Genomic DNA, 71215 nt, shown 5'->3' with positions numbered 1-71215 from the left:
GCCGTGTGCTTTCCCACCACCCTTTCCCACGCTCTTAGTGGATCCGTCAGGAGGAAAAGTTAAGACAACCCTTTTTTATGACCTCACCAGTCAATAATCACTCACGCGCCCAGCCGCGAAAATTAGGTATACAGCAAGTGCTTATGGCCATAAAAATTCAACAAGAAACTAAAAAAAATCAGACACCACCTTCCTCCCAACCGATCATGCAGATCGCGATTGGTGCCATACCCGCAGGTAACTTGAATTCCGAGCTCACAGTGACGCATGAAACTTAACAGCCAACCATAGCTGCCTGCTAGGCTACTCATATGTACTCAAACTCCAAATGGACTTAAAACTCCTATTTACTCAGAACTCAAAATGTACTCAAAACTCAATATGTAATCAAACTCAAAATGTGCTCAAACTCAAAATGTACTCAGAACTCAAAATGGACTCAAACTCAAAGTGTACTCAGAACTCAAAATGGACTCAAACTCAAAATGTACTCAGAACTCAAAATGGACTCAAACTCAAAATGTACTCAGAACTCAAAATGGACTCAAACTCAAAGTGTACTCAGAACTCAAAATGGACTCAAACTCAAAATGTACTCAGAACTCAAAATGGACTCAAACTCAAAATGTACTCAGAACTCAAAATGGACTCAAACTCAAAATGTACTCAGAACTCAAAATGGACTCAAACTCAAAATGTACTCAGAACTCAAAATGGACTCAAACTCAATCGGACTCAAACTCAGTCGTGATCACTCGGCTCAAACTCACTCAAGCTCAAACTCACCATGCCACACTAGCCTCGCGCTCACTCAAACTCAAACTCACCCGTGAGTTTGAGTCCAAATGAGTCTGAGTGAGTGGACTCATGAGTGAGTTTGCCGACCTCTGGATTAGGGTATGGTTAGGGTGGATTAAAATGGATTAGAGCAGATTACGAAGAACTAGCAGATATCTGCGTGAATTAAGATGAAATGAGATAGAATAAGATAAGCATTTATGTGTATTAGACAATTAAGGGGAAGTATAAAAATAAATCAGGTGGGCTGAAGCGGATTACAATGAATGAAGGTGTAGCAAGGTGAACTAAGGTTGATATAAGTTAATGCGTATTGAAGTAGGTTAAGAAGGATTAAGATGTATTAAGGACGGAAAATTAGCATGGCTGTGGTGTGGACTCGTGGACGTGTATATAAGAGGCACCCTTCGGGTGGTACGCCGGGCTTTCGCCATCGAAGCACCTATGCAGACTTAAGTGTGCCGCAAAATTTTTATTTTGCGGGGCGTTGTTCAAGTGGTTGCGTTATGGGCGCCAAATTGAAATTTTCCAACCTCGCCTTCTTTTGGTACCCATCTCTTCGTGTGAGCTACCCTTTTTGGATGTGATCTCAGGGAAGGCGCAAGCCTTACATCTGGACCCTTCATGCAACGCGTAAGGTACAAAAAATCATAGTGAGGCACACAGAATTGCGCAGAAAATTGGAGCGCGAGCCATGGATCGTACGCCGGGAAAGGAAAAGAGCTGTGCAGAAGGAGGGCATTGAGAGATGCAGGCGCAGGGCACAGCGTGAAAGTAAAACAGCAGCACCAAATGAAGGGGAGGTTCCCGTTTGAACCCATTCCCATTTCACCCTTCATGCTTGTTCCCTCCCGTTTCAACCCGGCGCAAAACGACCCTCCCGTTTCGCCCTTTCCCACTTGGCGCGTTCCCGTTTGAACCCATGCCCATTTCAACCTTTCCGTTTGTTCCTTCCCATTTCAACCCGGGGCGAAAGAACCTTACCGTTTCGTATTTTCCTATTTAGCCCGTTCCCACAATAACGTAGCCAGTTTATGAAACATTATAAAAACATTTTCATATTTTTTACATCTGGTTACAATTTAAGTCGTACCAATGAACAAATCTTTTAATCTTTTAAATTAACGAAGCCTAACAAACAAATGGACTTGGGCAGGGCATGTAATGCGAAGGAAAGATAACCGCTGGTCATTAAGGGTAACAGAGTGGATCCCTAGAGAAGGCAAGCGCTGCAGGGGGCGGCAGAAAGTTAGATGGGCAGATGAGATCAAGAAGTTTGCGGGGATAAATTGGTCACAGTTGGCACAGGACCGAGGTAATTGGAAAATAATGGGAGAGGCCTTTGCCCTGCAGTGGGCGTAGACAGGCTGGTGATGATGATGATGATGAACAAACAAATGAACAATTAATGAATTATCAAACAAATCTTTTAAATTAACAAACGAAATAACAAATTAACAACAAATTAACAAGAATACGCTCCAGCGTATTCTTGTTTGTACAGACAGATATGGCAACTAGCGGAGAGACTCTGATCGAGGGACGTCTCCAATTTCATCTAGAAAAGGGGATCGGCATTGCTCGAGGCATATATCTTCATCAAGGACACGCGAATGTCCTTGTTACGAACTTCCGGAACGAGCCACAGCATTTGACGAGAGCAATGACCGTAGCTTACCTGGAAGGAATTGCCGACTCAATTGACGATCCTTTGCTGTCCGAACTGACTACACGATCTGCCGCCCGGAAACCAGGCATGAATGCGTCCATCGATTTAGACATCAATCCGAAGGTTTAGTTCTCAGAGGCGCACGAGCTATCCCAACTGCGTGACGACTTTCGGGACTGTTTCGCTGCAGAAACCGGTATTGGCAGGACAAGTGTAGCCAAGCACAGAATTATTACTGACGACATAACACATCCTGTCCGTCAACCACCCTATAGCGTTTTTCTAAAAGATAGGGAAGTTATCCAGGAGCAGGTTCGAAACATGCTCGAGGACGACGTTATTCAATGGTCGACAAGCCCCTGGGCCACGCCGGTTGTGCTTGTGAAAAAGAAAGACGGAACATTGCGGTTTTGTGTGGATTATCGGCGATTGAACAAAGTGACTAAGAAGGACGTATACCCCCTTTCACGCATTGATGACACGCTTGATCGGCTCCGTCATGCTCGTTACTTATCGTCTATTGACTTAAAAAGTGGCTATTGGCAAATCGAGGTTGATGAGCGGGACAGGGAGAAGACTGCATTTATTACACCAGACGGCCTGTACGAATTTAAAGTTATGCCGTTTGGGCTATGTACAGCACCGGCAACATTTCAGCGCGTCATGGACATGGTCCTCGCAGGCCCGAAATGGCAGACCTGTCTTGTTTACCTTGATGACGTCGTCATTTTTGCTTGCACTTTCAAGGAGAACTTACGTCGGCTGAGAGCCGTGCTTGAAGCTCTGAAAACCGCCGGCTTGACACTAAATCCCAAAAAATGTCGATTTGCTTACGACCAGCTCAAATGTCTTGGCCATGTCGTCAGCAGCGAAGGAGTACGCGCTGACCCAGAGAGGACTGCTGCAGTGAGCACTTTCCCGAGACCATCAGACAAAAACGCGATCAGAAGGTTCCTGGGCCTTTGCGCCTACTACCGACATTTCATTCGGAACTTTTCCCACATTGCCGCCCCACTGACCCACCTCACGAAGGAGGGTGTTTCGTTTGAAGGAAGCGTGAGCATCAACAGGCTTTCGAAGGACTCAAAGAAGCGCTACAGACAACACCTGTTTTGGGGCACTTTGACCAGGAGGCGACGACAGAAATTCACACTGACGCTAGCAACAAGGGGCTTGGTGCGGTACTTATTCAAAACCAGGATGGCGCTGACCGAGTCATTGCATATGCGAGCCGCGTGCTCTCTAGGGCGGATAGCAATTACTCCACTACTGAGAAGGAGTGCCTCGCTGTCATTTGGGCTGTCACTAAGTTCCGCCCTTATCTTTATGGGCGCCCGTTCCGCGTGGTCACTGACCACCACTCCCTATGCTGGCTGGCCAACCTCAAGGACCCGTCTGGCCGTCTAGCACGGTGGAGCCTGAGGCTACAAGAATTCGACGTAACTATAGGGTACAAGTCTGGGCGCAGGCATAGTGACGCCGACTGACTCTCTCGGGCTCCCATGGGGTGTGGGCAGGCTGTTACCGACGACGATGACGACGCCTTCTTGGGAGCAGTCAGTAGTGTGGACATGGTGACACGCCAACGGAGCGACCCTGAGCTCAGGCAGGTGATCGCTTACTTGGAGGACCAATTAAGTGCTGTCCCTGGAGCCTTCAAACGTGTTGTGCAGGCGCTCACTCTTCGGGACAATGTCCTCTACAAGAAGAACTTTGCGGCTGGCGGTCGCTCGTGGCTCCTGGTCGTGCCGGACAATCTACGCACGGAGATTATTGAAAGTTGTCACGATGATCCGACTTCGGGACACCTTGGTTACACCCGTACGCTAGCGCGACTAAGGGAAAAGTATTATTGGCCTCATCTTCCCAAAGCTGTGCGTCATTACACCAGAACATGCGGAGAATGCCAGCAGCGAAAGAGGCCCCCAACACGCCCTGCCGGACTTCTTCAACCGATTGATCCGCCGACGACCCCGTTCCAGCAAGTTGGAATGGATCTGGTAGGTCCTTTTCCTTTGCCGATCGCACGCAATCGCTGGATAGTTGTGGCAACGGATTATCTAACCTGATACGCCGAAACCAAAGCCCTTCCATTCGCAACCACATCGGAAGTAGCTGCTTTCTTTATCCATCACATTGTTCTACGACATGGTGCACCAGAGGTTCTCATCACCGACCGCGGTTCCGCGTTTACAGCTCAACTAACGCAAGACATTCTGCGCCTAAGTCACACCAGTCATCGCCGAACTACTGCATACCACCCTCAAACCAATGGACTGACAGAGCGCCTCAACAAGACTATTACAGACATGATGACGATGTACGTCGACGTGGAGCATCGAACATGGAACGAGAATTTATATTTTGTTACCTTCGCGTACAATACTGCCGTCCAGGAGACAACAGGGTTTTCTCCGTTTCACTGGGTCATGGCCGGCAAGCAACCACAATGCTGGATGCTATGTTGCCCCTCCTGCCTGATGATGGGGCCCACGAGGACGCTCGACTAGTCTCTCAGCGCGCAGAGGAGGCCCGGCAATTAGCCAGAATCCGAATTTCCACTCAACAGTCAGTCGACGCTGCTCGCTACAATCTTCGTAGACGTGACGTACACTTTAGTCCTGGAGAAAAGGTGTGGGTTTGGACACCCGTTCGACGCCGTGGTCTTAGCGAAAAGCTCCTTAAGCGTTATTTCGGGCCGTATACAATACTGCGCCGTATCAGCGACGTTAACTACGAGGTACTACCGGACGCAGTGCGTTCTTCATCCCGACGACCTTTACATCCGGACGTTGTACATGTTGTGCGCCTCAAACCCTACTTTGTTCGCTAGCATTCCAGCCGTCACTTGTAGAGTAGCGCATTGCAGTTTACGTATCCACTCGCATCAAGGCGATGCGCTCTTGAAGAGGGGGGTAATGCCGCAATCATTAGAATTCATTGACACGGCGGATGGTCAATCCCCCACTATCATCATCGACCGACGGCCAGAGGAAGACGACGTTGTTGGCGCTCGGCAAGCGCGCTGTCGCTGTTCTCAGGAACCAACGAGTTCGTGGCAATAAAGCCAATTCCTTCAACCCTAAACCACCAAGGTCCATCGTCCTATCGGTGACAATATTTCGAGCCAAGTAAGAAGTTTGGGGTCAAGATTTAGTTGGTTAAGTTGAGATAACAATAACTTATGGCAAACTTTATCGAGCGCTTTCGAAAAATCAAGAAATATGCAGTCAGCTATTGAGGAATGGTCAAGGATGAAGTTCAGTTTGTGTGTGAAAGATACCAGTTGTGTATCATATGAGTAAGTCTTACGGAAACCATGCTGCGTGTTTGTGAAAAATGAATTTGACTCAAGGAAATTAACAAGATTGGAAAACAAAATGTGTTCAAATATTTTGCATGGTATACAAGTAAGAGATACAGGGCGGTAATTCAAAGGAGAGTGTTTGCTACCTGATTTATGTAATGGAACCAGCCAATCAAGAGGCAGGCCACCGTTTTCGAGGGACTGCTGAAAGATCATGGTGAGTATAACAGACGAGTAAACACAAGTACTTATTAAAAACTTTGGAATAATTAAATCACTACGGGTATCCGAAAAAGGTTTTAGCAACCTAATTAGGGCAGCAACGCCACTTGGTTCAATAATTATTGGGGGCATGCTAGGGTAGTTACATTGTTGTAAGGAAGGTATATATTACTCGAATGAACCGAGAAATTCGCTGTAAAAGCATCATTTAGTATTGTCGCACAATCATTCGGGTGAACTGTATTTCCAACAATATCAACAAGGATTATAGTGTCATTTATGCTTGGTTTAATATTGCACCAAATTTTTTAAATATCAGTCGACAACATAGATGGCAACGTATTCCGTAAAAAGTTATCTTTGGCAGTTTTTATTGCTGTTATATATTGATTAGAAGCCGATTTTTAGGCAGCCCATCGATTAGCGTGTCCACATTTTTTCGCTAATTTATATAATCGCTTTTTCTTGTTAAAAAGACGCCTTATGTGTGAAGTGTACCATGGTTCATTTTGGTTAGCAATAATTCTGCGCACAGGAATATATCGGTCAGATAAGTCATGAACCGGCGCAAGAAACATGTCCCGTTAGATTGTACGCTGCGCTTATCGAAACCTACTAAGAAACGGTCAAGGAATGAACATAGCTGGTTGTTAATCGCCGAGAAGTTTGCCTTCTTGTATTCACGAATAGTTTTTGCTTTTTTAGGGGCTTTCGGACGCGATATGTTGACGCGGAAAGATATCAATAAATGGTCGCTGAAGCCGGGCAAGAGTGTCATGTCCGAAACTAGGTCAGGCCTAAATGTTAGGGCGAAATCACGAGTGTTTCTTGTAATTTGTGTATGTCTTTTTGGCTGTGTAATCACTTGGGCGAGTGAAAACACAAAACAAATGTTTAGAAAATCGTTGCCTAGTGTTGTAAACGGATGCATAGTTGGAGGCGTGGTAGCCCAGGTTATGTTTGGAATATTGAAATCACCTAGCAGAAAGAGAGGCAAGTTGGGGTAGCGTAAAAACCGTGTTAATGACGTCATGAAGCTCGTTGACAAAATCGGAAGAATAACTAGGGGGGGGGGGCGGTAACAAGCACCGATCAAAACTTTTTGAAAATCGAGTTCAGCGCAATATCCCACACGATTTCAAGTGAAGTGTTAACGTGAATACAGCCAGATTGAAATTTTTTTTTACTGGCCAGAAGGACCCCGCCACCTATACGTGAAGTGCGATCACAATAATAAAACGAAAAGCGGTGCGCATGCGATAGAATTTCATGGTTGTGTATTTCAGGTTGCAGCCACGTTTCAGTGAGTATTAGAATATCACAGTTACAAGTTTCAATTGCCGAAGTTTAGGAATCACGCTCGTTCATTATACTTCGGATGTTAGTAAACAGGACAGACACATGAGATAAGCTTGATCCACTGCCCCTCGCGCAATCCTACGCATTGTGACTTGATCCAGAGGTCAACTGATTAAGATTCAAAACCTGTTTAGTGTGCTCTGTTACGCTTTCAGTTTGCGGATCATTAATGTATTGTTTTTTATTTAGGCCAAGCTTATTATACTGTATTTTAAAGTGAGGAGCATTAGGTTGGCATTTCGCAAAGTCGATACGTTGTTTGCGAGCATAACGTGTGGCGCGGGAAAAATCTTCTGTAACCGAAATATCCTTTTTTTTAGCTTGGTTCGAGCAGAAAGTATTTTGTCTTTTATTTTATAGGAGGAGAATTTAACTATTATTGCACGACTCTTATTTGGCACGAACGTTCCCAAGCGATGCGCACGTTCGATAGAATTGTCAATAGATTGCGCATCACGTACACCTGTTAGGGCTTCTTTAATGCGGTCTTCCAATTGTTGCCATGTTTCTCGCGAGTCAGGGATACCATGAAATTATAAATTATTCCGCCGAGATCTATCTTCCAATTCATCTACGCGGGACTGCAGAGCGCCATGCTGAGTGGATAAGGTCTCAGTCGAGTCTTCAAGGTCTGATGTTCGTACTTTTTCATTTTTTCCTCCAAGGCATCTAGCCTTGATTGGATGCAACCAATTTTGTTTTCAATCTGACCAATACCTGACTGAATGGCCTTTACATGTACAATAATCTCAGCTTGGCGCTCTGAGGATTTCACAGAACGTGACTGTAGGTCTTTAAGAAGCTGGAAGATAACATTCATTTGTTCAGATGGTTCGTCAGGCAAAGTATCCACGTCTAAAGCGGATACAGAGGCTGTAGAGCGGGTTTTAGGCGGCCCCGGGTTCGTTTCAACGTCCCCGGAACGCAGCAACAACAAAGCCATTGATGCACATTCACCAGCAACTTCGCAAAGCACTTGTGGGCACGGGAGCAGAAAAAGGAAACGATTATCGCTTTTCTTAGCGTATAATGAGTACTGCTTACGTACCTGCAAAGCGCAGAAGCGCAACATGTCAGCTGTGAAGCCGTGAATGGTCCCGTGCCCACTGAAAGGCTGTCGTGGTGGCGAGTAGTTTATATCTTCTCCGGAGGCTGATATCGCCGTCGAAGACGTCGGTGCGCAGCCGACACTGCGCATCAGCAGAAGGAAGTCCGGTTCGGTGTGTTTGGCTGGCCGAATGCTGTCATCCTGGTAAGCCGATGACCGTGGAATTTTATGGGTGGTCGAGCAGGAAACTGTCGGGGGCCAAAAATGTGGGAACGCCAGAAGCGCCTAAGCGCGACATGTCAGCTGTGAAGCCGTGAATGCTCCCGTGCCCCCTCAAAGACCATATACAAATGGCCTTTGCTCATATGCGTGATGTTACCAGTATGAACCAATTAAGTTGAGGGTTTGTCCTAAGTAATACCTAACATATCTATAAATCTGGGTCAGGAAGCAAATACGTAATAATATGATGTATGTATAGATAAGTTGAGAAAGATTTTTGTAGCCCCTAGAAAACCTTCAAAGGGTCAGGACATATTGGTCGATTTCGGTCCCTAACACACGCCTTCTCGTAGTTTCTAGGCAGTTATGCGTAGGCACGTAGCACGTGGCCTGGTGGCGTGCGATGTTGATTTTTTTTTTTTTAACAGCGAACAGCGAAGTTTTTATGGGACGAAATGTGGTAACGCGGTCGCAGCGATGAGGTGGGCACATAACCTAGTGAGGAGGAAAGCGAGCGCCAAGCGCACATTCAGCAACCTAAAAGAAATGCGTGAACGAGACGCTGTTATGGGCAAACCTTTTCTAAACTACTACATCTGGTGGCAATGTATGTACTTGTCACCGTTGTAGAGCGAAAAACAATACATTAGGCTGATTCGAGGCAAGAAATCAATAGGCAAGTGATATTTGCATTGTCCGGTTAATTAAAAATATATCGCTGCTTGACTTTTACGAGATCAAATACAAAAATATACCCACAAACAAAACAAAACAATGCCAAAAAACAAAAGCGCTCGCGGCACCGTCTCGCGGCAGTGTTAGAAGTTCAAAAGTAACAAAAGTTTCCAGTAGATGGCGCGAGCAGTGGAACACATAACAAATGAATTGGCGCGAACGGGAATCGATCTTCCGGCTTTGAGAATCTCTGAGAAGTTTATCCTTGCGATTAGGGAACGCCAGGCAGCTTCGCTTTTTCCCTCAGCGTTCACGACGTTAAGTCAGTGAAGCTGGTTTAATTTTTTTTGTTGATGACGGACCACGAAGAAGGCACATCAGCATCACTCTCCTTGCAAATTACATGTAATGCGATGTTCGTCAACACCCCCATGGTTCTCGGGGACAATCATCACTTGCTGATTATTTACCGCATGCACAAGTCGCGGTTGCTTCTTTGGAACTCACGGCAACTATAAACGCCATCACGGCAGAAATTTGTACTAAGCATACGACGGCACGATTCGTTGAAAAAGTCTTCCAAAAATAACCCGTCCGTTCGTGGCTTTTTATGAGTCCATGCAAATCGTTGCCTTCCCTTGTTTCTGAAACAATTGCGCCTGAGTGGCATGATCCATTCCTGGATATAGACAGTAAAGACTTTCCTCTACAACAACAACACAATGCACCGATGTCGGCATGTAATGTAAAATGCGCCATCTGCTGTTTTTTGTGTATGAACTAATCGAATGAGCACACTTAGGCCTTCCCAATTTAGCCTTGAAAGCAACGTGGCAGCGGCAACCCGTCCTTAAGCCTTGCTGTCGAGACATGCCAAATGCTTGATTGATCGTCAATATTCAGCCTTGTGTGTGACACGGATACCAACGCTAATTTATTTCCTTTTGATTTCATTGTCCTGGTCGTCTCACTTTCAGTTGACGAAACATGTACAGCCGGCCACACAAAAAACGCGAGCAGAGAAATACGAAGTGGAACAAACACGTTTCGCCATTCTTTTCGATTGATGTCAAAGAAGCATGAATCATTTATGATTATGAGGTGTCCACAGCCTGTGTAACATTCATTCTGAACCCGCATCACTATTTGGCCTGTCCTTGTGTGTTCGTGTCTAATTTGTTGCAGGTCGTACTATGTGCAGACACAGGCCTCATTTTTGCGTCAGGATGGTCATACTTAGTCGTCAGGAACCCTCTATTTTTCACAGCAACATGGTGACAAGAGGAGTATCGAACCATCGCGAGAATTATATGCGCAGCACGACATCAGTTCAACGTCATTTAATTATGTAAATAAAGCCGCCTTGTTGACATACCTTCGGTAGCTGACATCCCCTCAAGCTTGTATTTGTGCTGGCAGTGCGTAGTTTCTGTCAGTTCGTAATTCCGAGCTGTGTTCCAACGTACATCAATTTTTTCTGCTTTGGCAAGGCTAACGTACACATTGCGGTTCCATGGCTGGCCGCTGCATGAGCGATCTAATCTACTTCCACTTATTGAGAACACGTTTTTACATGAGCAGTTCAGACGCCAGCTAGAGGCAGCAGAAGTCAGAAAAACGGTGTGTCTTATCAAATAACACGGTTTGCAATGGAGCAATCCTAGCGACCGGCATATAATAGCGAGAAGCATTTGCTTCTCCTCAAGCGTCTGAAGGGTTGCTCAGCGTAGCTAACATGTCCAACAGCAGCGGAACAATCTTGCGGGTCACGACTTTAAATGTAAGCTCCTGCTTTTAACCCCAGGTTTACGAGTTTATTCCTTACTGGCATATTCTCTCAATCCGCAGCGCTTAAAGTATTACTCGGTGTTCATTTTTTTATGTAACTTTTTTGACCAGGGTGCGGTGGAGGCCTTGGTAGCGCGCCGTACCTTTAACGTACATTCACCATATTAAAAAAATAATATTGCGGGGGCTTTAAGTCCTATATTTCATGGTGGCTTGCTTGTTTGCTTCCATGCTTGTTGGTTTGCTCAATGAGGCACTTACTTCTTTATTTATGCACTCACTGACTTTCCCAGCAAAGTTGAACAGGCATTTTATGAATGTGTGCGTGTGTGGGGGGAGCGGGAGGGGGGAAGGGAGGGGGGCTACTCTTTGGAGGCTTCACCGCTGTGTGGCTAATGCTCAGAATGCAAAGTACAACGAAAATACTAGAAAATTGAAGCTGAATAGTCTGACTGGTTTTGTGTGCACATGCGGGTTAGACTGGTTTTACAACCGCATGCGGCACTATGCTATGCTGTGCGCGGGCTTCGAGGCGTCATTCCGGCTGCAGAGGAACCAACAATGACTGTAGACGTGCATAAAAAATACCGATCGACATTGAAGATGAATGACCGATTAAATTGCTTTATTACAGTATTTTGTGACAAACGAAATTCACTTTTGGCAGCGCCTTTATGGGCGCAGAATAATATTGTATAATAATTTTCGATTAGCGAGAAAACCGCAAACTTTCTCTGTTATAAACTTGAAGTAGAAAAATCGGTTGCTTGCAATAATTTGCTTCCTTTATTGAGTCTGTACATCTAATAGGCGCTACAAAATAATATATGGGAACCGACAGGTATAAGTTTTAAAGCTTTTCCTTCTAACATGCACTTTCTGTGCTTCACAGAAAAGAAAATTGTGTAGGCCCCAAATAGAACACGTGCGCCATTTATGAGCCCAGAAAGAAAACATTGAAGGGTCACATATATAGTTGGGAATCGACGTAACGCGAAGCTTGCGTCACGGTGCCCTGGTTTGCAGTGAATTCGCGTATAGCATTTTTAGTGCGTCATTTTACTTGGCGTAGCTGGTTATTTTTTCAGAACGGTGAGCACTGGCGAGAGCGACAAGACGTATTAAGAAACGTTGGACGTCTCAGTCCACCTGGGGAAGACGCCACCGGCTCCAAGCGCAGAGAACGCGTGATACACGCATGAACTTGTGCTTCCCCAGCATCCTCCCCCCCCCCGCCCCCCCCCCCCCCCCCCCCCCATCAGGAAGGCCAGCGTAATTACTTGCAACTTCCCTGGGTGCCCACCCCACGTCTCTCTCCAAGCCCCACTGACGCGACACTCCGGAGGCCGGCGTTCCCTCGTGTATATGAAAAAACTCAGCGGCGCACCCGGCCATGAAGCAGCAGCAGCTCCCCGCAAAAACGGCAGAAGAGCGGAAGAAAGCTTCGCATTAAAAGGCGCATGGTTGCACTCCCATTTTAGGAAGAACAAATCGGCCCATCCGTGATCATGCTCCCAAATGTAGCATTACCCCACTCCTTGGTGCTAAACGTGAGCATTTCGCTTGTGTATAAACGCCAGAAGGTATCGTTGTGCTAAGAATCGCAGCCACTATGACCCACTTCTTTTCGTGTCCCCTTCAGTGACCATGGCTGATATTTCCAGCCGCCGACGAAACAATGTTGAAGTAAACGAGAAGTGAAATGCGACTTTTTTGTTCAATTCTGTCTTCGAAATGCATCGTTTGTTAAGTAAACACAACGCTGTGTTAGGGCGCTTCCTGTATTCTTGTCCTTCGTGTCCACTTACAGCACCTCCCTCACGGAAGCTTCTACAAGAATGGCTCCGTCCATTTCAAGGGGTTCGGGGCGCGTCTCATCATGATGCTTTGGGACACGGCAAAACAGTTCAACATTGGGTAAATATTTCTGCCAGATTTGTTCAAAGAAGCGACGTAGCCGCACTATTTCTGCATGTTTATAGACGTAACGTACAGTGGAGCATCTCTGCTTACTGAATCTTGGGTTGTTTATCCCTAAAGCTAGCAGGGATGGCATGTGTATGGGGAACGTTAAAATTACGAGGGAACCTCGGTATTCCGTCAGATGTACTGATTGCAAAAGCCCGATTGTCCAATTCCAGAACACGCACGTGTCCGGAATGGGCGCAAACATTTCCCAAAATAGTTTCTGGAATATTAACAAGAACGCAAATTTTGTCGGTTATCCCCTAACTTCCCCCATCTTTTCCTCATTTCGGTGACTATGATTCAACACACCCGCGTTGGCATCTCAAAGGAAAGATGGCGTAACCTATCGTTTCTATGCACCGGACCAAACACGTGTTGGGCGTAACGCGCACGTGACCATAACGCAGGCAAGTAACGACGGTTCACCAAAGCACCCCCGATTGGGGCATTCGATTGCCCAATGGCTCCTGGACGGGCTTCCTGGGAGAACTTCAAAGAAACGTGAGCGCGTTTTCATATCTATGTGACGCACGCATGCCTTATATCACGCTATATAGTCTTCCATTTTCTGGTTCACATTAGTCTGTGCCAGTTAAATTAGATGCCAAGTAGTATGCCGTAGAAAAACTGAGAACAGTTTTAGGGTTACTTTTCTGGTGTGACCTATACTTTGAAGCTCTTGTTAGCTTTTGTTGAAAACAGCATTTTTGCCATGATAAAGATCGCGAACGTGCAGTTCGTTAGCTTAAGATACTTGCATTTGCATTTTGGCCAACTCGGCGACTGTTCTATAAAACTTAATCTTCCGCTGCAGATGTTTGAACCACATCCCATAACGCTCAGGGATTCTTGCAAAGCTTTAGGTGTTTAACGTATATGTTACCCGATGTCCAGGAGAGCGACCTCTCGGGTACACTGTTCTACCCGACCAACGAGAGGGGAGAAGTGGCCGTGCGTTCGGGGTACATACTCTTGGAAGACGCCGTCATCTTGGGAAGCCTGAGCAGGAACGTCGCGCACCACAGCAGCATCGCCAGCTCGCTGACCACCTTCGACTGGGAGGTACAGGCGAACTGCAGAAATCTAAAGCTCGCCGTTTACTGGTTTACGGGAAGTTTTCAGCGATTGGGCGAGTCTATTGTGCTCAATGTGCTCATTCCGACTATCATGTGGGTTTAAGGCACAACTTCTTGTTCGCCAGAGATGCGGTAGCATTTATATCGCTCACTTTTCTGCATTTCGAGACTGCCTGCCATGCGCCCCGTGGTCTTATTAGAAGCGGAGTTGTTGTAGCGGGCCGTATACGGGCAAAGCGTAATGCCTTAAGAATATCCGTAAAATACGGAGCGCTCGTGACCCCGTGCCTCGCGGCAACCGCGGACCGTTCCCTTCACGTACAGTGGCTTTACCAAAAAAAAACAAAAAAAAAAACAAGCGTTGCTTAGCAACCAGTAGTACCTCAGCTGGCGCAACACTGGCTCCACGGAACCTCAACGCGACTCCAGGAACGCCCGCACGCGTACGTCCACGTATGCGTCGCCGCTGCGCCACAGCTGTCGTCAAGCGCTACCGCGCATGCAATGCTTGGCATGAAAATCGCGACGATATCAATGCATGTGACGAAGACTACTGCTAGTACAGTGCAAAGTGACGACGGAACATATAAATACACAATTCCAAATTTGTACAAGTGCTGGGTGATGTGCCCTTCATTGCTCACGTATAAAGAAATTCTGCAGCTTCGCTATGGTTCAAGCCTTGGGTGACTTAGTACAAGCTTCGCCAGCGTTTTTGTTTTTTGTAATAGATCACCTAACTGGGAGAAACAAGAAAGGAGTTGAAGTGTATGTTTTTTTTTTCTTGATAGATATCGATGTGTTTTTCAGGTGCGAATACAGATCTTCGTGTTGTTGTTGTTTTTTTTGTTGTTGTTGTTGCGAAGTTGCGAAGGAACTTTACCGAGTTTTTCTTTGCGACACCCACACCCATCCGTAGGCAGGAAAGGAATTACGCCGATTAGAAACTGCCTGATGCGCGACGTGCAGTGCCAGCGTCTTTTCCCAGAAATGATGGCCGACCGCTGCGTTCCTTGCGCCCTTCGAGCGGGCGTGTTGTATATGTTTAGTACTTCATGATGAGGCCTAACTTTGAAAATTGGTGCGTAACAAACATACCTGACCATGCACCAGTAGCCAACATAGTCCTGTCATCCCCCTGACATCACAGAGTAGCGCAAACAAAAACGCCACCTAACCTAATTGCGCTGAAAGGGCACTGACTCAAAACGTGTTCATTACGAACGAGGGTCCGACGGTAAATGTTAGCGCGAAACACGACATCATAACCGGATGTGATGTTGTCACTAATAGCGTCGTAACCAAAAAATGACAATTTCGGTTACGACGCTAAATCCTCCTCCCGTTACGTCATTACCGGTAATCCAGCGCAGTGCAGTGAATCAGAAGTTCCAGCAAAGCTAATGCACCCCGCGAATCTAGTCAAATCGACCCATTATACAATAGCTACTCAGCCGAACGTCACAAGGCTTCGCGGGACATAAAAGTCTAGACCAAAGGAGTGCCTAGCAATTTTTGAAGGGCGCTTTGGAAAGACACGTTAGGTCTTTGAGAGGCTCGGCTTTAGGTCTTCTGGATAAGACGACTGGTGGGCTGCAGTTTGCGGGTAATACCAGACACCTGCGGGTAATACCAAACATCGACACGTCTTTGTTTTTGACATCATTGAAAAATGGTCACTGATAATTGGTTACAAATACTCTTAGAAGCCAGGACTGACCGCACGCATATGAGATCGGGAGAGGACCCTTTGGACGTTTGGGGTAAACATTTTTCTGCGTGACCATGGAACTCGCATTGCGATATTTAAAACCGCCACGTGATTTGCATGAAATGCTTCGGCTTCTTAATTTAATAACATTTCGATGGTTCGAAGCATTTCCATTCTTCACTGCGTTTACTTACTGCTTAGGTGTGGGCCATGCTGCTGGTGTCTCTCATCTTGCTGTCACTAATCGTCACGCTTGCGCCGGGTTCCCGCTTGAAGTTCATGCCCGAGTTCCGAAACAACCTGTTCAGGCTTCTGGCTAATATGTTTCTTGAAGGTGTGTACCCGTTTACGTTTCATTTGAACTTGAATCCACGAGAAATAACTGTACGTACTTACTGTTTTAACCCACCTTCACATAATTCGGACGAGTGGGCATCATTTTGGTTGTTTTTTACCTCCTGAAGCGTTTGATTCCCTCATTTCGGTTAACGAGTAACACTCGAATAACAGGAGCATGTCTCATAGGGTGTCCTGCTGGGTAAGAGCTTCCCTTGTGCATTAGAGTTCACACGTTGCTGCGCACAGGCAATGCCACCACGCCCAGGGCCTCGTCATCTCGACTCGTGGTGGCGATCTGGTGGGTGGCGATGCTGGTGTTCACCAACGTCTTCACCGGCAAAATGAAGGCTGCCCTGACCGTGCGTGAGGATCGTGGCGGGCGGATCAACTCTGCCGCCGACCTGGCTGCGCGCGAGGATGTCAAGCTGTACATGCTGCGAGGCCCCGCCTACCCGCTCCTCCTTGCGGTCAGGCAATATAGCTCTCTTTCATCTAAGATGCGCGCATGGTGTGCCGAATAACCCGTGGGACACGGACTGCTTGAGCCGGGCTGCCCGTTTCGTATCAAGCAATTTTAACTGATATGGTAGAACCACTTCTATTAAATGGACGTGCAGACAAAACACAATTTGTTCAGTTTGAAGAAACCAGTTAACCCCCTACGCTCGATTCCAGCCACTAAGACGTCTTTTTAAACTAAAAGAACGCAAAAAATATTGAGGAACGTTCAAACTTCGCGCGACGTGACGTCAATACTAGCGCAACAGCGGGAGCGGCGGCGCAATAGAGGGAACACTAAACACATACTTGTCCGTGTGTAAGGGTATGTTCAGACTACCGACTGAAAAGCCATATCGGGATATATGGACGTAAAAAAGCGGCATGTCATGCAGTTCGGTTGGCTGAGACGTAAAATTACGTCATTCTTACAGCTATTAGGACAGCTGCAGCAACAGCCTGAACCCGGCCTAAAGCACACGTTATGAATTACAATCCAAGTGATAATAAAACGGAAGCAGAGTCTACACTACCGTCGCATAGTGACGTTTCCTGACGGTTGCTTTAGTCGGCGGCAGTCAATATCACAAGAGAGCTCCTGTGACGTCATTAAGACCTCGCCAAAAAGTTTCTGCGGAGTCGCCAATGCTTCATCTGTTCTCCTCAATGTAGATTATTTGTTTGAAGCTTACGATGAAATTACTTTCACAGTTTTCGGGACAAAACCACCTTTTGATTGAGCCGAACTTAAACTTTTCTTAAAAGCTCCCTTAAAGAGTTCGTGAAGCACGTTCCGCCGATGCTATACGGCACGTGGACGGACCTCCAAGAGGAAATTCGAGTAATATAACCAATCTCACCAGTTGATGTCAGCGCTCGTCCCATGTCACTCTCTCTTCTTCTGTCCCCGTCTAGTGCGCTTTTTACCATGTCGAACCATGTAGAAGCCCAAACTTCTGCGTTGAACACCAATCTCACTTGGGAAGAATTGTGCTGGTGGATCACTATTAACGGTGTTAGTGCATGTCAAAACAGCGCTCGGGGAGGTTCGACACTGTTAAACCTAATCATCGCGAGCGAAAGATCTGTGTGGCTTAGTTTTGCAAAGACTATTGCACACCGTGTTTCATGAAAGTTAGGCTACTGGCTGATTGGATGCAGCCTGTCCCTTGCCCTGAAGTGCAAGCCCAGGCGGCCCAGCCGGTCCGCCATCCATGGCAAGACTGAGCGACCAAGCACCGGCGAAGCAGCTGTTAAACCTCGCCTGGTCATGGGGCGGCACAGCAGCGAGGATCCGAGTCAGCGCAGCTGTGACTCCTTCGAACAGCGGCCTATGGGGCGTGACGTCACCCCTGCCACACATGCGCTCCGCCAGCCCAAGACCATTGAAACGCGATGGATTACCGCGATGAAGGACCTTGTTGCGAGGGCTCTCTAAGCCAGCAGGGGGTGATCGCAAGGACAGAAGCTGGATACCAGCACATCCCAGTGCTCAGGGTAATGAGGAGGAGGTGGGGTAGGATGCAAGGCGCATCAAGAGCGGCGCATCAGTTCTTACCCCTATTCGGAACGCGAGCTTCGCTATAGTTTCCAGACGAACTGCAGAGCTCGATGCGCTAGCACCCTTCCGTCAATAACGTGCTAGAAGAAAAGTACAAGGCCCCGCAACGCGGGAGCATCGCCGAAATGCGCCGAAAGCAGAACAAGGAGTTACACAGACACAGAGTTAAGCGTGTGGTTAAGCGCTCGATCTGCGGCGGCAGGAGCATGTTGAATCCGCCGCTGGGCAAGAGGGGTCGTTAACATCATCACCATGAATACACAGTGCCATTAAAGCTATTATTCCTGTAGTGGTCAGCCGTGACCGCAGACGCTGCTACGTGTCTCCTTCCATCACAAGGTTCTTAAGAAGTGTTAACATTACATCGGCGCCATTTTTTTAGTTGTAAAATTGAGCCCCCACGTTCGTAATTCTTGTAGGTTTCTTACCACCTTGAGGTGATCGTTTGTGAATGTTGGTTTGTTTGTTGTTTTTTTTTTCATTTTGTGGGGACCCGTGAAGCTGCGCACGCACCTCTTTGCCTCTTTCCTGCCCACCCAAACTGGGCAAAATAAAATCTTGAATCTATAATTTGGCAACAACAGCCTGGTGGATTCGCTCAGCACGTTCGTGAAGATTTGTTTCTTTTATGGTGAATTTATTTATATTGCCGCAAAGGTAGGACGACGTGCTGTCTGATTCCCTGAACTGGACTACGCAGCTGTCGCCTCGACCGCACGACCGGCTGGTGTACCGCAAGCTGAAGCCGTGGTCCCTAGTTCCCTACACTCGTCTCTGGACGCCGTTCGTGCTGGACCAGGTCGCCAACGGCAAGGCTGTAATCATCGCTGACCGGGTCACGTTGACTTATCAGGCGGCCAAAGCATGCCAGAACTATCCGGACACCGAATTTTACATTGGCCGGGAAAATGTCATCTCGCATCCTATGGTGTTCTACTACAACCGCCTCAGATTGCCGCAGGTGTTCAAGCTTTGGGAGGAAAGGTCAGTTGCAGCTTGAAAAAGGGTCGAAGTCACTCGGGGCTTCGGCACGCACATTATATTTGCCGCATGTCTATAGCACTGATTTTATGTCAGAGCACCATTCATGTACACTCAGCTAAGATAAGCGAAATGTTCGCCACACGTATGCACGTCTGAAATCTCCTCAGTCGGCATCAGCTCGATTACTGGCTAAGAAAAGTCGCTGAGGCTCGCGGCTGCTGAGGACGACACCACGATTTCGTTTCCTTGCCTATAAGACCGTGCTTTCACTTGTAACCTTCCTTTACATCAACTAACCATAGTAAAACATATACGCCCTCACTAGCACCTAGTTGAGTGCCGCATTAACCTGGCTCGATATTATGGACTAATGCAGATACGGCGTATGACTGCTGCAGGATCGTCAGGGTGCAGGAGATGGGAATTTTTTCCAAGTGGAAGGCGGAGTCGCTCGCCCTGCGGGGAGACTTCTCACGTTGTCCCAAGGCGGAGATCGGGGAGGCGGACACCCTGGACTTTGTGCACCACCGCTCCATCTTCCTGCTCTGGCTGGGCGGGATCGCTCTGGCCGGGGTCGTGCTGGTCGTGGAGTTATTGCTTGGAGGACAAGTCGCACGCGCCTGCGGTTACGTCGTCCAGAAGGGTGGCCATCCTGGAGGATGGCGTCGCCATGCGGCACGTGTGCAACGCATACAGATGCGCCAGGACCACTAAAACAGAGCTTATGTCTGAGCTATACAAGGATGATCTCGAAGGGTCCATCACCACTGAGATCACGGTTTTTGTTAGCGCCAAAAATGGGCAGTGTCGGCTATGCTACCCAGTATAGTTATATAGCAATCATACCTACAATTGTCATGCAGCGGAGTCACTTGCAGGGAGGTCTTGGAAATGAGCGCGCAAAATGGTACAGCGTTCATTAAAGCGTCCTGGTAACATTATGGTGGCAGGATGGCCACAAATAAGTCATCCTATTCACTCGCCCTTCGAAGCCCTGTAGCAAGCCTTCGAGTTTCAATTTACTGGAATAATTTTGATGTCGTCAGAATGAAGACTCCTCAGAAAAAAATGCGCGCCAATCCATCCGGTGAAGTTGGTTGGGAAGCGAAGCTCTAAATGACACCCACAACGATTACCCATAAGACGTCCCCTGAATTATGGCTCTACAAAGAGTGAATCCAGAGTCAAGTAAAATGTACTTAACCACAACTATTCTTACTTCAAAGAGATATTCTTTGCTAAGATTGAAACAATGCACAATCTATGAATGGTGGTTGGTTGAGTTGTGTTGGTGAAGCACATGAGAGGAAACTCTTTTTTATATAAAATAAAGTAAGCTCGAAACCGGTGTTAGGCGATGTCACTTCTCTTCCGTATCTGCCGCAGCCGACGGAGGCGACGAAATCGGCGGCAGAGACGGAGGAGCGGTGAGATGCCATTCGTTGGTGTGAGCTTCCTTTAATTGTTACTAACTCCTAGCGCATGCACAAGGTGCGCACACAGCCGGTACACATTCCGCGAGCGAGCCCACATCTGCGGGAGAGTTCGCGTGACGCTATCACGTGGCATTCAGCGAGAACGCAGTGGGTAAACCCGCAGCTGTGCTCGGTGAGTACACCGTCAGTCTCCATCGCCTCCGTGTGCGCTCGTAGCTCAATTGGTAATACAGCTGGCCCTCTCTCAGATGTAGACGTATCCGTTCCAGATTCGGTCCCTGGTGGTACCAGTTGTTTCTTTTATTTGTTCGCGGGCGTTTGCTGTTGAGGTAAATGGTCGCGGCAGAACCCTTGGCTTGTAGCGGTAGAAAGCGTCGCTTAAAAAATGCGTAATATACGGCGGTGTAATGTTTGTCGGAGCCTCCCGTCGCTTTCCGTTTATCGAATACTAGTATACTCAAGTTTTTGTTTTCCCCCACCGTCTAAAAAACGTCAGCTGCAACTAGGAATCGAACACGCGACCCCGCTCTTAGTAAAGCCATCTATGTAAGAATAAATACAGTGCCTGAAATAATAAAAGAAAAATAAATAAATAAAAGCAATAAAAAAAGAAAGATTATATCTGAATTTTGGCTCATAGGGGGAAGAAACCTCGCAAGTTTTCTGTACCACAGATAGAAATGAAAAAAATATATATATTCCGAGGCAAATAATCACGAAATTTATTTTTCGGTGGCAAAGAGAAGCATTTGTGTCATGCAGTTGGAGCGGGTTATCTAGATGTGACTTCTATAGCAGCGGTGAGAGAGGAAAATTAAGATTTATCCTCTGGCCCCATGTACGACGTCTCAGCCTGAATTTCCTGAACTTTGTTAAACGCCTGAGCTCCTCAGGCGTTTACCAAAGTTCAGGAAATTTTGCAAGGACGTGCTGGCATTTAAAAAAAAGTATCATTTTATAGGTATAAAACAGCACCCAATAAACAAGGCGTTCTTTTGCACTAGGACATTGATACCTGCAGCATACTCCAAAAACTTGTGAACTCGAAATATTCGATCAGTCAATGGCTGTCTAACACAGAGAGCAACCAAGGAATCAAGAAATCTGCAGAAACGAAGGGAACTTGTTGAAGTTCAATACCTGAAGCCCGCGTCACCGACCAAATCAATGTCACGTTTATCTTCGAAGCCACGAATTTATTTTATCAAGATTTCATGAATCTGCGGTCTGTACTACGGTAATTCTATGCGCTTTGAATTCAGAATTCCTGGGACACAATTTCACGAATTGTCTCAGGCAACGAACAGTTGACCGTGAGTGCAATAGCACGGATCGAAAGGATGGAGTCATTGCGTCAAGTAGGCTACAATCTGGCCTCCTATTTTTTCTGGGAAATAAAATACGGATTCTGGGGGTTTAAGAAGTTTCTCCACCAAATTAGTCAGTATTTTCTATTCCTCCACAGGCATGTTTTGTGTGCCCGCAGGGATCAACTAGCACATAGTGTAAACGGACCGCGTTGCGGTTTGGTTACATTATGCGCTACTAGTAGCAGCACAGTAGTAGCAGTCATAGTAGTAGTAGTAGTAGTGGTAGTCGTAGCAGTAGTAGTAGTAATAGTAGTAGTAGTATTTTTAAAAGTAGTATAGTAGAAGTGGTGGTAGTAGTAGTAGTAGTAGTAGTAGTAGTATTCCTAAACGGAGCAGTAGTAGAAGTCATAGAAGTAGTAGTAGTAGTAGTAGTCGTAGCAGTAGTAGTAGTAATAGTAGTAGTAGTATTCCTAAAAGTAGTATAGTAGAAGTGGTAGTAGTAGTAGTAGTAGTAGTAGTAGTAGTAGTAGTAGCAGCAGCAGCAGTACTGGTAGTAATAAGTAGTACCCGTAATAGTAGCAGTAAGTCATATTTGCTGAGGAAGGCTAGCCTTTCGTGAAACTGTCGGGAGTCGCTCCACTTAAGCGATGGCATACCGCCTCAAAAACATGGACAGTCATCAACTGAACACGTAGTCTTGTGGACTGCAAAAATCGCAGCTGGAGACGAGACACCTCACTTTTCACATTCCTGTGAAATCGAGCAATTATGATGCCCTCTATTGCAGCATTCCGAACTCCCCGTCTCCGTAGATAACGAGAAAATTTCGTCCGCTCGAGGTTGCCGCTGGAGCAGTTCACAATAAAGCGATCAATGTAACTAAGAACACCGTCTGTGATCAGCTTCGCCTTTATCACCTTTGGCGGTGGTCTCATCACCCAGACTTTCAAGCCCGTTCTTGCCACATCGTTCTACTATGTTTACGGCAGATATGTTCACGCCATTTAGGTACTTTTTGTTGGTTACGTGCTTATATGTATTAAGTATTGGTTTCCTGATCCAATCATTTGCTGATGAACATATTCGGATCTGGGAATTCGAGTATATAATTTTTATCCATTTTATGTTTTGTTTTGAAATAAAATGCAGTGGCATATATCAGCGCCTGCAGGCGTGTTTATCTGTGTGGTGCTTTATCTTTGCAGGAAAACTAAATCTTTGATAATTAAAAATGTCGGCCTTGCAATATTACGCATGCAGGTTTAAATGATGAATTAAGAGTGCGTATTCTGGAATGGAGGTAATACCTAAATCACAAGTCGACAAATAAATCCGCTGTGGTGGCTCAGTGGCTTAGGCGTTCAGGTGCTGAGCACGAGGACGCGGGTTAGATTCCCGACCGCGACGGCCGCTTTTCTGATGGAAGCGAAAAGCAATAACGCCCGTGTGTACGAGATTCCCCAGGTGGTCGAAATTCCCCAGGGGGTGAAAGGTAACGAAAGATCCCCGGGTGGTGAAAATTAATTCGGGGTGTTCCACTACGGCGCGCCTCATCGCCTGCGTTGCGTCCGCGCGTTAAACTTTCCAATCAATCAAGTCGTCAAATACCACGTGTCGCGAAGATAGCTCGCAGTATCGAACACTCAGTTTAAACGAAAATGTCAATAAAAATAGCAAAATAAAGGTGTGCTTAGATGATTAGAAGGAACAGTTAAAACTGAAACAACTTTCGTATCCCTCTGGTACTGAAGTTTCAAAGGAAACGAAACAAATAAAAAAGCAAATCAAATCAAAATCAAAAAAGCAAATAAAAGCAATGTTTATTGGCAAATAAAAAAGCAAATCTGGTATTTCTTTCTACCATTTCCTTTTAATATTACTTGACAGGATGAGTATATCACACAGTGCCCAGAGAAAGCGCTGTTTTCAACTTCACTCGGACGACTATCTTTTTGAGAGCTGCACTAGTTGGCTTCCCCATTCGTCGCAAAGGTTTGAACCCAATCGAACGGCGATTTTAGACGCCTCTTTGGTGGGGTGGGGTCCACGCAAAATCGGTCATCAAGTCCCGCCCTCTATACCACCCCTGGTGAAGCACTCCCCGGGAGGCACTGTAGCCTCTGAACAGGCATACAAACACACCTGCAACCGACCAATGATTTTGAGGGTGGCCTCATTTCAACCCATTAGGGCTACATGTATATATATGCGCGAGTGTATGGTTGCTCTGGCTCTCGCTTTCACCCGCGTGCATCATTTAGTTTACTTTGACATTTGACTTAACGAAATCGAAACTGAGACGAGGCCTGGCGTCAGTGCTGAGGCATCCTATTTCGTAGAACTTTCCAGGTGAGTATTCTGCTTCTCAAAAGCACGCCCGCAGACGAAGTTCCTGCACACATTTATTTGTCATTCACGTTCCTCAGCCTCCGTGCTTGTTGAAAAAATATTTAAGTAAGTTCCAACAATACCACGCTTCATCATTCAATATCCGTGATGTCACAAATGCTGGAAAGTAAATGTGGTGACGTTACCTGTTTGTGCGTATGTTTTTGGCATATTCTCCAGCCCACACTCCAGGCGAAACTTTATGTCCTCGTAATTCTTACACGCTAAAGCACCCGAATCCTGAATTATGATTCGATATCTAGTTCTATAGCGACATCATCCTCCACTTAAGAGAGCAAAGTATTATACTTTTCGCAGCCAGGGCTCCTAGACGACATCGAAGAAATTTGAAGGCCGATGGCCCGTGCCAAAAGAATAAAAATATAGAGTAATAAACATTGAAAGTTGTCTCGCCTATACCTGGAAGAGTAATGGGAGAACTGGCCTGTGTGATTAGCCAGTGATTTTTGTTGTTCTTCGCTCCCATTGAGTTATGGAGGGTCTCGCCACCACCCGCCGACAGATGGCACCGCTCTTCGAAGACGCGCGCGAACCAGTATCCTAGGGACGGTTGTGTAGCATGAACAAAGTCTTTGCGTGCAACTCTGCACATGCTCATTTGTGCCAGTGCAGTCATAAGTTCCGCAAGAGTGACGGACGCCTCATCAGGAATTTTTCGTTTTACCGGCAGCGGTTTGTAAATGTGCAGAGGCCGCGGGGAGGGTGGTTGAAAATTCGCTCGCCGCCTTTCGCTCGATGCCGTCATACTCAGATTCAATGGCGAATTCGGATACAGAACAACAGGGGATGAATTTGGAAGCACAAAATCCGAACGAAGTGCTCTGACATACTCAAGGGCTATCGAAGAGTAAAGATTTCGAGGGCTATAAAGAGTAAAGGCCGTATCAAGGGCTATAAAGAGCAAATTGCAAATATTTCGAAATGCATTCCGATTGCGTTGTGACGACACCAGCGAACAGGCTGCGGTGCCAGGCAAATGCGACACGAAGGCGTCGTGCCGCCGAGACACCCGCTCAGCATGTCGCTCACCTAGAAGGCGTTCGCGTAAGCATCATCTTCAGCAAATATATAGATATATATATATCTATATATATATATATATATATATATATATATATATATATATATATATATATATATATATATATATATATATATATATATATATATATATATATATATATATTGAAAGGCGAAGATTCGAGGCAGCCTTTTATTCAGGCGATCGGGGCCGAAGAACACCAGATCACACAATGATGATGATAATCTACAAAATGAAGAAGTGGCGGAGGCCAGTGTGTGATGGTGGAGATTTGCAGGTGATGCATAGAAATTCGCCCCTGTGAGGGGATTGGCCCTCACACTAGTTCGTCCCTCCAAGCGATGCAGCCACCTGACTCAATCCGTCCCCACACTATTTCCTACCTCTTCGCGAAGGCAGGCGCCCGTCGCCATGAGTCCTCACACTATATATATATATATATATATATATATATATATATATATATATATATATATATATATATATATATATATATATATATATATATATATATATATATATATATATATATATATATATATATATATATATATATTGTAAGCGCAAGTGACTGCCGAGCTTCCTTCATCGTTTTCCCTCCATTTATTTGCGATCAATGCATCGTCTTCGTCTTCTTACCTCGCCCGTTCATCATCAGCACCTCATCGCCTGGGCGCGGAACGCTCGATCATCATCATCGTGGTTTGAAGTCCCTTCTCGGGTTCGGGCTGCTGCTTGCCGAATAAAGGGCCTTCTCGCCTTCAACAAAGCCTTCTCGCCGGAGCCTCTCAATATTTATTTATTTATTTATTTATTTATTTATTTATTTATTTATTTATTTATTTATTTATTTATTTATTTATTTATTTATTTATTTATAATACCTCAAGGGCCCCCCAGTGAAGGGGTGTTACATGAGGGGGTAGACGGTTCACAAACAGATGATTTGTTCGATGGCTTTTTTGAAATGGGCGATGCTGGAGTGGTGCACGATGTCAGCAGGAAGATCGTTCCATTCTATTGATGTTTGCACAAAAAATGAAGAGTGATGGGCAGTGGTATGCGCACGTGGTGGATAAACCGCTTTCGAATGGCTAATACGGCATGAAAGACGATGAGCTGGAATGATAACGTGGTTTAGGTGCAATGCATGATAAAATTTATGGAACAAACACAGTCTTGAAATTTTTCGTCGTGAAGCTAAGTTAACCATGTTAGCTTGAGATTTTAGTTCGGTGACGCTACTGTGATAGGAGTAGTCTGAATAAATGAATCTGGCTGCGCGATTTTGGATGGATTCAAGTGTTTGAATAAAAGACATATGATGGGGATCCCAGATGCTACATGCGTATTCTTGCTTCGGGCGAACTAGTGTTAAATAGGTTAAAAGTTTAACAGAAGGGGGGGGCAAGACGTAAGTTTCTACGGAGATAGCCAAGAACACGGTTAGCGTCATTAGTGATGTTCATTATGTGGGAAGATCAGGTCATATCTGAAGTTAGAGTGATACCGAGGTATTTACATGAATCAGCTGCTATAATTTCAAAATCAAACAGGAAGTATTTATTGGAGGAATAAGATTGTCGGCGATGGAAAGAAATGACACAAGTTTTCTTTATGTTAAGGGACATCAGCCATTCTTCGCACCATGATTGAATCAAAGAAAGGTCAGACTGTAGGAGGACAGTGTCGCTTGCATTGTGAATAGGACGATAAATGATACAGTCATCTGCGAATAGACGAATGTTAGAAGCTAAGTTATTGGGGAGGTCGTTAATATAGATTAGGAATAGTAGAGGACCAAGGACCGTGCCTTGAGGTACGCCGGAGGTTACAGCGGATAAAGAGGAGCGATGGTTGTTAGCACGAACGAACTGCTTACGGTTAGTCAAGAAGTCACGTATCCAATTAAAAACAAGACAATTAAGGTTAAGACGTGAAAGCTTCAAAAATAATCTATAATGGGGAACTTTATCAAAGGCTTTTTTGAAATCAATGAAAATGGCGTCTACAGGTATGTTGATATCCAGGCTAGAACTCAGGTCGTTAACTAACAGGGCGAGTTGAGTGTCACATGAAAGTCCTTTTTGAAAACCGTGTTGGTTAGGGTGAAAGAAATGTACTGAACATAAAAAATGTACTATGTGGGAATAAATTATGTGTTCCATTAACTTAGAGCATACACTTGTGATCGAAATGGGACGATAATTACTCGGTGAAGATGAAATACCTTTTTTCGGGACAGGAACGATCTTACCAAGCTTCCAGTCCTCCGGCACAACTCCGCATGAAATGGACTGCTGAAATATGTATGAAAGAATAATGCTTGTTACAGGCTTAGTGTTTTTCAGTATTTTGGAATTAATTCCGTCCATTCCCGCGGATGATGTTAGTTTCAATTCGCCAATTAGTTTTGCAATTCCGTATGAATCGAATGTAATGCCTGGCATGTCCGGATAATCAAGGAATGGGGAGTCTGGAAGCGGGCTGCAAGATTCAGGGGTAAATACGGAAGAGACGGCAGAATTTAATACTTGAGGGGTAATATGATCAGGAATAGGATCACCGAGTTCATCAAGTAATGATAATGTTTTTGTAGGGTTGGGGTTAATGGCTCTCCAAAATTGTGTAGGATTATTGCGTAGCATATTAGGTAATGTAGAAGAGAAAAAATAACGCTTAGCCTTCGCAGCAAGCGATTCAAATTCCTTTGCTGCTCCGCGGTACCTGTTCCAAGCGCTTGCGGTGTTAGACAGTTTACCCGAGAGATATAATAGCTTTTTCTTATTGTTAAGACGCGTAAGAGATGTGTTAAACCAAGGTGAAGACGCGCGTTCCGTAATTGTAATTGTGGGTATAAACCTATTGATCAAATCATGGATTTTGCACTTGAACAAAGACCAGTTAGTTTCAAGGGGGCGTTGGAAGAAGTCGTTTAAATACCAGTCACAAAATATGGATAGTTCATTGTTAAAGGCGGCATAGTTACCCTTATCGTAGAGCGTGAGGGTTTTTTTGGAATGTTTTGGGCTTGGTAGTTGATTAGAAAACGAAGCGTGAAGTACAGCGTGCTCAGTTATCTCGGGGAGAGGAACTAGCGATACAAGATTGCCGGGGTGTAACGTGAGAATGAGGTCAAGAATATTTGAAGAGTGCCCAGTAACTCGCGTTGGGAAGGAAACAAGTTGAGATAAACCAAATGTTAAGCACGTGTTAACAAAGTCGCTTAGTGTGTTTAGATACCGTGAGCGCGAGTTTAGACCAGTTTATTCCTTGAAAGTTAAAATCACCCATTAAAATAACCGGTATGTTAGGATGAGAGGCATTCAGGAAGTTAAGAGCACTGTGGAAATTAGCGATAAATGAAGCATCTGAGTCTGGGGGGGCGGGGGGGGGGGCGGTAACAGACTCCAATGATAACCGGAGGATATGAATTTCTGCAGCAGACTAACAATAATTCGAGACTGGAAGGGATGACCACTGGGGAACAATTTAATCGACTGTGAGCAGCTATAAGAATGCCACCACCACGCTTACCATCACGATCTCGCCGAAAAATTGTAAAGCCAGGAAAGCATGGTGTCAATTCGGAATCGCTTATTGAAGGGTTTAGCCACGTTTCAGTTGAAAGATCAAAGTTGCATTCTGTCGTGCTGATAAGATTAAAAAGCGAGTCGCGTTTCGGCAAGAGGGTTCTAATATTAGTGTGTACAATTGACAAAAGTTCAGGGTTTAATTTAGGATTCGCTGGGGTGGGAGGTGGTAGATATGGGCGGAGGGGGATTACTTTTTCAGAACAGCGTTCGAAAACGTATGTAGTGTTGTCAATGGTTAGCTTGTTGTACCGAAGTTTATACGTCTTGCGAGATGCTTTACCAAATTCAATGAGGTGCTTACGGGCCTTGCGCGTGTTGGGGGAAAGATCTTCACTAATGCTGTAGTTGGTGTCTTTTAGTTTTTTGGCGTTAGACAGCACTAGTTCTCGGTCCTTGAAATGGCAGAACCGCACAATGATGGGCCTATTTTTACTTGGTTGAAAACGCCCTATGCGGTGAGCGCGTTCAATATCTCTAGATTGGACTGAGACTTCAAGATTGGCAAGACATAGATCGATGACGCGCTTCTCAGACTGTGCCCAAGTCTCGTCACTGTCATCTTCAAAACCGTAAAAGACAAGGTTGGATCGTCGCTGTCTGTCCTCAAAGTCGTCCATCCTGGCGACAAGGCTAGCGATATCACCGCAGTTTTGCTCAGTTAGTGTCTGCAAGCCGTCGACCTTTTCTTTTACCGTGGCTATTACAGAGCAGTTGTCTTCAATTTTGGAGAGTCTTTTAGTAATTTTTTCAATTTTTTCCTCGTGTTGCAGCAGCGTAGAACGTATGGATTTCATTTCATTAAGGATGGCAGCCTGTCCGGATTGGATATCGCTGAGGACAGACATAATGTCGCTAGGGGTTTCAGCATTAGCGGACCGAGTTGCAGGGCCAGGGTTAGTCTCGATGTCACCACATAATAGCAACATCACTCGCAGGGCACGAATACAATTAAAAACAATCTCTAAGCAACAGTTGGGGCTCGGCAGCACTAGCAAGGCAGCGTATTTGGTGCGCTTGGAAAATAGGGAACAAGAATTTTTTATCTGCACAAAAAGCAGGCGTTGCAACTGAGTACGGGCCATCACTGGTGTGCTGCCGAGCCCACTGAAGAGCGCGCGGCCTTTGGTGAAGCTTATATCGAAGCGGTGTGACGTCAGTTCTGTTTCGGTGCCTCGTGACCATGAGGGGAAGGGCAGCAGCAGTGACGGAGGCACCGGCGAGAACATTGAAGGGCATTCGTGCGGTGCGGGCGGCAGGGTATCCACGGCACAAGGCAGACGGTGAATCCTGGCTGATGGGTCCAAAGCGTGCAGCGGGTGCTTAGCCTGGGGGGCCGGGCTCCGATGTGCAGCGTACTGCGGACCACCAGGGAAGGATTGAAGACTGGCCACGCAGAATATCTGCACAAAAAGGAGGCGTTGCAAGTGAGTACGGGCCATCACTGGTGTGCTGCCGAGCCCACTGTATATATATAGGGCTCGGGATATAGGGAAGCTTGCATAGGGAAGCTTGCACATACGCCGAAGACTTCGATGGCGGAGCTGTTATAGGTGAGCATTGTCAGACACATATTTAAGTTTCGTATCATTATTTAGTTGCGTAATTTCGGCGCTAGTAATCGTCGTCATATGCATCGAAGAGATCGTCATCGTCTTCGCGGCGAGTGGTGGATGCAAAGTGATCCTCGGCATTGGATACTTCCAACAGCTCTTCGTCATCGACTCGAGGCAGCGGTGGCGGGATCTGCAAGTCACCTGGGTAAGGATGGGCACATTCCTAGCCATGTTTCCAATTATCCGCAATGGCTCCTAGAGGATGCGGCGGCCGCGGTGACCTCTCCCGAGCAGGGTATGTCTTCATCTTTATCATTGGCGCTGGAGCTTTTGTTTTTAAATGCGTGTTTGCGCTTCACAACAGCGCTGGAGTTTTTTTTTTTTTTTTTTTTTCGCTAATGCCACTGCGTGAGCCGGAGACTCGACGTTCGCAGCGAGGGAGGGAGAGAATCAACTTTTACTGAGCCCGTTAAAGAAGGTGTGTGCGCGCAGGCACCAGATGGGGTAGCACGCGCCCACAAACGCTCGTCATTTTCTCGCTCCTCAAGATTTCTGCCAGCCTTTTTTTTTTTTTTTTGCTAAGGTCACTGCGCGTGGCTTGGACGCTCGGCGATAGCCGCGAAGCACGCGCTCACGAGCGCTCGGCATTTTCGTGGTATTTTTTTTTTCTTCAACGGCGGACTTACGGCCAGAAACAACGGCTTCGATGTTAGAAGAGAAAGAAGTATTTTCGAGTACACCTAAGCCCTTTCTAGAAGTTGTAAACATGAACGCATTAATGTCCAAATGAACGCCGCTGAGTGCGTTTTTCGATACCAATAACTGTAGCTATAGCGCCGTTTTCCCAGGTCAGCAACGCACGTGCTTTATATTGCGCCGAACACCGCACTACCAGCCACAGCTTCAACTTCCACGTGACTCTGAGGAACGGAGCTCGCGCTTTGGAACACTTCGCTGTCAGGTGGGAGCCGCACGCGGCCTCCGACGGCAACGCCTACGCCGGCTTTTAAATGCAGAGCATTTCAGTAACACACGATGTCACCCGCGTTGACGTCCGTCGTAGTCCGCACCGTCGTTGTCCGCACCCCTCCTACACTATATAAAAAAAAATACTATCCGGCGCCTGGTTTCGATCCCTCGACCCTGCGGGCGGAACGCAATGTACATTGTGCTCTACCCACTGCGCCACAAAGCCAACACAGAATGGGAGGCTACGAACGCGCCTTATATCATTGACTCATTCAAACTACGTCAATAAGCTGCTGATACAACGCATTCACTACCACCAACTCCCCAAACACTAAACGTTAACGCAATACACCCACCCCCTATGCGACGCATTTACTCGAGTCCCCCTCGCGGGGAGATGGGCCCAATTTTTTTTTTCGCACAATAAGCCATGTATGCTTTCGCACTAACAGCACCGAAGAAAAATACAAGGTTATCAATATTGACAGTGCAGACTCGATTAGGGATTTATGTTAACATCACACCCCGCAGCAGCGGAAAGTGCGAACGGAAGCCGCCTGCTCAGGCGAGCCGTCAGGGGCCCGCATCTCCTTTAGCAATTGCATCTCGCTCAAGCGTTGAGTTGAGAAGCAGTGGAATATTTTAAGGTCTGTACAAGAATGAGGTGAGGTATTTGATGGGTCAACTAGGACTGAGGTTGGTAAGAGCATGGAGCGCCGGTTTTGCAAGTAAGCGATTTCTCTTTGTTCTACACCACAGCAAGGCAGTCCGATTGTGTGAAGGAAGCCTTCCGGTGGGTCAGGGAAGCGATAATGTTCAATAGCGGTAGCAGCACTTTTTTTTTGTTGGTTGAGGTCACGGCGTAGAACAAAGGCCTCCAAACGTATGAGCCAGTGAACGCGTTGGCGTATAGTATTTCCGTGTGTCGAGTGCTGAAAGTGTAATGTCAAATTAGCACCAGAGATATACTAGCTACAACATGCGGTGCGCTTTTTCCTTTCCCATTTGCTTTTCTAGCGTTCGGTTCACTCGACACAGTTGATGAGAGCGGAAAATAGTGCGGAGCTGAGAAGACAACTTTAACGTCTGGGCTTCATTTGTTTACTGAATTTACGCGGAATGTCGCGTAATTAGCGCTTGGAAGAACTTTTCGTATTTACTCTTTTCCCTCGCATGAATTTGCGTCTAGCTTTCTGCTGAGCTGTGTTAACAAGTACACCGGCGAAGGACGCCAGTACGAACGGATAATATCTGGCGACATTCAGGAGATATAAGTCACAATAGTGATGAATGAGAGTCGTGTACACCCTCACTATGTTCCGTTTTTAAATGTCGTCCGCGCTTTTCTTAGTAAAACAGCACAAAGAACAAAAAACAAGCAGCAACACATGGGGCTACTTCTCGGCATGACGTACGCTTAAATGATCTTGGTGGGATCTAGCGACGAATATATCAGACGTTTTTAATAGGTTGTTACATATTTGACCACCGGAAGGAAATCTTAGCTGACAGCCTGTTCAAAAACTTGTTCGCTAGTTCGAATTGTTTTTCCCATCCTTAACAGAAGTCTAAGTCTGGTAAGTTGTTGTTATTACAACCTTGTGCAGATGAGCAAATTTTTTTTTCTCTTTTCTTCTTCCTTAAAAAATTATGAAGCCTCTAACATACTAAAACCGCACCCGTGCCAAATAAACAGGTCGACTTTTTGTTCCACAAGGATTATCGTTTTCTCCAGACGGTTTAAGAAGGTTTTTAGGAGTCCAAGCAACCTTGGGGAAAAGAACCTTTTTCAGCCTGTGGCTTGGTTGAAACATAAGAAATCGTATTACAGAACTTTCAGTGCGTTATTGTCGAACTATTCTATGTCGTGACGAAATTGCAGTCACAGCTCGTGAAATCTTGAAGAAATTAAGATATCTCAACACTGCTTACCCGCCGCGATGACTCAGTGGCTCAAAGGTGGTGCTGCGGAGCCTGAGGACGTGGCAGCGGTTTTTCTGATGGAAGCTAAGAGCGAAAACTTTTGTGTGCAGAGACTTTGGCGCACGTAGAGGATTTCCATTTGGCCTAAATTAATCCCTATGCCCTCCACTACAACGGTCCGCATAGCCCAGACACAGCTTTGGCGCGTAAGACATCCAAATCTGCACCCCACGAATGAACGTCCTCATATTTAACGTCCGAATTTATGCGTATAAATATTGGATAATGATGGGTTGTTAAAACTTCGATGGCTCGAGCTCTCGGCATGATCACACGGTCAGACTAGGCATGATCAATTAAATGTCCCGTTGTACAGTGCAGCGGTGAGTACGCAAGTGTTATAAGCAATTCTAAGCCCTGTCGTCGGAGGCTATCTATATAAGCAGCGTTTAATGAATTTTGAAGGTATCTTTTGGTTTCTCATTGAAGAGATGTCTTCTGTAACACGTGCGTTTCTACGATCCAGTGGTAGCGCATGAAGAACATAACAGCTTCAAATAAAATGCGTTTAAGCATGACGGAGTTCGTCGACCAATGCAACTAACAAATTGTTTAGAGTCAGTTGCGAGCAACGATGCGTTCACTTCATACGTAGTCGCAATAGATTGGTTGCTCCTTAAGTCACTATAACATGGTGGGCACTTCCGCCATAATTTCTCCATTGCAGCTGACGAGAAAAATTAATGGCGGCTGGATTAATCCTAGGGTCGGGCCTCGTCTCGCCTTCTCTTACAAAATGCGTCCGAATGCTTTAATAGCCTTCGGTAAAGAGGGGTTAGCTCGTGATTCCTGAATTTCTACAAGCGAAGTGCTTCGCTAGTTTCGCCATGCGAGTACACCAAAAACGAGCAATTTGCAGTTGGCCTTTGGCAGCGTCGGCGCTTCTTTGCCCTTCTGTTCATGCCAAGCTTACAACATACGCTCATGCTTCCAGCACGAAGAATAAGAAAAGAAACAGGAAGGATGCACCGTAACTCCTCGCAGCCGCGATAGATCTATAAAACAGGCACGTTGCGAAGTTAAAGCGAACATAAGTGTAAGCGAACATAAGTGGAGAATAAATTTAGGCGCCTTCGCAATAGTCGGACGGCGGCCAAATTTTTTTCGATGGCGCGCGCACCGCACACCGCGTAGACGGAAATCACTTCCCGAAGAGCAAGACCTTTGCGCAGACGAAGGCCCGGAACAGTCAGTTCAGCAGTATGGGGTGCTTTAAAGCAGTGATGTGTGTACGTAGGTGTGCCTTGATTGGATGTGGATCAGTGAATGTCATAATATGCATATTGCTCGCGCTCCTACAAAAAGCAAGCGCTTCGAATGGACCACCAGTGGTGAGAATAGACTCCGGTCTTGTATCTGGTGTACAAATGGAGGTGTCGGGAAAGCAGCTACATGCTTATTTGGGAATACCTTACGCCGAGCCACCCGTGAGCGATTTGAGGTTCAAAAGGCCGCGGCAAGTTTCACCGTGGGAAGGCGTCTACAACGCGACGTCAAAACCACCGGCCTGTCGTCAGGTGTCCGTCTCCCTGTTCGGCTTCGCCAAGTTGAACTACTCCGAGGCATCGGAAGACTGTCTGTACGTCAACGTCTGGAAACCTTCGCAGCCCCCCTGCTCCAAAGGTCAGAACTGCCCGAGCAGATCTCTTCCGGTTGTCGTGTATTTCCACGGAGGAGGCTTTCAGTGGGGTGATTCCGCGCTCATGATTTACGACCCGGCGAACTTCGTGGCGCTCACTGACGTTGTGTTCGTTACGTTCAATTACCGACTAGGCTTTTTCGGCTTTTTGTCCCTGGATACGGAGCCCGTACCCGGCAACGTTGGTCTCTGGGACCAGAACATGGTTCTCAAATGGGTTAGGAAAAACATCGCGAGCTTCGGAGGCAATCCGGAGGAAGTCACCATCGCCGGTCACAGCGCCGGTGCTACGTCGGTAGCATTGCACACTGCCTCACCACACAGCAAAGGCCTGTTCAAAAGGGTGATTATGCAGAGTGGAGCACCGGTTTCGATGGTCTTGACCCTGTTCTTCAGTGGCCAGGGAAAGTTCATCAACATCGCCGGTTCATTGGGCTGCTACGACACGAACACTACCTTCGACGGTCAGATTAACGACGTTGTCAGCTGCCTTCGTCAACTGGACGCGGGCTTCATAATAAACAAACTCGAAAACATCAATTTCCTGAAGCGAATATTTGCACCCGTGGACAACGACGAGTTCCTTCCTTTCTCCGTACTCTCGTCTAAGCCGTGGCAGAATCTGAACGTCGAAAACGTTCTTCTCGGAACAACGGCAAACGAAGGCTCCATGTTCTTCCACTTCCTGCAAAACGCCTTCTCTGTGGTCGACGACTTGCTGACCACGCAGTACAGGACGGTCAGCACGGTCGTCCTATCTCAGGCTCTTCACATCCCCATGTCCGAAGCGAGGGAAATTGTGTTCTCTTATTTCGGGGACTACGGGGTGGAGCACAGCTACGAAGAAGTGCGGGACGTAATTAGCGACATGTTCGCCGACGCCACGTTCAACTGTCCGACGCAGCTCTTCGCCGAAGACGCAGCGCAGCAGGGGATCGGGACGCACCGGTACATATTCTCCTACAAGCCGACACACAGCTTCTTCCCTGAGTGGATGGGCGTGGCCCACACGGAGGACGTCTTCTACACGATGGGATCTCTGCCATTCTTAAAGGACCCAACCCGTTACTCGAACGTATTTGGCTCACTCATTAGGAAGTACTTCGCAACGCAGGACTACACGACAGAAGAATACGAGTTTATGAAGGACATCGTCGCTGCCTGGGGAGCATTTGTTAAAACCGGGTAAGTTCGGTTTGGTTTAATGCTCGAGTTAGGCATTGGGTAACCGCTGCGTTGTGTGGTTCTCGCGTTTTATTTTGCAAATAATGATATCGTCCGTGCACAAAAAACGGCGTTACCCCCATGTGCTCAATCAGCCAAAAGCTCTGTTGCTCATATTGATTGGCATGCATATACGGAGCCCGTCCATCCGTAACGCGTAGGTGACGATTTCTGGAATGTTCACTCGTCGCCACTGATGGATGGCGCGTACCCCGTCAGCTGTTTGCAGAATTTTCAAACTTTGAAATGGCCTACAGGTTACGTGCAGTCGACCTCCGGCTTATCAGTATCGTGCGAACGTTGTTCAGTAGGTTGGTCAACACCTAATCACGGTGAAAAGACGTGAAACCTAACAGAAGAGCCACGCGCAGAATGCCTAAGAAAGTGCGCACAACACCTGTTCCGGCAACCACAACACAGAACAGTACCATTCCCTGGTATGTCAGCAATAAAGCCCTGGTAATGAATAAGGCGCAACAATAGGGCAGTGGAAAAAAATCAAGTCGTCAGGTGTAGATGGAGTGCTTTGGCCCACTATACATATGAGATGACTCACTTTTAAGAAAACCTATCTGTTAAATAACCGTACAGTCATAGCTGGTCGCTGGTTTTCGCAAATTGCGCTCTAGTTGGTGTGTATGTTTTTTAATTATTAATACATGGCAGCAAAGACGGCTCATATTAGTATGGGGGCCAAAAGTATCGATTAAAAAACAAACGCGGACTCAAGGCAGACAAAGAAACTCTATTTTTTTACCGCATCCAAGTGGAGGCTGTAATAAGAAGCCCAGGAAATGCGTTTATACCGTTCCTTTCTTTCATGGTAGAATACAAAAAAAAAGTCAGCCGGATGCACTTACGTCATGTAATACGAAAGAATTATAGTTCGGTTAATGAAATGATTTCAAGTAATGTTCCTATGATAATCCAAAAGCATTAAATGGCTTGTTAATTAAAAGAAAGCTGCTGTCTGAGAAACTGCTCATAAAATGGCCGACTGCGCAAAGGGAATAAAAATAAAGTGATTCAGGGGAAAAGATACTTAGAGTAATTTGAAGTCGAACCGAGGGCTTCTAGAACGCGAGTCGCGTCCGCCTTTTCGACAGCCCTACTGTTTCATTGCTCTCGCTGACTAAAAGTGGACCTATCCTGGAGAAGCTGGTATATTCTAAATATGTTAATTACAGACCTCCGTCACAGCGAATCTACAGCGGAGTACTGTACGCTCTTTACAATGAAAGTCACCGCTTGCGTTGTTTAATGTAGTGCCATAGAGTGGGCTCGAAATGCTGTCCATCGAATCAAACGCATAGACTATATGTTCCCTAGACCGGTTCAAGTTCACATGCGCCATTTTCAGACAATCCAGCCAAAAAAGCAACCTAAAATTCTGCCAAGTTAAGCTGACTAAGGTTTGTGTAAACTCAGGTTAGGGAAATGTTGTTGGCTCAAGTTGCAAAACAAACGGGCGCAAGGAATACTCGGGGGTATATTTAAGCGGCCACGTGTCAGTGGCGGCGGAAGTAACGCTTCCGTTGGATATAAACTGCATAGATTGCGTGTTCTCGATTAGTTACGTTGTGTAGACAGAAAGCGCTATGTCGGGGATTGAATCACAAGTTTTCATCTGGAGGCCAAGCAAGAAACCTGAATAGAGTGCAAACCGTCGACGACACCTCTTTTTTTTTTTCGCTCCATAAATTGGGCAAACAGCGCTGCAAAACCACCCAGCGTCTCCATATCTACCAGAGTATCTACCGCCTTCTGGCGTGACTTGGGACTTAAGCTAGTTTACGTGTTATAAACCTAGACCGTGTCATGTATGCAACTGTAGGCGAAAACTGGCGTTAAAGGCTGCTTCACAGTTTGGCGTTAAAGCGGACTCGCACGCTGTTATCGCACCCTTCGCAGTAAAAATGAAAACTTAAGAGAAAAAGAGCCCTCTGACCTCGAAGTTTTGCTTAAAACGAGACTAAACGAGAACACATCTAATATTCGACATCAAATGCGCACGCGTCAGTTCGTTTTTAAAGCGAAGCTGTCAGTGGCTCGATCATCGGAGTATTTTTTGTGGCAGTCAGCCGAGAACACTTTGCGGAACTGTCAACTTTCTCGCATATGCTAGTAGCTCTCAGTGTAATGTCAATCTTGAAAAACGTCACACTGCAATCGGTCGCTACGGCAACTGTAACATTGCCCTGAGTTTCATTTATTGTCGTAATTAATTAGTTTAAACAATTCGAATGGATTTCTGCGGGAGCACGGTAGCAAAAAAACACTGTTACTCAGGCTTTATAGGACCTGTACTGAAGCCAATTACATGACGTTGGACTACTCAAACGAATATATAACCATTGGGAAGATTTATCTCAGCACTTAGAATCAGTCGCGTTTATAATACGAAGCCGACTCTCTTAGTTAAGCCATCATAGCAGCATCACAAAAACGCCGTGAAACTAACCCCTCATGTTTGTTTGTTGGGTAAAAAAACCTTTCCCAGTTTCATCGGCACATTACCTTATGAGTGTAAATACCGAATATCGTGTATTTGTTCTCCGCACCCATTTTGACTGCGCCCCGCTCAATCGTGTTTTGCGCCTTCAACTGGTTTGGCTCCGCTGTCGACCCCCTTTACAGAGTCTAGATTGACGGCAATTTTCTTATCTCATGTGACAGCGAACAAATAACGGCATGATAATATGCGAGCCACGAAATTGCCAATTTGGTGAGATAATTAATTTTAAAATGGACGAAATTAAGTAGAGATATCCCTGTTGCTCTCCGTTATTTCAGCCTAATACAATGCCAACCATCATCTTAAAGTCGGTATTTAACGATTATAAGTAAAGACGTTTCTCTGCACTTGCTTCGAAAGCTTGCAAATCGGTCCGATCAAGGGTAAGGAACTTTTAGTTGTCAAAAAAAGCTGCTTCCGCAAGTTCTTGCATTTATACAGTCATTTTTTACTTTTGACGCGCGTGCTTGTGGGAATTGTTTACGGAATGCGTTATGCGCATACCAGTCAGCAACACAGACACCAGCAGCTCTTGAGTGAAGTTTGGGTTCAGGTGAATTGATCACTCGGTTACAGGAATGCCTTGAATGTTGTCTAACAAACCGGAGAGAGAGAGAGAGAGAGAGAGAGAGAGAGAGAGAGAGAGAGAGAGAGAGAGAGAGAAGAGAGAGAGAGAGAGAGAGAGAGAGAGAGAGAGAGAGAGAGAGAGAGAGAGAGAGAGAGAGAGAGAGAGAGAGAGAGAGAGAGATGAATGTTTGCCTTTGATGTTTGCGCAGAAAACCAGTAATTCCTGGCGATGAGGTTGTTTGGCCAGCCTACAGCCGAGATGCTCGACAAATACTGGTTCTTCGGCCGAACAACTTCACCGTCGTATCGGACGCAAATGTGGAGCATTGTGACCTCTGGAGGGCCGTACTGTACAGAAAGTAAGTTGTTTTATTCATTTTTAGTTCATTCAGCAGAGGACTCTTTTTTGATAAATCTGTGTTCACAGGCAGTGGATTCCAGAACGCAGTACTTACAATTTCCGGCTTACCACAGAAAGCGTGCAACACCGTCGTCTTCATTAGCCATGCCGATTATTCTTGTCGATTCATCACCAGCATGTTGCTGAAATGCAGTTATCTCTAGATTTTAAAGAGACCCTGCAACACATTTTTCAACTTTTTGAAATCTTAAATGCTTGTAGAGCGTAGTCACTCAACACACCCATAATTAGATTATGGGGTCGCAAAGTACCTCAGCCAAACATTACTTCTTTATGCCCATCAGATAACTCGGAAGCTCGCTCAAAAGATTTTTAGGTGCGGAGTACCTTAGGACCGCACAACGTCCGTCCGCGTCCATGCGCATAGCATTTACAATCGCAAAAAATCCCAGAGGCACCGGCAAACTTCGGACCTGTGTCTGGTAGACCAGACAGAGATAGTGTCAGTCGTCTTACCCATTGTGCTACGACCGTGAGTTAGTACCCGAGAGTCAAACGGCTTACTCCCTCGCCTGTAACGATGCGGAGTACCTTAGGACCTCCAAATGTCCGTCCGCGTCCATCCGTTACCACCACTGATCTCCACTAGAGTTGCTGGATGGCGCTTCGAGCTCTCCGGCGCACGGCCGCCGGAAGTTCGAGCGCTCGTCCCGGAAGTCGGGCCGTTCCAGCATAGCGCATGCTACGCATGGGCTGGTTTCGCACGCATTCCGCCAAAAATGCCTGCTTGATGCGCCGTCAACTGCCCAAGCAGACCAGAGAAGTCGTCTGGGAAGACGTTCTACTTGGAAGTATTACAATATTCTGCACGACGTGCGTGATACGCAGCGAAACGCAAATGTCATATCAGTGTCGCTTTTAAGCTGTGGCTCTCGTTACGCAGATTCCCTCGCTCTAAGCCGAATTTATACCGTCGTTGGGTGGCAAACTTATAGCCTAGTTACACGGCGAAAGTAACCGCAGTTAAGTTTAACCGTGGTTACTGAACTTTAACCGCGGTTATCGCCAACTGCGGTTTTGAATGTTACACGCGAAATTGCAAGTTTGGTACCCGCAGTCACTTGATTATAAGCGCAACAAAAATAAATTACCACACTTTTAACTTCACGATAAAAAACAAAAGAGAAGCAGTGTAGACAAAAAGAAATATCGTTAAAGCATAATAAGCATTCGCTTCTGACACAAACGCAACGCACTCGTGCGCGGCGAGAAGAGGGGCTTCCCCAATAGCTCGCAACCGGCTTGGTTTGCTTAGGTCTGTTCGGTGTTGGGAACTTTCAGCTTAGCATCGCGGTAGATATTTGACCACCGCTATTTCTACAACTGCAAATTACAATCCATAGCACAATTTTTCACCGCACTAACATTCACTTTCTCGAATGCGGAAGTTCTTTTCCGCGATCAGATTGATTTCGAAGAGCGGCGATGCGATAAGCTATTGCTGCCGTGGTCTGGGCCGGTTCGGGCCACAAGCAGTGCCGTGCGGGCAGGCGCGCCGGCGTGTTTACAGGCACGGCCGACGCGCGCGCCGATTGTTTCCGAGTGCTGAAAACGCTTCAAGATTGCCTGCTATATTCATTTTTGGCAGACGACGCGCGTAATTTACAAATTTAGCCCGGCTTTTGTCGTAGTTGATCGGGCGGATCGGGGAACGAGCCGCTGCTGACGGGCATTCGCGCTGATTGCGAGAGCGATGCAAAGAATGCAAGCGCGTCTTGGGGACAGCTTTTGGGCGCCCGCTATTTGAGAACCTTTGTCTCTTCCGAACGCCAGGTGTTTTTTTTTTTTTTTTTTTCGCCTCCGCTGATGCGCCGCCACTTGCGTCCGAACTGAATTGCGCGATTTTGAGCACTGCGGCTGCGGAAACTGCGGTTAGCGTGACCGAACTTAGAAGGTCAAGCTCAGTTTGCGCTAACCATGGTTAGCGACGTAACCGCAGTTTTGTGTGACGCAGCAAACTGCGGTTTTGTCTAACCGCGGTTCGCTTAAGCGTGGTTAACTGTGCCCGTGTAACCAGGGTATTAGGAAGGGACAAATGGGCTCCATCCCCAGGCAGCAGGCTCTGCAGTGACCACTTTACTGACAACTGTTTTGACAGAACGGGCGCACGAACTCGGCTACAGCCTGACGCCGTGCCCACGTTGTTTTCTTTCTAGCATAAATTTGTAACATAAATCCCGTTAGAGCTGCGTCGTCTCTCAAACCAAGACCCAAGTGACATTTTCGTTCTCCTTTGCAATTAAATTCTGCTTCATATTAACGTCGCATATTTCGGTATAGCATAAGTTGCGATCTGAACGCAATGTGTATAGCCAAAATGCAATAAAGTGAGAACAAAATGCCAAAACGCGCCAATGGGGGCGCTTATCAGCGGTTGAGAAGCGTAGCAGACGCCTGACTTCCGGGACGAGCCGTCGAACTTCCGGTGGCCGTGCGCGCGCCCGGCCGCGACAGCGGCGAAGCGCCATCCAGCAACTAAGTGGAGATCAGTGGTTACCACCATCAAGCGAAAATCAAGCGATATTCTATTTGAGCCGTGAATTGCAGTTTCTTTTAGGGAATAATCAAGGTGAAACTCACGACTAAAATGGAATGACGGTCGGGGAGCAAATCGGATGTCACTCTGGGCGCAACTTGAATGTCACTTCGAGTCCCCGTACTCCGCACCCTCGATCGCCATCATCCACGCAGTCGAGAAGCTGCCATTTCCTTTCTTTTCTGGTCTTGACGTTCTTCGACGGCTCGATTTACGTCAATAAAGCCATGTAGCGGTTGTTGGCCAGTTTTCCTTCAGTTGCAGCAATGAACGCTTTTCGATAGCAACTTTAAAAATAAAGCCGCAAAAATAAAGCAGAAACGGAAGGATTATCTGGTGCAACGAGCAAATCTCGCGGTGCCGCTCTGTGCTGGCGATAACTACAGCTTTCGCAGTGCTTCCAGACGCCAAAGAAAGAGTGAAAGCGTTTATCGAAAGTGTTGCAGGGTTGCTTCAAAATTCTTCTTTCCAGGGACGCCGACAAGCAGGTTGCAGAGGTAACTCCAGTCTCCAACCCTAAGCCGACAAGTCGAGGAAATCCCAACACAATCCAGAAGAAACTTAACACCGGCGATAAGAAGAGCAACGGAGCTTCATCGACGCTACGTTTTATGAAACCTCTCGCGTTTGTAATTGTCGTTAGATTCAGCCTACTTTTATTTTAAGCTGGGAAAGCAATTTAAATATTCGCATCATCCCCGGGCACTACTAATAGTAACGTCCCTCCTCGTGATTCGAGGAGGGACGAAAGACAGAATTGGCGCGGTCACTTATTCAAAGAAGCTTCCCGTTATCATTGTATCAACAAATGCGAGGGAAGAAGTCGAGTCGCCGGGCAAGCCTCATCATCATCATTCCGCTCGTGGTGAACGCGGGACGGACTCGGCTTTGGCTTCGCCGTCTGCTTTAGAGTACAGGACAGCCTCGTTATTACAAAATCGCCTTATTCGAATTCTCGCTTAATTTCGTCTTTTTCAAGGTCCCAACTGGTGTGCAGAAAGAAAAATTACCACCTTTTCCTACAGAAAGTTGAGAGAAGCGCGAAAGCCAAAAGTGCGTCCAATCGATCGTCAAACCTGGCAAAGACCCAAAGCGGAAACGACGAACGAACCCATGCGACGATTTTTCTCGCCCTAAGTAAACGCATCTACGAATGATCTAAATGTTTGCCTATACGTAGTTTATGAGATAAGGGTACACTATTGTAGTCCTTCTACGTGATCGATGCGTGCATTGGCTTGTTTTTCGCGGTTTTCAAGTAACCGTCTTGACACAATGGAAGCCTAGTTGCACGCCCGTACCGTGTGCCCACAGATCTAACGAGAGCGTTTCGGTTGACTAGCCGGTCTATGGGTAAATGCGTTAGTCGAAGACAGAACGTCATCGGCCCACTAAGAAAGCTTTAGCTTTAAAAGCAAGACTATTCGGGTTTTGACGATAAAGTGCTCAACGAAGTCAGTTGCATGTCCCAGGGACTTGTTAAACGAGGGTTTAGTGTAGTTGGAAAAATGTAATATAAAGTGATATCCCCAGTGTTGCAGAAATCCCACAAATTTGCATCATTCCATCAATGACTTTTGCAGAGTCACGGTGAATGAGAAAAAGAAGCGGCGCATGCTTGCTCTAAAATAACCAAAGTCAGTTACGGCACCCATACACGATCATATCACATTTGTGAAACCCACAAAGTTAACTGAAATTTCAAATTTAACCGCTTTACTCTGCGAAGTTAGGCCTTGTCCGTGAAGCGCGCCGTAGCGGAGGGCCAGGGATTAATTCATGCCACCTGGGAGTCTTCGACGTGCAGCGTAATATCGACATTCGGGAGCTTTTATTTCTCGCCCACATTTAAAAAAAAAATATGCTCCTTTCACTTAAGCATGCCTAGGTGCTTGATTGGCGATGGCCTGATGCGACTCATTGACAACCTCTTTACTGCTAACCTCGCATTAGCATTTTTTTGATCAGTTTCGTTTCTTTTCCTATTGGTGGGAACTACTTTGACCGGCTTATTTCCTGCTTCACCGCGTTTGCGTATCTTTCTTTGCTTTCGTTTCTTCTGATACGCCACGAAATACGTAAGCAAACAGACAGGTACGCGCCGCGGCTTCCCTGGAATCAGGGTTCTGCACGGCTGGTGTGCCACCTGTTCTACTCACGTGCAGTCACGTTCAGGTGTCACGCGGCAGGCACTATTCTACAGCTTTTACGTTTCCAACTCACTCACTCACTCACTCACTCACTCACTCACTCACTCACTCACTCACTCACTCACTCACTCACTCACTCACTCACTCACTCACTCACTCACTCACTCACTCACTCACTCACTCACTCACTCACTCACTCACTCACTCACTCACTCAACCTTCCGAAAAGATCGCAATGCTTTTGTGCAGCTCGACTTTGAAGCGCTTAGACAACAAGAGGTCACTCAAAGCAAGAAAATTAATCGAAAATTGGTTTAAATTGACAGTTCTGCTTCAACACACAAAAAGTATTTCCGGCCACTTGCTCAAAATCTGGCCAAGGTGGACCAAAAATGAAGCTCAAAGTCTAAAATCGCGGTAGTTGAAGCTAGCCGTATTTTATAAAAGAACTTTTGCAGTTCGAAACTCAGCCTTGTCGGAAGTCACTTCTGGGCCCTTTGTTTGACTGCCTGTTGGATATAGGAGGGTACAGGTAGTTCCCGAGTTTGATATATTGAACTGAAAATGCGGAAAAGCAATCAATTCCGTAGACACGCTCCGCCATTTGTTTGCTACATAAATAAATGAGCAAAAGTAGCACCAATATCCTGCGAATGGTGTCTTTAAAAAAAAAAAAAACGCGTGATTTCAAAGGCTTGCGTCACTCAGCTTCACCATAATTTGCCTGAAATTAGGGATAACCATTCTTTGCTAGCAAAAGGACTAAGTCTAACCATAATACGAGTGAACTAAAAATTCCGTCTTCCTGCGGCGTTTTCAATCCAAACAAATGCACAAATCAGAATCAGGAGTTGGACATCACTGTTCGCCAAATCTACTTCATCGCTCATGAAGGCGTATCGCGGTAAAGCATACCCTGGAGTTCTTTGAGCACACAAACTTTGGTGCTGGCAAAATTCCTGATTTCATTATCACGCCTTGTGTACAAAGGCCATTGAATTAAGCAGCCTGTTCTCTGTCAGCACTGGGGCAACGTCGTCAATTTGATTGCTTGATAGCAGCATAAGGCACTAGATTGACTTTATAGGTGAAGGTCTCTGGCAAACCCAGAGTGATTTACTTTCCATGTTTACCTCCAAGATTCAGCTTTGCGCTACCAAATTGAGACGGAAGAAGCTATGGAATCTAATAGATACGCCATGTTGGTACCTTGCACCTACGAGGTCGTTTACTAAAATGAGGTAATTACAGAACATTTCGTATTGGCAGCTCTCACAATATTGGATGCCCAGAAGCCAAATGTGGCTCCCGAAAAGCAACATGACCTCGCTAAATATTCCGCAAGCCGCCAGAACGGCGACTCCCGTGTAATGTTTATTTTCTGCCCAACGTATCGACAACCGATTGAGACCCATCTCCGCATTCAGGAAGTTGTGCGTACGGTGTGTACAAACGAGCTCCGTAAGGGCATCGTTATCTGCTTCATCTGATACTTATTTTCCTCCTTCCTATAGCTGGCATACTTTCGCGCGTACAACAAGTAGCTTGAAGGCATATCCTGTGTTTACGAGTTATCTCATATGGCTTGCCATAATTTCTGGCCCAACGGGGCGTGAGTGTAGCCGCGACCGTCAGACTATTACCAAGGTCCCCAAACGAGCCTGTTCTGCACAGACGCGCCACACCATTTCAAGGGAGCACCTTCAAAAGAAAGCGCTGCTTTGGCTGCCAGAAACGTCACCAATATTCTCTCTCAAACCATTGTGTCGTCGCAGCAGTCGATCTGCTATCGGCGTTCGCTGCTCCCTTAATAAGCGTCTCCGCAACAGCCTCCGTCCTCAGACTACCAGCTCACAGCATCCGACACGCAATGCCACAAAATGCAAGATCCAACAAGACCCCGACCTGCAGGCTACTGCCCACAGCTGCCAGTTTGTTTGGAAGGCTCCTAGTGACAGCAATTTTGCTAACAGCCGGACTATTCCACTGCGATTCTGAGCCTGCTCCTAGCCCCAGCCCCATCGTGCGGATTGAAGAGGGTCTAATTGCCGGCACACGTTTAGCGTCCGGAAAAAGCTCGGTCGACGCCTTCTTGGGTATACCGTATGCCGAGGCTCCCGTCGACGACCTTCGGTTCACAAAACCGAAGGCTGTGGCACCTTGGAATGGAACGTACAATGCGACTACGAAGCCTCGGGCCTGCTGGCAGACTCCGCTACGTTTGCTCAAAGGAGCTCCCCTGGATTATTACAGCAGCGCCTCCGAGGACTGCCTCTACCTAAACGTCTGGAGACGATCCACGACTTGCTCTGGATCAGCCAGTTGTAAGGAAGAGAGGCCTGTTGTGGTGTTCATTCACGGCGGAGGCTTTCAGTGGGGCGACTCGGCTCTCTTCTTGTACGACCCGGCAAACTTCGTGGCCCTGTCTGATGTAGTGTTCGTCACGTTCAACTACAGGGTCAGCATCTTTGGCTTCCTTTCTCTCGATAGGCCCGAACTTCCCGGAAATTTCGGGCTGTGGGACCAACACCTCGTGCTCAAGTGGGTGCAGAGGAACATCGGCCGCTTCGGCGGAGATCCGAAATCGGTGACAGTGATGGGCCAGAGCGCGGGAGGTACGTCCGTGGGCCTCCAAGCAGCCTCTCCACAAAGTCACGACCTCTTTCAGAGAGCTGTCATGATGAGCGCCACGCCTCTTTCCCTCATCCTCGGCTTCTCCCACAGGGGCACTGGAAAGTTCATTCACGTAGCAGGCGTTTTAGGTTGCTACGACCACAAGAAGAACCTGGACGAGCAGCTTGATGGCATAATGTCCTGCCTGCGAAAGCTACAGCCATCTTTCGTCATACAGACCTTGGAGACGTTGGATCCAACTCAACAGCTGTTCTCACCAGTATTCGGCGACGATTTCTTCCCGGATCACCCCCTCGCAAAAAATACCTGGAAGAAGCTCGCACTTAAACAAGTTATCCTGGGCACCACGCTGGACGAAGGCACAGTTATATTCGAGAACATTCAATACACGGCTCCGGGCCTAAAAAACGTCTTAACGACTGATTATAGGCTGGCCATAACCATCGCTATGCAACCTCTCTTTGGAATCTCAGTCCGGCCCGCAAGAAGGATCGTCGAAGCTTACTTCGGGGGACCTGATATCCACCACACGAACGATGAAGTAACTAAGATCTTTAGCCAGCTGCTGGGTGACGCGGTGTTCTATTGCCCGGTGAAGCTGACAGCCGACATCACAGCGGAGCAGGGCATTGAAGCGTACCGGTTCATGTTCGCGCACCGGGCGTCGCATAGTTTCTGGCCCAAGTGGATGGGAGTAGTACATGGCGACGACATCATGTACGCGCTGGGCTCTCTTCCTTTTATGAAGGACAAGAGCCGTTACGTGCAGGCCATGTGTTCAGCTTGTGACGAAAACCTTCAAAAGGCTAACTACACTTCCGGCGAGGAGACCCTAATGGAGCAAATGGTGGCCGCCATCAGTTCCTTCGCCAAGAGCGGGTAAGACTTCTAAACTCAACCTGCTCCTAAGTTGTGTCGCCTATATGTTCTCCTCCTTGTTCTCGACTAAAGCAAGATTAGCTAATGTACCCGACGAGACAATTTTTTCTCCAACTTTTTTATGCCCTGAAAAAACGATATCATCATTATAGAAATGGCCGATTAATGCACAATTAGAGCATATTAGTTCTAATGAGGTCCCGTTTGTAATATTTTCAATTGTGGTATTTTCTGTTAGAGTGATTTTGTACTAGTGGTTTCAAGGACACGTTGCGAATAGCGGCGGGAAGTATTCCTGCATGCGCTCTAGCAAGTGGAAGCCTATACATTCAACGTGTACCAGCAAACTTTTTTCGCGACGTGTTGTATTCAGTTCACTGGTGTCAATATTATTCCTTGTTTATAAATTTCATTCTACCGAATCAGAAAGGAGAGGTTTATAGGGTATACAAAATTATCCGTGAATTACGCGCAGGTGAAAGTCGTTCCCCCCTTAAGCAGATCGACGTATAAGCGTCAGGCTGGGCTGACACATAGGAGGAGTACAGAGAGGTAATTACAATAAAACGCTAAAGCCAAAGTTTGCATTAACATTCTACATCAGGAGTTGCTTGGTTTCCGCGCAATATAAAATTAAAGAAAAAAGTCGCCTATATTTATAAGTAAAGCGCGAAATGCTCGTGTCGATGAGGCACTCAAGTAAGTTTGGCGAAATATTATTTGTCGTTGCACTGCTCAGTATAACCCATGTAACCCACATTATCATGGTTTTAGTAGTCAACATTGACTCTTATGTAATCGCTGCCACAAACCACCGTGCATGGTTCGCAGACGCCGCCCCAAACTACCTCAATGACGTCAATCTAGTCTGCAATGATTTTGTGTCCTGCATTAGACATGAAAACAAAAATGGGTAATATCGCATTTTTATTTCATCGCGCACCGCTTGAACCGCCTGGGATAAATCCTTTATATATAGACCTGCGGACTTACCAGTGTGAGGTCATAACCAACGTAAAGAAATCAGCAATGTGGATGGCAATTTTATCGTCATAATGCCTGTAATTTGGCCGAAGAAACTCATAACATGACCTGCGTACTCTAGACTTTAATCTGCTAGGAACATTGCTAACAATTGTCTTCAGTGCCCATTTAATGACCTAATACTTGGACGCTATCACGAAAAAAAAAATTGCGCGGTACTTTATAATGCTCGGCCAGGGTAACGACGAATGCCAATTTGTTTTGCGGTGTGAGCTGCTATACGAATGCAGTGAAGTTGCCAGTACTCCGTACGAACTGGAGGTGCTTCCGTAACATAGTGTTAAAGTTCTGTGCTAAGCAGTGGTAGAAAACGGATGCAGAATAACATTACAACTTCATTGAGTTAACGGGGTGCAATAAAGGGATAACTATTCGTGTATACTGGGTTTTCTAATGGGTGTGTGTCGAGCCTCCCAATATGTGTCCTACCCGGGAAGTTATCCGCAATGTATACAGGGCAACACTCAACCTATGTTATCTGACGGCGGCTTTGCAGGAAACCTGTGTGGCCAGTCTCCGGAGTCGAGTGGCCGCGCTACACCCCTGACCGTCCCGATGTGCTCTATCTGCGCCCTGGAAACTTCACAACACTCAGAGAAGCCAAAGCGAGAGACTGTGAACTCTGGCGACCACACTTGCTGATGAAATGAAAGCGCACATTCATGAATCACGTGTAAATAACTTTCATCCCAAGCTGAAGGACGGCTTTCTAATATAATTTCATCATGTCTCACCCATATGCACAGAAAAGCATCAACAAATTGGGCCACCATCCTACGTCCTACAATAGTTCTGAACACGTCCACGTTTGAAGTGACGAGGACGTTTTTGATACATTCCATTAAAATTATTTGTGCACGTTCGGTATTTGGTTGCATTGTGTATAAAGACTTGACAAAACAAGTTGCCGCTGCATGGTTGGCATTCTTAGACGTAACAACTATTTCTAAGTCGCTGGCCGCACACTGACAGCAGACAGGCTACGATGGTTTCTGTGGAGCGTTTATTGGTTTTCGTCTATCAACGTGGGTGACAAAGGGCGCATGCCGCTATACCACTCAGACTACCTGCGCGACCAGAGCGAATGTGGCGCATGTGAATATTGTACCTCTGGTACCTGCGTTCCCGGTCTTCTTACGGCTGGCCTTTATTGTCTGGACATGGCCTCCAATTCAGCAAGTGCCCTTACGATGATGGGAATAACGTTTGGGTCTGCCAACGAGGGTTGCTTCTTTTAAAGGAGAATGAAGGAAAAATACAACTTACAACCTTAGTTAATTAAAAACTACTAGTTTTATCGCTACTAAAAGTTTTATCGAGAACTTCAAACAAATAATCGAGATATCAGAGCAAACGAATGGAGCAGTGACGACTTCATAGCCACTTTCCGGCAATTTTTCTTGACATCACAGAATCTTGTTTCAGTAGAGTCCCTTCAATACTGTTAAGATTTATTCCCACAGGCATGGAGTTAAACACGCAAGCGATGCATTATCATATTCAACAAATCAAAAAGGAAGGGGAAAATAAAGCGCCGCGAATCATGCACGTAAAATGATTCCCACAAGGATGTAGGCGTCAAAAGAGGTAACACTGGGCATTGATTGCGGTGAAAGCCACCCCAATTTCAAACATTTTGTATATTTCTGAAATACAGGATACTGGCGGTGCGCTCAGGCATGGGTCCCCCAGGCGTGATATATCAGCCGCCTCTCACTTGCCCAGACGAACCGCCTTGAAGGAACCCTCCGTGCCCTGTACCGTTTGGCACTGGAGATACTTCATTATGCCACCACACAAGGCGTCTTAGCCCTAGGCATCGACAATACCCTCGAGAAACGGATCGCATCTCACATCCAGGCCCAGTCGAGCGCTTAAAGCTCTCGGCCTCAGGTCGGACGATTCTTACCCTCTTAAACTACCCAACAGTCTTCGCCCAATTCCTTCCGAGCCTCCTACTTTGTACTTCTTTCCAAACCTAGTAATTGAGCGTATTCCTCGCCACATGCACCCTGCTTAAACTTTGTCCGCAGGCCACAACGGACAAAAGCATTGAACAAGCGCATTAATTGGCTTAAAGGAGCCATGAAGAGAAAACACAAGTTTGGTTCATTCAGAAGATTGCCTCGTTAGAATCATACTGACACCACTTTTAACGTAAACTTCGCTCAAATAAGCTACATAATTAGGAAAAACGGGAATAGTCATGCGACCCACCAACTCATTTCCCGCAACTGAACCTATGATGTCACATGAGCTAAGCTCTGCGATTGGCGGAGGCTGGCAGAAGCAGACGAAAATTAGGCAGAGCTTACAAACTAGACGAACGAGCGATTTGCGCTTAAATTTAGGGCACATTCTTTACAAAGCAATAAGAATGATGGGACAAGCAGTGGAAGTTACGAAAGCACATGTAAACATAGAAGTACTGATGCGTTCTGCTGTTCGTACTGCGCACAGCATGCTTGGTTTAGCCAGCTGCACAGCACTACGGGGCTTGGGGTTGTCTCAGACGACACTGGCCGATTGACGCAAGCAACGGTGCCTTACTTGACCCCATTTGTCGAGCGAGCACTGTTTCAGGGAACGAATATTTTCTCCCAGAACAAAAACAAGCCAGGTTTAAATGCGGGCAAAAACAAACCAAACGCTTGCCACGGTATGGTGGCGCCATCTAGGTTACGGAACGTAAAGAAACGCGGGAACAGACCAACACCGTTGTACAGGGTGGAGACAATCTTTGAACGGTCCCGTGCCGCCGCAATTGGGCCAACGGGCTCAACGCGTTATTCTTTTCGTTTCCCACGAGACCTAGCAACGCGAAACAGACAATATGATTCAAACTTCTTCAGTAAACCGCGTTTCGGCGATAATTTTAGCGCGGTTTTGACACAATGACTTGCTTCGGCGGCGAGCGAGCAACCGAAAATGGCGGCGCTGCCAGCGTATACGTGTCTCTACCCTGTACGGCGGATGCGTGAATGAAGGTACTCTAGGCTGCAGAGCGGTCGGTTCCCGTGATGTCACTTGGGACCACGAAAACGCACGATTGAGCGGGAAAATCAAAATTTTAGCCTAAATTGTTTAATTTCTCAGTGAATAAAGCACCGTTTGTACCCGGACAAGCGCTGGGGGCACTATAAAACACGAAATCTTTCGAATAAAACCAACTTGCATTTTCTCTTCATGGCTCCTTTAAACATAATGGTGCGGCAATCTACTTCACGGACGCCAATTTTGACTCCACTTCTAGAGATGCTGCTAATCGACCAAATTTAGGGGAAATGCCCAAGGTGCAGTAAGTTTCCGTGAATGAAAGTTTGTTTAGGTTGATGTCAAACTTTCCTTGTAGAGATAGTGCTATCGCCCTCCATAGCCCTACCCGATCCGTAGACCCCATCGTCCAGTTCAAAAACGCCCCAACTTGTACAAACCCTGGAAGAATTCTCCATAGCCGCCGCCGTCGAATACGATGTGAAAGCCGAGCCCCCTGCCACCCAAATTTTCATGTTTAGTGACTCGCAGGGGGCGCTACGAAACATTTCTCGATACACCACACACCCTCATACCCCTGACACCCTTAACTGCCCCCTTCGCGCCCATCCTCTCCACAACATAACGCTGGTATGGGTCTCCGGCCACGCCCACTTGGACGGCAATGCTCGAGCACAAGTTTACCCGAGTACTCTCCCCGGGTCCGTCCATATTGTGGCCACATGTGTACCTCCCTGGCACTCAAAAGATTCCAGGCACGCCGACAGTATGTCTGCCCGCTACGCGCAAGCAGGACGTGTTTCCCGTTCCCCCACCTCACCCTTTCCAGTGAAGCCGTATGTGTGGTCCGGAAAGCACAAACCTCCTCTCTTATCACTCCATCCCATATCCACTACATGCGTGGCATCCTCTCGCATCCCACTTGCCCCACGCCCAACTGCCCTTCCTACCCATCAGTATGACACCTTTACTGGGAGTGCCATCCGCCAGACCTACCCCCACACCTGCGTTCCCGCATCGCTTCCTGGGAGGTCTGGTTGAACCCGGGTCCTGGCGTAGATGTCAAGTCGATGCAAGAGCTTCTGGTGGCCCATTGCCTTTGTGTTAGTGTGGACCTCTGGAAGTTATACGGACCAGCCGTCTCCCAATGAAGAGACAGTGGCACGACGGCCCGGACTAGGGCTGTTTAGAGAATAAAGTTTTCTGTCTGTCTCTCTCAACCACCTCAATTAATTTTCTGCTCTTTTGATTGGCGTGTCCAGTAATAACGGCACAATATTTATGATGCTTAAATTGCCTGCATAAACTAAGGTGGTTCCCTTAATGTTTCCTTTTCATCTTTCTTGTTTACATCCGCTAATGTCCCGCCTATGTGTTTAAATTTGTGCCTGCGTCAACGTTGCTCAGTTGGAAGTTAGCACTTGGGCTTGTTACCTCTTTCTGTGGTTGTCTCTTTTCTTGCCTGCCCGACGCTATGGGAAAGAGTAGCAGTAAAGATAAGTATCACGAGGCTTCGCCTTTAACGTTCGTAAGCAGACTAAAGGAATTTTAAAGGCGATAGTCTTTCTTGGGGTACTAAAACACAGAAATTTTGGTCTGTCTGTCTGTCTGTCTGTCTGTCACTCGATTCAGCCACTTGGCCAAAGTGACATAAACTCTGCGCAGTAGTCTTATATACTTACAGCCAAATCTAAACGTCTAAGTCCGGTGTTAGTGTTCATACTTGCCAACATTGTCGTACAAGAACAAGACATTAAGCAAATATAAGGCACAAAATTAATGCATAAGGGATATTTGCACTGTTCCTCTATTTAAAAAATTCATTAGTGATTGCTTTTGTTATAGAAAAAGAACTACTACACAATGGTAGCAAACCGTCGTCTGCTGTTTTCGGCTCTACCTCCGGCGTTTAAGAAATCAAACGGCAGTAGCGGCGAAAGGTTCCACTAGATGGGATCCACGTTCCGCTTGGAACGCTCGGGCAGTGGGGCATGGTGGTTCCATAAATGTTGTAGTACGGTGCCTGAATTCAAGCGTGTCCCCACCGTACAGCAGCACTGGTATCGTGACACCGGACTTGGAGTAGCAGAATGCGGTAAACTTAAATTGACTTGAGCAAACCTCTAGCGTGTTATCTTGGGAGGAACGAGACGGGAAGGGAACAGCATGAGAGGTGAACAGGAAAGAGAAGATAGGCCGTTATTTGGGAGAGGCGCCAGCCGACCATCGTCTCTCGGCGACATTTGCAACGAAAGGGGCAGATACGCAGCCAATTTTTTTGTTTTTTTTTTTGCTTCCATGCTGTCACGCCCGTGTTGTTGCCGCTTCCGCTGCGACAGTTCAAATTGTAATGTAGCAGAAAATATGAGGAAGCTCTTTCTTTCTGGTAGCGGAGCTGCGTCGATGTCTGCTGTCATGGTCTACCCCAGACAGGGTGCAGCACGCTTTATGCTATATTTCGGCCGTCGTCACGGCGCAAACGTGCGAAACTCAAGTAGTCTCTGCCAGAGACCTATGGAACATTATTAGAGGCGACTCAAAGAAAATTGCCACTTTTTCAAACTTTGACAGCTTGTAACTAATTGTTTTTGCTAATGGTACTTTTATACCCTAACACTGAAACAACAGTAGAATTAACACAGTGACAAATAGAAGCAAAAATTTATTATCAGTTGATAACAAACGTTGACAGAAGCGCGAAAGCTAAGCGTGCATCGAACCTTTAGTCAAAGTGCGTCAGATCGATTGCCATACCTTCAGGCACAAATCGCAAAGGACGAACGAAACCATGCGACAATTTTTGGCGCACTAGGTAACCACATCTACGAACGATCTAAATGTATACCGATGCGTCGTTTATGAGATAAGGTACACTTCTCTGCTCCTTCTTCATGCTCAATGCGTATATTGTCTTATCTATAAAACCGTTCTTCTTTCTTGCTTTTCGAGTAACCGTTTTAACACAATGGAAGCCCGCTTTCACGCACGCACCATGTGTTCAGAGATCTTACCAGAGCTTTTCACTCCACCAACCGGTCTATGGGGAAATGCATTAGTTTTGGGACAGAAGGACATCGGTCTCACTAAGAAAACTCTCGCTTTAATAAACTAGTGCTATAGAGTGTGTCGAGTCCCCATTTCGGACGGCGGAAAGAGGCCTTGCTGCTTCTAATAACAATACAAATCTGCTCAGTGGTTTCTAGACCTGTTGAAGGAAACGCCAAGCAGCAAAATACGAAATTAAAACGGTTGGACTGCAGTAGCTACCTATTACCATTGAGATACAGAGGCCAATTTAACGTGCCTATGCATTTCTACGAAAAGGTGCCTACGAAATGAATAGGCATGTAAAATGGGCCTCTGTATTTCTTTAAAAAAAAAAATATTCGAGATATTTCTTGCTCAACAAAGACCGTTGAATAATGAAGTGAGGCCAGAGGCGTTGTGATGGTAAAGTGATGGAACAGTTGCAGAGTTGAGCTCACGTAGCTGATTCTGAACCTAACTAATAGGGGGGAGATCAATAAGGTCATGAAACCTGATTTCAGCTTTAAGAAAGTATGAAGTTATGAGGTCTTTTACCCATTTCTGTTCCGCTTTAAGTCGACAGGCTCTGCATCCTGGGTCAATCGGAGTAGCTACGGGTTCCGCACAACTCAGTTAAATGCTTCAAAGGAATGACTTAAACGGCTATAGTATATAACAAACGCTGCCGGCCACTGAAAGAGGCATGCCACGAATAACGCGGCACATGAGCCAAGAAAACAATGAAAGTAGCCCCCCATTGCATGACGCAATGGGTAATGAAGCGCAACTTTCTATGGCTCACTGATGGCTTATGTCGGCTTGAAAACGCACTTCAGCAAAACAAACTTTCTCTGACGGTGATGATGATCGCGGGTGAAGTGAAAGAAAGAAACGCTTTCCGTTGTCGAACTCCAACCTTCGGATCCCTCGCGTTATGAAGCCGACGTCTAATCGATTGCGTCATTCTGCAGGGTTGACGAGGGGTGCGTGGGCGTGCAAAATTAGACCGAAAAAGCATGCACCCCCTGTCTAACAACGACGATGGGGGAATGCGAAGCTTTCTTCAGGCGAAATCAAGTGACGAATTGTCAAAGTCAAAGCACTTGCAATGAAAAGTCCAAGCCGAGTGCGAGCCAAAGGCTAAACTTAGACGACAACAGAGGAATCCCTCACGAGAAAGCTTCGCGTTCAATCCTCGTCTTCGTTACACGGAGGGGTGCACGAGAGGAGCAGGAAGTGTCAACTTCCTTGAACGTTTCGACGAAAACCCCGCCTTGTTATACGCATCACTTGCACCAGCGATAAATGAAATCGCCATGATGGAGGCGCACTTAATATCCGCGCTAAGAAAGTGTTGGAGGCCTGATGTCTCAAGGAAGTGTCGTTCAGCGGTGAACAGACGCCGTTCACAGCTTGGATACGGTGGGCTTGGATGAAGCATATCGTTCAGGCTCGGTGAATAACTTGTGCTATTTTAAAGACTTGAAGTGGGGGCAGTTTTATAGTATGTGTGCACCGTGATCATTGTGCCAGCGACGTGAGTATCTGGTAATATCGCGATACCTCGACTTGTGGCACGAAAATGTAGTGTCCCGGCCGAGACAGTTTGAATCCTGTGAATGATGTTTTACCATTTTCTGGAACACATACCCAATTTAGGGCCATACTTATGTTATGTTTTCTCAGTCCCCATGATCTTCCTCATTTTGCCATGACAGCAAACATTCCCTAACCGTAATATCTTTGTTTCCCTCTCTGTAAACTAACATGCATGTCACTGCCCCCTGATTCCTGCAGTAGTTGTGTATGCACCCGCAAGGCGACCGTAATTTCCCCCAACCCTACTATTTTTAAAGCGCCAATGCTATGTTGACTGTGGCGTGAGTAATGCAATTCCAAACCAATGTCGACACTCTGAACAAAGTGCAACAAATACTATTTTAGTGGTAGTTTGAATATAATTCAAACGAGTCCATCTAACACCTCATCGCCCAGTGTTTTACAATTTACTCTAAAATTGATGGTCAAAGCAGTACGACTCAATGTACGTGCGTGTGTTCGGGCGTACGCGTGCGTTTGCTTGTGCAGGTGTGTGTGTAGGTGTTTGTGTGCTTGTGTAGGTGTGTGTGTAGGTGTTTGTGTGTGTGCGCGCGTGCGTGCATGCGTGTGCATGCACGTGTGTGTGTGTGTGTGTGTGCGTGTGTGTGTGTGTGAGAGAGAGAGAAAGAGAGAGAGAGAGGTATGACGCATTTAGCACTGAAGGAGATATAACATTTCTTTCTATATATTGTATTGCCGGCATCCATGTGTATGCTGCTCCATGCCGGAGCCTGCACGTCCCCGTTGCCTTGGCAACGTCGTATTTAGGGGCAGTGCGCAGCGTTTCTGCGGGAAGCAGCAGCAGCAGCAGCAGTAGTATTGTGTTACACCGAAATCAAAAGCATTATCTCGACGTCAAGTGCGGTTTTGCGCAGAGTCCTGCGGCCTACCTGTCTCAAGACACGAGTGAAGTCGTCGGCACAGATCAGCTAATTGCCAGCTGCCGTGTTTTAATATTGGCTACTGATTGCTCAGCTCTCGGCGAGCGCTTTCCCCTTCGGCCGCTTGGCCACTTGACGATAGATGTCGCTTGTCTCGCGGCTAACAATCCACCCACTGCTACGCTACCGCAACCCCGACTCCGTTCTCCGGTGGTGATGCGGAGTTCTCAAGGACAAGTGGAGCATCACCACACAATGCCACTGCGATTGATCACATCTGTTGAAGCCATGGCCGAGAATCCGGTGGTATAATCGCGGACGACAGACACCAGGGCCTGCTTTCTTTTTTCTGCGAAATGAGCTCGCGCGCGCAGACATGGCGCGCACAGCCGTGGGGGTTTTCAGTGCTGCCGAGAGAAGAAATCGCCCGCTAAACGTTTCATGTGAATACCATTTATAGCAAAAGCGAATATTTTCGCTCGAATATCGTTAGCAGCTACCAGTATATCATTACACGTCTGTCTTCCACGTCCAAATTCCTAGGCACATTCTGGCATGGACCACCTCCATCCTGGCCTTGGATCTGAGTGGACAATACATGTTTTGCTCCCTCACTATGAAGACAGTGTATATCCCTGCAATTTTTTATGCAACTAAATTTGCAGGTTGACGTTAATAAGCTCAGTCTATTGACGTACCCGTTACCCACCTGATACCAAACAGTTTTTCCAACGTGAAGTGAATGTGAAGTGCCCATGAAGTGGCTGCTCGATTAAGCGGCCGGGGATGCAAATTAGAAATGGGGACCTCTCTCTCACTCGCGCATTGGTACTTCGCTAGGTATCCTCCAGGAAACATTTGATGAGTATCCTTCTCTCGCTGTGCAAGGCATGCAAAAAATTTGCACCTGAGAGATACACGCCGGATGAACGTTCAGTTGGGTATGCTTGAGTAAAAGTAGCTATACCTTTCTATTATTTCCTAAATTCGTTTTGCAATGACACAGTACGATACTAATCACAAGGCGCGGTCAGAAGTTCCCGAAACCTTTATATAGCTTGTCTCAGTTCATGCGAGGAATAAAATGGGCGTTCCGAGCGACTTGTCAAGGGCTACCTTCACCTTGCACGTTCATGTGCGCCGCTCGTGCTTTACTTCGCTGTCCTTTGCGAAGAGCATATTGCGGAATATCTGTCAAGGGCTAGAAATTATTGTGTGTCCCAGACCTGACAATATCCCAAATATTTTAACTGGCCGCTTTGGTGGCCTTTAACGTGGAACAGGGCTGATGAGAAATAGGTGGATACGGCGCCGTAGCCAGATGACCGGTGTCTATTTGATGCGAGATTTTTCAGCGGTTGAGGGGTTAGCAGGTCCCCAACAGTTGAGCAGCTGCCGATGTACAAAAGACGATGCGTTTCGACACGCTGACTTCTGAAGGTACGTGCTTACTAAGGCTGTGTGCAGTATTCACTTTGCGTTGTCTCCTGGTTGTGCACTACAAAACGTGTCTCGGAAGGTTTTGCTACTACACATAAAGGGTCCCGCTCTGAGGCTTTTGTAACCATGGGAATGTCCTGAAGCATTGCTGACTCTGTGAAGCGGCTGGCATACTATATATATATATATATATATATATATATATATATATATATATATATATATATATATATATATATATATATATATATATATATATATATATATATATATATATATATATATATATATATATATATATATATATATATGTATGTATATATATATATATATATATATATATCACAGAGGCAACAAGTTCCCGAGGGAACCCAGAACATGCCAAGCGGGCCACCACCGCGTCCATGCTTTCAGCAAACCTGTGCGGGCATGACTTGTCTAGGCAGCCACGCAAACAGTTCATCGCTATACCGCGGATGACCACCTTCGAGTCCGCCGAACTGTAATTTAAACTCTCCTTTTTAGAGCGGGGTTGGTATGCCCTGCAAATGTGCCCGTCACGCAACTGCAGGTTCACATCTAAAAACTGTATACTGTCATTCAGTGGCTCCTCATGAGTGAACGTTAAGCCCTTTGAATAATTATTTAATATTTCTTAAACTCTTTTTATCACACGCTGTCAGTCCGGACTGCTGTCCCCTTTCACAAAAACTATGAAGTCACCCACATATCTAAAACACTTAACGATACTACGGTCAAGGCACGCTTCGATACGTTTGTCACAGTAGGCTAAAAATATTTCACAAAGCAAAAGGGCAATGCACGAACCAAATGCACACACCATCCCTCTGCACAAAGTACCTGTCATTAAAGGAAACAATAGTAGATTCGAGGTAGAAGGTTAAACGTTTTAATTTGATAAAAGGTGCATATCACAATTTGTTTAAAAGATCCGACACCTGAAAATTGTTAATACTTGACAAGTGTGGCCGCAGGATCTGCTAAGTCTGCCTGCCTGCGACATAAGCTGCGCCTCGGAGCAGAGATATAGCACGAAGCATGAAGTGCGCCAGTTTTTTTTTAATGTGTTTACACCGAAAACAACAGAAAAGAAAAGGCGAATCACGTTGTTTTAAAATATTACGCAAAAAGTAAGTAAAACCGAATAAGTAAGAAAAAGCACCGAAACGTGAATATTGCTCTATACTTTTCTTTGCCCTGCCTTTCACAACCAAACGGGTCATCAATGCGAAGGAAGTGAGTTCCGTGGTCAGTTTTTGAGGACAGGACTGTGGAGAAGTTCCGTTTTTTAGAGATAGAAATAACAACAGATATGTCAGGGAAAACTGTTAAGGTGCGCACTTTATCCCTTGGCAAGAAACTGCAGCCCTCCACCTTGTCTTGGAAGCAGAAAAAGTAATAAAGCAGATGACACGTGCACAAAGGCAGGCCGGTACCTCGCACTGCCCCATTCGCCCAGCGATCATCTTTTCTGCTTGTTCTGCAGTTTTGTCTCTTTTAGATATGCGTTTTTTTTTCGAAGGTATAGTTGCACTGACGGCCCAACTCGCTACATTACTCCTACTGCTACTCGTTCCGGAGGGGAGTACTGCTGTGGACGAATTACAGAGCGTCTACCCCAAAAAGTCCCATCTCATGCTACGCGCGTCAAATTTCCCTTTCATTTTGTAACAGCACAATCTGTTATAAAATTCCGCAATGTAGCACACGGAACGATGGCCGGGGGTCAGGCGGTACGATTACATACTGATTCTAATGCACGCATACGGTATAGCTATCGCAAAAGGAATTGCAGTGGTCAGAGCAGTAATGCAATGACTGAGCGTGATCTAAGCTTACTTTTCACAAAAGTGTGGCTAACACATTCGATAAGGTGACAGATAACAAATTATTCAGGGGGACCAAATAATCTAATTCATTGGTAGTACTTATGTGCCTTTTGTAGTACTTTTCTGTTTTGTTACAAATATAAAAAATGTGCGCCATTTGTATTAACCGCTTGGATTTCAACGCGCCAGTAGGCAGGCCTAAATTTAAGGCTTCAGGGTTAGCATGATTGGCGATTCCATAGCGACGCTTGCGATTTCAACAAAAAAGGAAAGGGCAGAAAATATATCCCACCGTCTTATCTCTTGGCGGTGGCTTTATGAATAGTCGCTAGGACAAGATAAAGTCTGGGCGACAAAGTAGGTGGTAAATCGCTGCCACTTATCTCGTAATTGCTTAAAGTTTGCTTTGCAATTGCGCCACTGCCCTTGGGGAACAGCAGCATTTTAAATTTTTGTTTGTATTTTGATTTTCCTGTCGTTTTAAACTACTGAATGTTTTTTCTAATTTCAGTGATAATTCAACTAATCGAACCGTTTCACTGCGTGATTTTGTCGAACCGGAACTGAACCGGAACCCGGAACGAAATGATTTCGCCTGAACCAGAGCCGTAACCGAACCGATATTTTTTTCGGTGCGACGCACTGATATATATATATATATATATATATATATATATATATATATATATATATATATATATATATATATATATATATATATATATATATATATATATATATATAGTGATACCACCTTATAGTAAACTTGACGACGTACTGCTCCTAAAACGACGCTGGGACTGATTGTTGGCTATTATTTGCTTTAAATTTATTTCTCAAATAAAAAAACATGAATTCTTAACCTTCGTCCATCATCAAACGTCTAATACAAATCACCAATGATTAATACAATTACATTATTCCAATCATTGTCCAAGTATGGAGCAAGAGGAACTCGAGCTTCTATACCTGTGACGTCCTTTCACATCACCGTCTCCAGCTTGTAACCTTAGCCTCTTGGACATGCATGCGATTCAGGAGTTTGTGGTAATCTGTTCATCTGCCCCCCTCTCCCCCCCCCTCCCCCACTTTCCCATCTTCGTCAGCATTATGTGGGTAACGTCGAAGCAATAACTTGCGAAATCCCACTGGCGCATCGGGATTTTGTTTGTTCTGCATAGTACGAGACAAAAGCATTTTTATTTGATATCGCTGTCATGTGTTTACGGCGTGTTGGCTTGGTGCCAAGAATTTTCTGCTTGAGAACGTTCGGCAGACGGAAATGTCTCACATATCCGTTCTTTTCCTCGTGTTAGTGTGGCAGACTCCTAGCTGGCTGCGTAGCTTAATGTGCTCTCTCTGTGCGTTTAAAAACCAGGTACAATAATTAATCACTTTCGAGGTTAGTATCTGTGTACAAAGTGCGAAGTGTTCTGGAACCGGCGCGGTATCCACTAGCAATAAACAGAAAAAGAAACTCTTGTACGAACCTCAGAAGAAAGTGAGAACGACTATTTATATTACACTTCCTCCCCACTCTGCAATTAGTTTTTATTTGTAACTTATACAGGGCGCCGTCTTATTTGCTCATTTCTTGATTACCTCGTCCACTGAAAACATTGGAAACGATCATTATAAAATGTGGCTACAAACAAAATACAGATGTCTTTTTTTTTCTTCTCAACACTTCATTTTGAAATGTATAACAGATAGCTACTCAACACACGTGCTCACAAAAGAAAGCAGTTCTCCGAATGCATAAAAAGAAGAACCTATGAAGTCGATTCCGACTGACAGTTTGACTTTGTTGACTCTTTTAGCCGTTGTTCTGATTTTACGTGGCGCATTGTAACAACATCGAAGCTTTGCTTTCCTAATACTTAACGCTAAAACACACATTTTAAGCACACTATCTTGCGTTCGGCACCCTTTACGCCCCCTTTCCACAGCCCACGCCGTCGCAAAATCGGATCCCTCGCAACCCAACTGCACTCATTGCTCCTGCGCTCGCAATAACCCCATAATGGTCTGTCTATGGGACTACGGCGTTTTCCTATTGCGCGTTCCATCCCTCGATGCGTAAACACGGCCATTTGTTTGTGTATCCCAATAACCACACAATATATAATGCATTACGTCAGCAATTATCATAAAAGAGTTCGCTTCCCGATGAACGCTCAGTAGGCGCACCGCAGCACCACATTGGAAAGAATCAAGAAAACGACGCGGTAATCCCCTTCAAATTGAACTCATTTGCCTCCTTCGGCTTCTATGTTAAAGCATAAACAGGATTGCACTTTCCTTTCCAGGAAGCGCCACTTCAAAAAGTCAGGTCCCGGTGGCAGAATTTCGCTGATCGAAGACGTTGTCAGTTATCGCGTGCGCCTCCCTCAAGGACGACTCGGTTTTCCTCGTCTCTTGGTGGAGCTGCCCAATTCCGCAATAAAAGATCAGAATCAGAAGGGCAATGTGCATCGATAAAGTAAACAGGTTCAGGTATGCGCACTCAGCTCGGCTCTGAGACATGATCCACGCGCCTACGATAGCTCTGCTGCCTTTCGCCTTTCCCTCTCCCACACAACATCAACGTTACTTAAGAGGCGCCGCTCACGTCCGCTCACCATTTATAGAGGCGCAGACTCGCAAACATCGTTTGGGCTCAATGCGAAGAGTCCAAGGTAAACCATTCCACGAACCACCGGTGAGAAAATGGTAGGAGTCCCGAGCTCCCCAGAGCGTGGCCGATCGAAAATGTCCGTGACGCAACATGCCGCCTTCGTCTTCCTTCTTGGGATTGTTTGGATAACTTCGGTCGCTGCAAGTGACGCTCCTCCGGTCGTACGCATCGACTCCGGGTTTGTGGCAGGTGTGCGCGTAGTGGTCGGCGGCAAGCAGGTGGACGCGTACTTGGGAATACCGTACGCGAAGCCACCCGTCGGCGATCTTCGGTTTCGGAAGCCCCTACCCGTCTCGCCCTGGCGGGGCGTCTACAACGCCACGAGCAAGCCTAAAGCGTGCAAGCAGCTACCGTTACTTTTGCTGCCCAACGTGAAACTGGATTACGCCAACGCATCGGAAGACTGCCTCTACGTCAACGTGTGGAAACCAGCGTCCGTCTGTGCCGAGACTCCCTGCAAAGCAAAGGTTCCCGTTTTCGTGTTCATCCACGGTGGGGGTTTCCAATGGGGCGACTCGGCGCTATTTGTCTACGACTTGGCGAACTTCGCGGCCCTGACCGACGTCGTCGTGGTTACCTTCAATTACCGTGTGGGCATTAACGGGTTCCTATCCCTCGATGCACCCGCGATTCCCGGCAACATGGGGCTATGGGATCAACATTTGCTTCTTAAATGGGTTCAGAGAAACATAGCGAGCTTCGGAGGAGATCCCAAGGAGGTCACACTGGGCGGACAGAGTGCAGGTTCCACGTCAGTTGGACTCCACGCGATATCGCCTCACAGCAAGGGCCTCTTCAAGCGGATCATCATGCAGAGTGGAGGACCGTTGTCCATGGTTGCAACGATATACTTTAGGGGAGAAGGAAAGTTCATCAACGCCGCGAGCGCTCTCGGCTGCTACGACTCAAAGAAGAATCTTGCGGAGCAGCAAAGCGAGGTTCTCGCCTGCCTTCGTCGCTTAGACCCAGCGTTCATAATTAACAAAGTCGAAAAGTTCGAGTTTACGCAGCAAATGTTTGTTCCACTTGACAAGGACGAGTTCCTTCCTTTCTCAATCCTCACTCCGGAGCCGTGGAAGAAAATAAGCGTGGGCGAGGTTCTCCTCGGTTCAACGGCGAATGAGGCGACAATGTTTCTCAGCGTGATGAAGACGGCGTTCCCTCAACTTGTGGGTATGATGGAAACCCAGTATCGAATGCTAAGCATCATCGTCATGGCGCAAACCCTCAACATCCCCGTCTCCACGTCGAAAGAAATCGTGCGGGCCTATTTCGGCGACGACAGCCAGGAGCACAACCAGACGCAAGTTTGGAACACTCTGAGCGAAATGCTGGGTGACGTATTATTCGACTGCCCAGTACAGCTGTTTGCGGACAGTGCCTCTGGTCAGGGGGCCAAGACGTATCGGTATGTTTTCGGATACCGCCCCACGCACAGCGTCTACGAGAAGTGGATGGGAGTAGCTCACGGCGAAGACCTTCTTTACACCTTGGGGTCGCTACCGTTTATAGGGGACAAGAGCCGCTACGTAGAAGCCATGGGGAAAAAAGGTATGGATTTTATGGACTCCAGCAGCTACACGCCTAAGGAAGAACACTTTATGAGAGAAGTCGTCGCTGCCTGGGGATCATTCATCAAAACAGGGTAAGTGACTTCCACAGCCAAAAACATTCGATTTTCTGTAAAACGTACTCCTTCAAGCCAGAAAAAAAATCTGTGCGTAACAAGTCATGTGAAAAGGATGAGTATCCCTTGCCAAGGTGCGTGTGTGAAACAGCACGAAAAGATACCGCCAGGAATATTTAGTCGGCAGTACCTGTTTAAACCTGTAGTCTAATTCGAATAGTTACTACTTATCGATGACAATACCTCGTATACCACAAGTAAAAAAACAAAAGAAAATGCTATAGACAGCTCTGATACATATTGGCGATACGTAATAGTGGAACAAGCAAAATAAATTTTGAGACAGGTTTAGGAATCGCTCAAGCACTCGACAGGACCACAGCGCAAAAACAAAAAAGTACGAGGGAATTGACGCGTTTCTTATGATGTTATGAATGTATCCTATTGAGTACTCCTACGTGCTTTCCTACGATTAAAGTTTCTCCTTACGGGCGGACGGTGGCCAAAAACCCGAGAGATTAAAACTACGTTGCTGAGTTTGCCTTTATTTCACTCTATTTCTTCGGTGAAGTCCATAGGAACACGTTTTACACGCGATCCGGGTCCGCCGACCTGGGGCATTCAAACAACATTGCTGAGTTTGCCTTTATTTCCGTCTACGTCGTCGGTGATGTGCATAGCAACACCTTGAAGGGTGCACCCGCTCCGCAGGTGACCGCTGCGGTGCTAGGCGAGAGAAGAAAAATTGTCAAATGTGGCGCACGTTGAAAAGGCCAAGGATTTCGCCTGCAGCGGAGGCGCTCGCATTTTGTTTGTGTTCTTTAAAGCAGGCGCTAGTTATAAAGCGATAAGGAGCACGCTTCTTTGCTTTTTGTTTTGTTTGTGCGGCACCTGCTATGGAACGCGTCACAGCTAATGCGAATTGATGTGCCGCGTTTGTGGGAGAGCGAGTGTTTCGCACATGTGCTTTCGCATTAAACACTCAGACAGACACCTACACATACAAACGCATGCACACGCACGGAAGCACCCAAAACACACACACACACACACACACACACACGCACACACACACACACACGCACACACACGCACACACACACACGCACGCACACACACACAAACACAATGTTTTATGTGCTTTTTCCGTAACCCGTATCCACCGACTAACCCCAGCCTTGTTCTTTGTTGGCTAGGGCAACGATTTCGTAGTTCACAAACTTTTTTGACAAACAATTATGACACCGTTTAATGATGCCATATAGGCCAGTATAGTATAGTATACCCGATATTTGCTAGCTGCAACAAAATTGCCAGCTTTAGTAATTGCTTATTTCCTCTCAAAAAAAAATAATTGGTGCAGGCGGGAAAACTGAATAATATAACTAAAACCGGAGACATGCAAAAAACCTTGTCGTTGGTTTTTGCTTAGAAGAAATTGTTAAAGAAATATATATGATGACAGGTGAAGGAGTCATGAATGTACACATCTCAAAAATGCCCAGCCCTCTTCAACTCTTTCCCACCGGTAGTGAGGAGAGGGGAACCCGTTTTTGAACGTCCGGAATCATCATCTCGTTCCTGATAAAGTATTATAATCATAATCTTCATTATGTATGTCCGTGGCCACAGAAGGGCGAAAGGCTCTCCGAAAGATCTCCAGCCGCGCCTATCATGAGCTAGCCGAGTTCATACCATCCCGTCTAATTTCCGTAGTTCATCTCTCCATTGAGCCCTTGGTCTATGCCTGTTCTGTTTACGGTACATTCGCAGCCACTGGGTTACACACATAGTCCATTGTTACTCCTCGTACGAACGACGTGTCCTGCCTAACCCCACCTTCGCTTAATTTTAATTTGGTCTTCAAGACTAGTTTGTTCCCTAATTCACACTAATATTCTCTTATCTTTAAGTGTGACACCCTGAATTCTTCCTTCCATATCCCGTTGGTCCGAAATAAGTTCTCTTTCAAGGTGCTTAGAGATACATAAGTGTCCCTAAGAAGGAAATATTTCTTTTCCTCTTTAATAAGCCTACTCAGCTTTCATAAAGAAAGCATTACCATCATCCCCAGGGAACGAATTAGAACAGCGACAATGATGGTATCGTGGCTGATCAAGCATACCGAATGATGAGTGCTATGATTATACTTCGTAAGTTTCCCCGACTCTCGACAACATCAGAAACCCGATGACCCTCCACAGCCTCTCACGTGCAGTGGTATGATCGTCATCCCGAGTATCGTTTCACTTCTCTTGTCAGTAAGAGGCGCGTCACCGCCAAGTCAGGTAGGAGCGAACCATGATCATTGCGATGATGTCGCGGCGTTACGAGCGCATGCGCGGACATATTTCTTTGCCTGGAACCGGCCACACGTAATGCTCTGATGAAATTGCAAGGAATGAAAGCGTGAAAGCGTGTTCTGCAGCCTTCGTTATTTCAACGCGGTAAAAGATGCCGCACATTACGATGCGAAACTAGGATATGTCGTCATACTGCGCAAATATTCTTAACGTGTCGTCGTCATACTGGGCAAATATTCTTAACGTGTCTTTTCTGCTTTTTCTTGGAGAAAAGGAGCGTGGCTCCTAGCCTTTTTATGTTCGCAGTAACATATAGCTGTTTCGAGGCTAGCCAGCATATAATCATAGTCGGCTCTTTGAGAGTCGAGTCGTCTCTGCTTGAGTGATATTTCACTAACACCTCTGAGACCAGCTTTCTGCTGGTACGAAGAATGCCCAGTTATCATGCAGATCATAATACCAGGGGTGAATCCCACGTACCACGATTCACCGGTCACTGGGTTTTGACGAGCTTCCAAGACCTCAAACCTCAACACGTTCACAATAAAAAAAAGAAAGCATGCGTAATTTTAAACATTGGCAACATACTTTGTTTAGCTAAAATAACCACTCAATAAAAGTTAAACCGGAGCCAGTTATTCCGCCGCATGGTTATGTGCCTTTCAGTGTTAGAATAATCTAGCCTACAAACTCGTGTTTTATCGGCCTAATACTACCATAAACGCCTCATGGTTTGTCCTAACCTTACCAGAAACAACTCGGTTATGCCCGAAATTTTGATAACTAGATTCCCAAACAATATAGAGTGCGAATCACTGCTGTGTATTCCTTTTCGCAGGAAGCCCACCATTCCACGCCCTGGTGTGGACTGGAAAGATTACGGCAGAGGAACGCATCCAATCCTTCTCTTGAGGCCGGAAAACTACACCACCATTGACGACAAGAAGAGGAAGCAATGTGCAATGTGGAGGCCGATGATTTACAGAGAGTAAGTACTGAGCTGCCCGATACAACCAAGGGCCATACATGGCACCCCTTCCCTGCTATGACGTTTCGGCAGAGCCTCCGCAACCCTTTGTCATGTGGTATGGGCTGCGACCCCGTTCAAATACACTCGCGTAATCATTTCTATTGTTATTACGAGGTTTGCGAGATGGCATTGACCAGCTCCAACCTCGATGGCCGAAGCCAGCTTATGTTAAGGGTACTGAAGCAGGGAGAGCTCAAGGCGTCTTGGACTGAGGACGCCTTTCCACTGCTATCAGCAAAACAGGTGTTTATTTATTTGCTATTTCTCTGTGCGCAACACAGCGGGAGTAAGGATTGCAAAAAGGACAAAAGTTTGCTACAGTGGCACTACAAAAGGAATATTTCGAATAGGCTCTGGGACGGCCATTTAGTAGTTTATAGGCTCTGGGACGGCCATTTAGTAGTTTAATTTATGGAAGGTATGTCCGCAAACTTTGCGAACCCATCTTATTTAGATTAGGAGTCTCGAGCTATCAAATCAATATAAAGAGAACTTAGATAATTCTTGCTAAGCTGCACATTTGCATAAAATTTTTAAAGACAATAGACTTTCTTCGGCTGCCTAAATACGTCTGTCTGTCTGTCTGTCTGTCTGTCTGTCTGTCTGTCTGTCTGTCTGTCTGTCTGTCTGTCTGTCTGTCTGTCTGTCTGTCTGTCTGTCTGTCTGTCTGTCTGTCTGTCTGTCTGTCTGTCTGTCTGTCTGTCTGTCTGTCTGTCTGTCTGTCTGTCTGTCACTCGATTCAGCCGCCCAGAAAAGTGGAAGGAACGCGTGGAAAAGAAGCATACAGGCAGAACTGTTCCAAAATTGTAAAACTGCTGGCATGGCTGATACATATGCACACAATTCAGTGCAAAGGAAACCTCGGGTATAATTGAGGCGAAGTGTAAGTACATAACCGATGGTACGTTTAATTAGTACACGCTTCTTTGGTTTTTCGGTACGAAATAAAAAAGATGCGTGCTATAAATGGCGTGAGAGATAGCCGAGCTGAAAGCAAACACTAAAAAGATTTCCGCTCATGCTATTTCACGTAGAACAAAAAATACAAAAACGACGCGCGCTGCTGTCCCAACAGACGGCGCGCGAGCCACAGTGCGAACGCGGGAAAATTGAATCAATTGAACAAATCTTTATTGCATTTCCCATAGGAGGAGCGAGAGTTTGGGGGAAGAGCGTGAGGCGTGAGAGGCCGAGAGAGGATACGCAGTTGCAAGGTGGGGGTGGCTGAAGACTATATCATTTAATGCCTTGTAGCAGCATCCTCAGCCCCATCGTCATCGGTAGGCTCTTGGGTTGCCTGGTAAGAGAAAAGATAAAGAAGTCGGCTTCAGGCTCAAACCCCAGCACTGTGTCCTTTCTCCGCGGCCCTGGTCCGTTGGCCACAGCACCGTGCAACTTCACAAGCTCTGGCGGCCCGCCTTGTTACGTGACGTGGCCCGAAAAACAAGCTTATCATCTGGAAAAAAGCGTCTTAAGACTACCATGACAATTGTGTCTCCTAGACAAGTATCATGGCTCCTAAACAATAAATTGCGATGTGTATGGAGAATATTTGTTAACGTGCGCTTTTAAAAATGATTGGTATGTTTTTTTTTATCTGCTGCACTTTGCACGGAAGCACACGAGAATAATTTATTCCTTGTAAATGGTGCCCCGGGCGGGTTTCAAGCTATTGGCGCTTCGCCCGAAGATTCAGAGAATTCTGGTTGCACTCGTGTGCGCCATTAAATCCCCATCTAACGAAGCTGTTGATCACGTGCGACTTTCTTCCACCCGCTCGATAAACAGGTAAGACGATATTTACCAATCGTTCTTTGCTTTGTTCCGTCCTACAGCGAACACGAAGCTGTTGCCGCAACCACGATGGCCCCAAGTACGAAGCCAACGAAGCCAGGCATCCGCAAGGTCACCTGGAAGCCGAAGCCTTCGTTCTCTTCAAAAGAAAATCATGCTTCGTCATCCCCGGCAGTGCTACCAATCATAACTGTGTTGATAGTTACGACAACAATTTTTCTGGTGCGATAAAGGAGTGAACTAATGCGTGTATTTCTTTCTCTTTTTTTCTTTTTTCCCTTTATTCTGTGTGTACTGTAGCCCATTTTTCGAACCATCTCTAGGCCATGCCGAGATAGGACGCCAAATTTTCGCTTAATGGGGCATTATTACTGCTGCATTAAAAGATTGGTGATTCTTGCCTGTCGTTAACAGTGCCCTGAATAGAGACCTACAAGATAAAATCCCAGAGGACTCTAAAAGCTTCGTTGTCATTATCGCAAACACCCCTTTGCGACTGGCTGCACGGAACGCCTTGTACAAGCTCAAGCTATCAATCTTAACCCAGAGGAATCGGTAATCTTGGAGGAACACTTGGCCGTATAAGATTTTTTTGTTGTGATATAATTTCAACGTCATAACTCTTGTACCTTTTCCGTCTTTTGTTCGACGACGAACGGTTGTTAGTTTGTTCAGAATGAAATGAAGCTAGCATTTTAGGGCGCAATTAATTAGAATATGACAACGCAGCTGGAACACAAACACAAAGGAAGATACAGACACACACGAGCGCTGGGTATGTCTATATCTCTTCCTTTGTGTCCGTGATCCAGCTGCGCTGTCGTATCATATGTTCAACGAACAAGCCCGAATAGCCATTTT

General features: G+C 46.3%; 4 protein-coding genes and 1 pseudogene across 4 annotated transcripts; 4 read left to right on the top strand and 1 right to left on the bottom strand.

Moving 5' to 3' along the window:
* Window positions 1-7433: 7433 nt before the first annotated feature.
* On the bottom strand, window positions 7434-8427 carry LOC144179835 (uncharacterized; annotated as a pseudogene).
* A 4055-nt stretch (window positions 8428-12482) lies between these two features.
* Window positions 12483-23373, top strand: LOC144179048 (putative glutamate receptor). Its single transcript, XM_077707226.1, has 7 exons — window positions 12483-13005; window positions 13464-13557; window positions 13951-14118; window positions 16045-16177; window positions 16429-16649; window positions 18942-19225; window positions 19624-23373. The coding sequence occupies exons 1-7, from the start codon at window positions 12968-12970 to the stop codon at window positions 19937-19939; spliced, it is 1254 nt and encodes a 417-aa protein (XP_077563352.1). The 5' UTR covers window positions 12483-12967; the 3' UTR covers window positions 19940-23373.
* Window positions 23374-34683: 11310 nt separating this feature from the next.
* On the top strand, window positions 34684-45644 carry LOC144179040 (acetylcholinesterase-like). The gene is made up of 3 exons (XM_077707214.1): window positions 34684-36347; window positions 39678-39827; window positions 42898-45644. Exons 1-3 carry the CDS (start codon window positions 34726-34728, stop codon window positions 43088-43090), a joined length of 1965 nt encoding a protein of 654 aa, XP_077563340.1. The 5' UTR covers window positions 34684-34725; the 3' UTR covers window positions 43091-45644.
* Window positions 45645-46272: 628 nt separating this feature from the next.
* On the top strand, window positions 46273-51231 carry LOC144179043 (acetylcholinesterase-1-like). Its single transcript, XM_077707219.1, has 2 exons — window positions 46273-48088; window positions 49629-51231. The coding sequence occupies exons 1-2, from the start codon at window positions 46446-46448 to the stop codon at window positions 49780-49782; spliced, it is 1797 nt and encodes a 598-aa protein (XP_077563345.1). The 5' UTR covers window positions 46273-46445; the 3' UTR covers window positions 49783-51231.
* A 12280-nt stretch (window positions 51232-63511) lies between these two features.
* On the top strand, window positions 63512-70598 carry LOC144179031 (acetylcholinesterase-1-like). Its single transcript, XM_077707205.1, has 3 exons — window positions 63512-65245; window positions 68369-68518; window positions 70396-70598. The coding sequence occupies exons 1-3, from the start codon at window positions 63633-63635 to the stop codon at window positions 70583-70585; spliced, it is 1953 nt and encodes a 650-aa protein (XP_077563331.1). The 5' UTR covers window positions 63512-63632; the 3' UTR covers window positions 70586-70598.
* The last annotated feature ends 617 nt before the right edge of the window (window positions 70599-71215 follow it).

The sequence above is a fragment of the Haemaphysalis longicornis genome, unplaced genomic scaffold (genome assembly GCF_048455015.1).
Source record: "Haemaphysalis longicornis isolate Haplotype H1 unplaced genomic scaffold, Haemaphysalis longicornis Haplotype H1 scaffold_4, whole genome shotgun sequence".
Taxonomy (NCBI): Eukaryota; Metazoa; Arthropoda; class Arachnida; order Ixodida; family Ixodidae; genus Haemaphysalis; species Haemaphysalis longicornis.
The sequence above is the reverse complement of the archived record's forward strand: the minus strand, read 5'-3'. Positions and strand labels throughout refer to the sequence as shown.

Coding starts and splice junctions, on each gene's coding strand:
- LOC144179048 (XM_077707226.1), top strand. CDS start 12,968: ATGATGCTTTGGGACACGGCAAAACAGTTCAACATTGG. Junction 13,006..13,463: donor GCAAAACAGTTCAACATTGG/GTAAATATTTCT, acceptor ACCATAACGCAG/GCAAGTAACGACGGTTCACC. Junction 16,178..16,428: donor GGCTAATATGTTTCTTGAAG/GTGTGTACCCGT, acceptor TGCTGCGCACAG/GCAATGCCACCACGCCCAGG.
- LOC144179040 (XM_077707214.1), top strand. CDS start 34,726: ATGGGGTGCTTTAAAGCAGTGATGTGTGTACGTAGGTGTGCCTTGATT. Junction 36,348..39,677: donor GGAGCATTTGTTAAAACCGG/GTAAGTTCGGTT, acceptor ATGTTTGCGCAG/AAAACCAGTAATTCCTGGCG. Junction 39,828..42,897: donor AGGGCCGTACTGTACAGAAA/GTAAGTTGTTTT, acceptor TCTTCTTTCCAG/GGACGCCGACAAGCAGGTTG.
- LOC144179043 (XM_077707219.1), top strand. CDS start 46,446: ATGCCACAAAATGCAAGATCCAACAAGACCCCGACCTGCAGGCTACTG. Junction 48,089..49,628: donor AGTTCCTTCGCCAAGAGCGG/GTAAGACTTCTA, acceptor GCGGCTTTGCAG/GAAACCTGTGTGGCCAGTCT.
- LOC144179031 (XM_077707205.1), top strand. CDS start 63,633: ATGGTAGGAGTCCCGAGCTCCCCAGAGCGTGGCCGATCGAAAATGTCC. Junction 65,246..68,368: donor GGATCATTCATCAAAACAGG/GTAAGTGACTTC, acceptor TCCTTTTCGCAG/GAAGCCCACCATTCCACGCC. Junction 68,519..70,395: donor AGGCCGATGATTTACAGAGA/GTAAGTACTGAG, acceptor TCCGTCCTACAG/CGAACACGAAGCTGTTGCCG.